At 35.0% G+C, this 72089-nt stretch overlaps 3 protein-coding genes and 2 pseudogenes across 3 annotated transcripts; 2 read left to right on the top strand and 3 right to left on the bottom strand.

Annotated features, from left to right (window-relative positions):
• The first annotated feature begins 3240 nt into the window (after positions 1 to 3240).
• LOC114743172 (uncharacterized) lies at positions 3241 to 5423 on the top strand. Its single transcript, XM_028931365.1, has 2 exons — positions 3241 to 4935; positions 5349 to 5423. Exons 1-2 carry the CDS (start codon positions 3241 to 3243, stop codon positions 5421 to 5423), a joined length of 1770 nt encoding a protein of 589 aa, XP_028787198.1.
• Positions 5424 to 7876: 2453 nt separating this feature from the next.
• Positions 7877 to 9046, bottom strand: LOC114743173 (uncharacterized). Its single transcript, XM_028931366.1, has 2 exons — positions 8807 to 9046; positions 7877 to 8212 (listed from the first exon to the last, which is right to left on the bottom strand). The coding sequence occupies exons 1-2, from the start codon at positions 9044 to 9046 to the stop codon at positions 7877 to 7879; spliced, it is 576 nt and encodes a 191-aa protein (XP_028787199.1).
• A 6598-nt stretch (positions 9047 to 15644) lies between these two features.
• LOC114743174 (zinc finger BED domain-containing protein RICESLEEPER 1-like) lies at positions 15645 to 18148 on the top strand. The gene is made up of 3 exons (XM_028931367.1): positions 15645 to 16753; positions 16848 to 17965; positions 18057 to 18148. The coding sequence occupies exons 1-3, from the start codon at positions 15645 to 15647 to the stop codon at positions 18146 to 18148; spliced, it is 2319 nt and encodes a 772-aa protein (XP_028787200.1).
• Positions 18149 to 39094: 20946 nt separating this feature from the next.
• On the bottom strand, positions 39095 to 42768 carry LOC114743166 (polygalacturonase QRT3-like; annotated as a pseudogene).
• Positions 42769 to 57254: 14486 nt separating this feature from the next.
• Positions 57255 to 59995, bottom strand: LOC114743175 (uncharacterized; annotated as a pseudogene).
• Between the last annotated feature and the right edge of the window lie 12094 nt (positions 59996 to 72089).

Genomic DNA, 72089 nt, shown 5'->3' on the forward strand with positions numbered 1-72089 from the left:
GGAACCGAATATCTATGTGAGATGTGCACCATATAATTCAAACATTGCGTACATCAAATCTGAAACAAGTATCCTATATTGAATCCTATTTTATTATATATCTTTTTCACTTGCTCCTCCTTAATTTTCCATGATTAAATCCTTCTTAAATCCTTTTTTCCCTCAGCCATCTAACAACATGAATGAGTAAGATTAACCATTGTCATAAAACAACCATAATTGACACCACATGCATTTAAAATGACTCTTATTCCAATAAAGAGAGACCATATTGAGGTCTTTTCTTCCACTACGTAAGTTGGGACAAGGAAAAGGATACATTGCAACATCCACAGACAGGTCGGTGATCATTTTCCCAATAGACAAAAGTGGAAGACTTCTAAAATATTGAAAAATCAACCCACATGTCGGAGTAAAGGGGCCATTTTTCATTAATGGTAGATACCTTTGAAGAACATTGTCGCTCAGACTTCATTGAAAGGGAACTTAATGCCTACGAGAGATTTGCAAATTAAATGGTTATTCAATCAGTACACAAAATCTAAACCAAGTATCCTATGTGAGATATTTTATTGTTATTACAACTATTTAGATATTTAATTAGAAAAGTAATAAAATATCATGAGTGTAGTCCATAGTCAAATAAAATTCAAGCTCAATAGGATAATTAATTTTAATCAATATATTGGAATTTCTCTTATGGTGAGAAATATAATTAAGTTTCAACGGTTGAAAAATTAGAGCAATACATTTAATGAGGGGAAAAACCCCATCTGCTTATTTTTGGTCTCCTAACTAGTAACAACTACTAGTTGCCATCACTGTAACTTTTGCCAATTAGAAGAGACTTAAATGTTTAGTGTTTTTTTATTCTTATTCTGTTTTGCAGTTCTCTATTTCATGAACACATGCATGAGGTATCTATGAAGTCTTCCTCCATATTATAAGAGGATTCATATTTATACTAGCCACACTATTTATTTCGTTATATGAATCTGCCTTACAGCCCATATGTTGAATCTTGCTGTATTTTCTATCTATTTCATCTTATCTTACTCCTCTTTAATTTTTAATTATTAGATCCATTTTTTCTTAATGATATAAGAATTTGAATGAGTAAGATTAACCATTAGTCCTAAAACAGCCAACAGTCTTCACACGCAACTTAATTGATTCTTCACATGCATGCAACTTAGATGATTCCCTTTTCTTAACAGAATGCATAGTAGGGTTGTTCATAGAGCCCGGTTGCCCACTATGTCCACCCAAACCTGCAAAAAAATGCCTAACCTGTCCTTAAAAAAATGGCCTGAAAGAAATATTGGGTATGTTTGGGTTGAGCAAATTATCGGGCTGTGCTGGGCATTGAACACAATATTATGCCCTGCCCATTTGGCCCTACCCGTAAAAATATATAATTTTATTTATATATATTTTGTTCACCTCATATTTATCTACAGAATCAAGATATTTGGTTAAAACTGCCGTCTCTTTATTTGGTTAAAATTAAAAACTGATCAAGATATTTTAAAAATTTATTAAAGGGGAAATCACAAATAAAGACCCTCAAATTAGCAAAATCACTCTATGGTCACCTGAATATGCCAAATTACCATGAGGGACCCGGTCTCAAATTGCAAATAGCAAATGTTAGTGAAAAGACGAAATTGCCCCTCAGTCAATCAGATTCATTAATGAAGGCTGAGACAAACAATGTGATCGTGGAGAGCTTGGAGGAGAAGATTGGTGGTGCACATGGTTGAGAATCAAGTAAGTAATGTTTGCAATGTTTCTAAGTATACTCTTCTTCTTCTCTACCCTGTAAGATCGAGGAATGTGATGTTGTTCTTGAATGTGGTGAGTGGCATTGTGGGTTGTTGGGTGATAGGTATGGAGGGAGTGAGCGGTGGAGTTGATCATGGAATAATACTGTTTAAGGAGGGTTCGGTTGGGTTGAGATTCAAAATATTAGTCTTTGTAGTCAGATTGTTGACCTGTGATTTTCATGACGCAGGTTGCCACTGATCTCTGTTAGGAATATCACGAATGGGAGAGTGGGGGAGGGGAAATGGAAGGAGGTAATAATTATTAGTTTGAGTATGAAGTTTAAGGTGGTGCAGTGGGGGGAGAGGAGTAAAGATCTTGTCATTTAGAATGTCCAACTTGTAAAACCCTAATGTCAAGTGGGGAAGAGAAGAGTTAGTTGGTCTTGATTTGTAAATGCAAATTTGATTGAATAAAAGTATAGTGAAGCTGATATATTTTTTTATATGTAAATTGTTGTTCCAAGTTAGGATGACAAAATGAACTGTAATAATGGGTCAAGCTGTTGGAAGGAATTGTTTTGTTTTTTCCATGTTGGTGGGTATTTTGAAAGAAACAGTGAAGGTGAAGTTAAATACGGTGGAGGGAGTGTGAGAGCAAGCAGCATAAAAGAAGGGATAACACTGGAGGAATTAAGGGGAACAATATCACAGTTGGTACACAATGATGCTAAAGGGTGCGAAATTAAGTACACGGTTAAGTTTGCTGAGGGCACATTGGTTGATCTTTATGATGAAGGTGATATTTGCAATATGTTTAGATATAACGATAGCAGTGCTCATTTGTATGTAGCAGCGAAAGGGAACCAGAAGGAAGGTGGAGCAGTGAATGATGGAGAAATGTAAGTGGTTAAAGTTTTGCAGTTAATAGTTATTGTTCGGTAATGGATTATTGTTAATACCCAAAGAAATGTTGTTATCATGTGCACTGCACAGCAGTAGAAAGTTGTTATTTGGTAATGAATTGTTGTTAATTTAGATATAAATATTGTAATTAAGGTAATGAAGTTGCGGTTGGAAGTTGTAATTTGGTAATGAGTTGTTGCTAATTTCCATTCAAATGTTGTTATATTGCTTAGTTTGTTACAGTAGTAAGTTGTTATTTTATAATGAATTGTTGATATTTCCCATACAAATCTTGTTATTATGCTAACTTTGTTACAGTAGAATGTTGTTATTTCCTAATGTGTTGTTGCTAATTTCTATTCGAATGTTGTTATTATGGGTGTAGGGGTGAGAATTTGTTTGGGCTGTCGGGAGAAATGACTGAAGGTGTGGTGAACCTTGTGATAACTATGAACCACTCATTGTTGACTATGGTGCTGAATGCCTAACGTATGAAGGAGGGGGTTTAAGTCAGACAAACTTCAGTGACGGTTCAGGGAGTGAAGGGACATTGAGGGGTAATTTGAATTGCATGAAATGGGTTGGAGTTTTTGCAGGAGTGGGGCAATATATTCCACATGCCCAAGCTTTTAGGGAGGCTGTGTACAGGTTTAGTATTGCACAGAAGTTTGCAACGACATATGTGAGAAACAGTAGGGAGAAGATGAATGTGAGGTGTAAAGTGGAAGGGTGTCCATGGAAGATTTGTGCAAATGCTGTTGGGAGGGATACTCTTTTATTACGCGTGACCACATTCGTTAATGAACACATTCATTCAGCGCAAGATAACCTAGATGTCACTTATGCTGGCAATGCTGCGTTGACGTCATCAATAATACTTGAGGAGATAAGGAACCATACCGAAAAGCGTCCTACTGAAATAAGGAAGACACTGGAAAGGGAATATGGTGTGAGGCTAACATATGCTCAAGCTTACAGAGCAAAGGAAAAGGCCATGGAACACATACATGGGAAACCGGAAGAATCCTATATGTTCATACCATGGATATGCCAAAGATTGAAGGAAACTGATGATAAAACAGTTGCTGAATGGGCTGCCATTGGTAATACATTTGAGCGGGTTTTCATTGCATATGGTTCGTGTATTGAGGGTTTTTTGAGTGGTGCAAGGGCTATATTATATGTTGATGGAACTCATTTAAGTGGTCCATATAAGGGGACACTACTCTCAGCGTCGGGATATGATGCAGATAATGACTTGTTGCCTTTTGCAATAGCAGTGGTGAAATCAGAGAACCTTGATGATTGGACTTGGTTTCTGTTCAAAATTAAAGAAATTGTTGGTTCGGTGCAGGTGACGATTGTGTCAGACCGACACAATGCCATAATAGGAGCTGTCCAAGCAATATTTGGAGGTGAAAGACATGCGTATTGTTATAGGCATGTGAAGGAAAACTTCAGTGCTGAACAAGTGAAAGTAAACAGAGGTAAAAGGACAAGCCAATGGTCAAAAGAAGATGCATTAAAGGTTCTTGATAGAGTAGCTTATGCAAGGGTTGATAGTGACTTTGATAATGCAATGGCAGAGCTGAGAACTATGTCTCCTGAGTTACATGATTGGGTTATCAATCAAGGTGATGTGAATAGGTGGGCAATGAGCAAGTTCGCATTTAAAAGATGGGACAATATAACAACCAATATAGCTGAGTCTTTCAATTCTTGGATGGTGAAGGAGAGAAAGCATAATGTGGCGCAAATGATCCATGAGCATCGGGAGAAAGTAGCAAGGAAGATGCATGCATCATATATGTGTATGAGTAAGTGGAGGAATTGTGTTGGGCCAAAAACCGAGGCAAAGGTTCTGGAGAATGTGTATTTCAATAGGTATATGAGCTGTGACAATTATGGAGGCGGAAGACTGTGTGTACATACATCTCGTGGAGATCAAAGAGTAGACCTTGGTCTACACCAATGTAGTTGTCTTGGTTGGCAAATGTCAGGAATTCCATGCTGCCATGCTTGTGCAGCCATTAAGACTGTGGGGGGAAATGTATATGAATATGTTGAAGACTGTTACAAAATTTCAGCACAGGAGAAAATATATGGCAGGAGCATGGTTCCAGTGGTAACAATCGATATGCCTAACCCAAATGACTATATGTTTGAGAATCTTGCTGAACAAACCCTGCTTTTACCACCAAATACAAGTAGGCCTCCTGGAAGACCAAGGACTAAACGGCAGGAATCACAATTCCAGAACAAAAAAGTCTACCATTGCACCAGATGCCACCAACCTGGACACACAAGGAGGAGTTGCAAAAATCCCAACCCATTTTGAAGTTAATTTCTACAAGGGACAACTAATTTTTTGGTGTATATACGCTCCACTCTTCTTAATTTTTTTAGGAGAAGGGTGTTGCTAGTTGCATAGCTACACAGCTATTTTTGCAAGTAATATGTTTGCTGACAAGGAAAAAAGAAGTCAACGACGTTGTTAATGTCTTTTTGTTATTGACTATTGCAAAATCTGGTTGTTGTAAACGGACCTCTTACTTTTTGCTAAATGCAGACTACTTACTTGTTATATCAGCAAATAGAGGTTGTTGTCAAACCACATGTGCTTTGTGGTTATTTGACTTAGTATTGCTGTAAACTCCCTTGGTTGTATTGTAAATGCAGACTGCTTACTTGTTATATCAGCAAATAGAGGTTGCTGTCAAACCACCTGTGCTTTGTGGTTATTTGGCATACTGATATTGCCAATTGGTTAACAAAACTTGTTATTTCGTAAAATGAAGTTGTTACTGGGTAAACAAAAGTGGAAAGGCTGTCATTTAAACGGAAAAAATAAACTTCACCAATTGCACTTCCAAAGTTGTTATTTCGCAAAGTGAAGTTGTCACTGGGTAAACAAAAGTGGAAAGGTTGTCATTTAAACAGGAAAAAAATGAACTTCACCGCTTCCACTTTCGAAGTTGTTATTTCGCAAAGTGAAGTTGTCACTGGGTAAACAAAAGTGAAAGGCTGTCATTTAAACAGGAAAAAAATGAACTTCGCCGCTTCCACTTCCGAAGTTGTTATTTCGCTAAGTGAAGTTGTCACTCGTCAAACAATAGTGGAAATACTGTAACTTCATTCGAAAAAATTGAAGTTCATGTATCGCTTAACCGGAGTTGTTATTTAGCATACTGAAGTTGTCAGATGTTAAACAAAAGTGGAAATAGTGTCATTTCATTAAAAAAAAGTAGTTCATATATTGCTTAATGGACTTGTTAATTGGCATATTGATGTTGTCATACGTTAAAGAAAAGTGGAAATAGCATCACTTGAACACAATTTCAATGATGTCAATAAAAATGTCATTTCACCATTACTAATTGTCATAACTGGGTAGCAGTTAGGCCAGACAACAAGTTCACTACACATAATGATAACGCAGTAACATTATCTACAGTCAATGTCCTTCATGGCCCAAATTCTTTCTCTATAGGGACTTTCTCCTCCTTTTGGACGTTCGCCCCTTCTGTGGATGTGGAATAAGATTCAGCGCATCCTCACGGCATTCATTGTTATCATGGTTCACCAGCCACCACATTAGATCACGCCGAAAAGCTGCCACATCTCCCTGCAAAACAGATTCAACAGCAAGTTAATCTTACTTTGCCCCTTTACCAGTCACAACAATTAAGCAAACCACATCACCTGGGTGTATTCTAGTGGAACATTGGGTTCCCATCTGCTGAGCCATATTAGGACATGCACCCCACAGTCCCTCCTAGGAACAACACCACCATCACAGTTTAACAATTCGAGAATAAATATAGGAAATCAGCAAATTACATGTGCAGTGTATGTATACTCACAAATTACTCTGTTGAGGTACATCAGGCCGCACAATTTCCAAATTTGGCATTTTCTCAGTCAAATCTGGCCTAACCATGCCAATAATGTCGTGGAACCTTTCTCTCTACACATATATCAGATATTCATCAACATCACTATAATTTCAGACAATAATAATACAATGTAATATGCCCAGGTGATTCTTACACATCCTGCTATGGCCATTTCCTGAGGGTCATAGGTGACTGCTTGCTTCTTCTTAGTTGTGGTCTTCTTAGGCTGAACAGTTCCTCGCATGGAATCCAGGACATAGAACTTCATGGTGTTGGGTTCAAGGGCAAAGCAAAACCAGTGCTCACCAACAAGTGCAGGACCCATAACCAAGTCACAGTCACCTATGTTGTACCCGACAAATTGAGGAATTATTTGTCGTGCATGGTAGTTAGGGTCCCACCGAGCTGGGTCACGGATCATTAACTCCTATAAAGAACACAAATTGATTTTGTCAGTTTGCAATTAGTTTCTTTAGACGGTTATTTGCCTTAACAGTGTTGTTACTTTATATACTACACTTGTCATTTGCCTTTGAGGACTTGTAATTTTCATATCCAAACTTATCATTTCACAAACTAATGAAGAAACCTCACCATGAAGTCCGCATCAAAAATATGCCTCCTTACACGCCCTTCCACAGCCTGTTGCTCATCCACCACGCCTTACAAACTAATGACATGACCCTGTTACTAACTCTGTTATTTCCCCCAAGAGAATGCAGCAAGCGTCGGGTAATATCTTCATCATACATTTTAATCAAAGGACTGACAATGGTTGAAGTGAGTTAGCATATGGGTTATGTTAACAAGTGATAACAAAACCCCATCAGAAAAGCTGAGTATCACAATACTTACTAGTCGCCTTCATCACCTTTCACACTTCGGCTGACAATGGTGAAGAAAATGTCTTTATCCTCTGCAGGCCTCTTCAACCTTGTTTGTGCCTTCAACTCCAACCAAGGAGACTTAATTTTGTTGAAGCGAACCCTGGTAGATCTCCTTACTTGTTGTGCCTACACCTTCAGCTGCTGTCACAGGTTCCACCCTGATGGGGTTTGCCTCTCAACAGGGTCAACATATTTGACAATTGCTAGGGGGGATATAGTGACGGCTGTGTCACCCTCCGCATCATCACCTTCAACATTAGATGACAGGTTTATGGGGGTAGTAGGCGTGGGTATGTCACCCTCCATTTCATCATTGTCCTTCTGTGCACTCTGTCCCTCATCCTTGTCCTGACTATCTTCATCATTCTCTCCATCATCCTTTTCCTTGCCTTCCTCCTCACTTGTCCCATCATCACTCCCCCTGTCACCTTTCTCCTTGTCCTCCTCCTCCTCCTCTCGTCTCATCATCACTCCCTTCGTCATCTTTCTCCTTCTCCTCACTACTCTCACCATCACTCCCTCCATCATTCTTCTGCACAGCTTCACTAGTCTCACCAGCATGCTGTCTCTCCTCTTCATCGTCATCTTCAGACCCACTAACAATTGATGCGAGTGTCTCAGCAGGAGCCTTTCCTTTTCTCTTCCCATCTGCCTCTCTTGGAATGTGCACCTTCAACAGCTCCTCATCTACCATATTCATCAGCCTCTGATGGCTTTCTTCTATCCTCTTCATTAATCGTGCACGTAACTGCTTCAGCTCCTGCATGACAATGGCGTTTATCAATTTACTAGCAACATAATTATACCACATCATGATCTCACTATTGCAGATGACAAGCTCACTTTACCCAATGACAAGTTAACTATTATAAATAACAACTTTAGTATATGAAATTACAAGCTTACTACACTATAACAAATTACAACCTCTCCCTATTGCGAATAACAAGTTCATCAGTAGTATAAATAACAACTTTGGTATGTCAGATAACAACTTTACTATATCAAATGACTAGTTCAGTTTAGCCAATCACAACTAATAAATTATAATTAGCAACTTCGGTACATCAAATAACAACTACATTGTAACAAATGACAGGTTCACTTGACCCCATCACAACTCAGGCATAATCAATACCGAATGACAAGTTCACATTACCCAATCACAACTTTGGTACCGTTTTTAACAGGTTAAGTTTATCAAGTAACAATGTCAACTATAACAAATGACAACTTCACTAAACCTAATCACAACATAAGTTTTATATATACCAAGTCAGTTTATCAAATGACAACGTAACTATCACAAACAAGAAGTTCACCAAGAATATCACTCTACCAAAGATATACATACCGGGTCCAGAGAATCAACATTTATCCTCTCGTCTTTGCCAGACACAACATCACTCCCTTTCTCACCATACAACAGCCCCCTAACGCTCTTCCTCTCAGTATTTGCCAATTCTTTGATCTTCTCATCTGTCCAGTATTGGATAGCACTGGTGGAGCCTCGCTGTGAACCTTGGATGAGGTTAAAATGCTCACCGAAAAAAAAGCTGCAACACCACATATCATCACCAATTACATTGTTCATATTGCCAATAAAGTATTGCACAGTGAGAAACAAAATAGTCATACCAGAAGCAAGTATACGCAGCCACCAACAGTACTGCTCCCCTGCCCATCATTACCCTGTCTATACAGCTTCACAAAGTCAGCCATTTCTTTCCATAGGTCCTCCATAACATGTGTTGCCCAATCATACTTTTCAAAGTCATCCATCGTGGAACGCATGACTCTCACCAGCCTCTCACTCACTTCTGAGCTAGATGACGGACATAGAAAGGTACCCAGCGTGTATAGGATAAACAAGAATTCAAATCTGTGATCTTCCTCCCCAGAAATAATGTCATCTAGTATTTTGCTGAATGGCACTCTCCGATACTGATTCTTCAAGTTCTTGTACATTTCATCATCCTCCGAAACTTCAATTTTAATCTTCTCCCCACCATGGCGTATTCCTAGGAGCTTGTCAACATGTTTTGCTCCTATTTCCTCAGTTTTCCCTCGTATTGTAAATTGATGTGTTGGTGGGTCATATGATCTTAGCATAGTCACAATGAGATCGCGGGGAAGTCTCTTCAATCCAACCTTCAACAAGCTTCCAAATCCTATCCTCTCCACCCTATCCCTTAACTCATCATTATTATTCACAAAGTGCAGTAATTTCTTAAAACCTTTCAAGGACACTCGGGTTAAAAATGATGGTACATATTTCTTTTTCTTCTCCTCTTCAATCTTTTCTGGCCTTCTTTTCTTCGCCTCCTCTGTGTACCTCTTCCTCTCCTCATCAGACAAAGCTCTCCATGCCTTTGACACAACGTCTCTTTTTTGTTTGCCTCTGATATCACTATCACCTAATGTCGCCAAATACTCCCTTCTGAATAGCAACCAGCCATTGTGTGCCGGCTTTGATCCGGAGGCTCCCTCAGATGCCATGTCCTTTTTCCTGCAAAATATTCAACATACAATAGTTCACTAACACAACTTATTAACTGACTAACAACAATTCTGTCAATACTCGTTCTGTCAATCAAACGCCTATGATAAACTTGTTATTCTCTCTACAAAAGTTGTCAATTCTTTAAGCTCAACTTGTTATTCCCACATACTTATCATAATTGTTATTTCTGATCATACACTAGTAATTTAACTTGTCATTTGAAATGATAAACTTGTCTTATTGTCATACTCAGCTTTGTTATTCAAACAAGTCATTTCCTATTATCAAATTCTTACTTCCGCATACAAATCTTGTTATTCACTATTATAACCTTGTTATTTCCCATTACCAACTTGTCAATTTCGCATTGACATCTTCTTATTCCCAATTAATCAACTTGTCATTTCCTATTCTTAAATTATCATTTTCGTTACAGAACTTGTCAAATCCCACCGTCCACCTTCTCATTTACAACAAAACACACTTAGTACCTCTTCAATTCAATTTACCCTTGACTATATCCTATGTCGTTATTTTCCCTACTATTATTGTCATCTACAAAACTGATATTGTCATTCCTTCCCCACATAAATACCATTCCCACAGGTTATTTAACAGAAAAAACCTATATTTTTCACAGTAAAACATTCTTCATCACTCAATCAAAATTTGGGTACTTCTACTTTCCTACCCTAAACTCTTTTACTCTCACCAATCATTTGCACATTCTTGCAGCAACCAATCCAAACAAAATTAGCCAACAAACTTACTACAATCAGTCACCCAACGTAGCTGCTAACTCTGATCACCTAAAGCAATTGCTGCCGCACTATTCAACGATGCCTTCGACTTTCTGAACCCTTCCACAATGCCGATAAACCACAGCTTTGTTCACCTCTGTCACAACAATATGCTCTTCACCGTCTCAACACTCCTTCCACACTACTCTTACGGCAAAATGGCAGTATGCAGGTGCGCGAAAATGGAGACAATAGGGAGAATGCAGAGAACAGTGGGAAGTTGTCGATAGTGGGGGGACTACGTGCCGCGGGTTCAGTGGGTTCAAATCACTGAGGGGCAATTTCGTCTTTTCACCAACATTTGCTATTTGCAATTTGAGACCGGGTCCCTCATGGTAATTTGGCATATTCAGATGACCATAGAGTGATTTTGCTAATTCGAGGGTCTTTATTTGTGATTTCCCCTTTATTAAACCAAAACAAATATTTTTTTTTTAGATATGATTCCACCTTCTTATGAGTATTTGAGAGTTATGGGGGAAAAAAGTTATTCATATTTGGTTAAGAAATCTTAGAGACTAGAAAAGTAATTAAGCTTAATAAAATATACTAACAACATTTTTTTGTCATAGTCCACTATTTTTAACTACTACAAAATGTAGTTTAATAATATATTAATTAGCAATAACTAAATTAAGGTCAAAGTGCCATTTTAATATAAAGTTACATTAGATTATTTAGAGAGATATAAATAATTAGTTAATTGATATAGTATATTAATTTGTTGGGCATGAAAGCAGTCCCTGCTCAACCCAAATTTACTAGGACTTTTCATGGGTAGGGCAGGGCCGTGCAATGAGCTACATTTTACAATCCGTTTATTTTTCGAGCTAAGCATCAGGCAAGGATCCTACTCTGTGCAACCTTACCCTGTCCTGCTCATGTGCAACCCTAACGCATAGAACAAATTAAGAATCGAAAAAGAAAATTTTGTCTGAAAGAGTGCAATGTGTATCTATTGTCCTATTTCCTTTTTCTCTCTTTTCTTCCTCTCTTTTCATTATTTCTCCTCCCTCCCACGCCGTCCTTCTCTTTCCTATATATCTTCCTTTCTTACCTCTCTCCTTGATTTTCTCTCGCCCAGACGTTGGCATATGTCCCAAAAGTGTCTCATTCAAATAGTTATATATATTCTTCCTACTATATATTGGGGTTATACTGAACTAGTATTCAACTGTTTTAGGGAAAATCCCACTTAAATTTAGTTGAAATATTTAAATCCAAATTTATACTTATATTCTTAATAGATTTTTAACCAGGCCAATAAGCCTAATTAAAAAATTTCTGATATTGTTCAAAGACTATATTGTCCCTTCATCGTTAAAAAAGAATATTTAATTGAGATTTTTGCTTTATCTTACTTCAATTTTTATATACTTTTCATTAACTTAAAATAATGTATATTTTAATTAAAAATTTGATTCAGAGTATTTTATAGGTAAAATTAAATTTAAAATATTGGTTAAATTTTCATTCTTATAAAGAATTATATATCTTAAAAATTAAAAAAATAGTTGTGCAGTTTAAATAAAAAAGATTTACGCCATGCATGTTATCATAATTTAATTTAAATTTTCAAATATAATTATAGACCCGATAATTGAGAGAAAAAGGGAATAGAAGAAAATTTATGTCAATGTAACCGCGCTCAAGACATAATTTTTCCACCTTTCATACAAATCCTTGATAATAAACAAGGAATCTGGATGATTCAAATGGATATCTAGGTGAATCCAGATGGAAGCAGAGAAAGCCTAGTTCCTTCCTTCCCGCATACTTCATCCTATAGTTTATTAGGTCTATACTTATCTCAAAATTTAAATTAAATTGTGTAATATGATTTAAATGTTTTTTTATTTGAATTGCACAAATATTTTTATCCTTTGAGATTATATAATTCTTTAACAAAATGAAAAAGTATTTCAGACTTTAAATTTAATTTTAATTTTTAACTATAAAATACTCTAAATCAAATTTTTAATCTCAAATATATATATGTTAATGAAAATTATATTAAAACATTGAACTATTTCAGACTTTAAATTTAATTTTACTTTTTAACTATAGAGGGATATTCTAGCCATTTAAAAACTTTCAAAAATTCCTCATTAAGTCTCTTGGTCGAATTGGGAATTTGTTAAAACTGTAAGCTTAAATTTAGATTCTGATATTTATGCCTGATTTAATTGAGATTCTCCCTATGTTAATCTCTACAGTAGCTAAATAGATACATAAACATATATATAATACTCTTTCGATCCTTAATATAGAACTCAATTCTTGAGTTGGTTTTGGTCCTAAATATAAGACCTATTTCTCATATTTATCAATTTTCTCTAAATTACCCCTATGGATACTCTATCAACCATAATCAAGTAGAAGAAGGAAATAGGGTATTAAAAAAGATGATTATAGTGTTTTAAGAAAAATGTGTCACTTTTCTTATAATTAACTAAGTTATCTAATTTTCTTAATATAATCAAATTAGTTAAATGGGTCTTATATTAAGAACTGGAGGAGTATGTTGGTTTATAGAGGATGACTAAAACGCTTTACAGTAGCTTTAGAATAATTTTAGAAGTAGCTCTAGAGTAGTTGTTAATAGTCTATTGATAAATATTTCTGTTTATGATTATTGTAGATTATCATTGAAAGCTTTAGAATAACTTTGTTGTGACTATTTGTAAATTGGAGTAACAGATAACTATGAAAATTCTCTATATACACGTTGATATTATACTTTGTTGGTTATCTACTGAATTATATAAATTTATGTTATATGTATTCTGAATTTTTTTTTAGTGCGATCTAACATACATGTCGCTTCATTTGTTATTTACATTATCGATTAATTAATACAATAATCAATATTAATACTAATTTAATTCCTTGTTAGTTATAATTAATTAAATTATAAAGATATTATTGTTATTCAAATTTTTAACTTAGAATTCCTATGCATATTTATTTATTTATTTGTGTGGGTGTATGATTTGGATTTAAAATGTGTGTAATGTTTAGATTATTCGAATTGTATTATAATTACTGTTGCGAATCTCCGAGTATTTTGTTTCTTTAAAAAATGCTTCTAACTTATTTTAATGATTCAATAAAATTTTTAATTATTTTCAAACCTGCTTATGTGCCTTGTGTTTGCTGTGCATCATAAGCAACGGGGATGGGCTAAGGAGATGATTAGGGCTGAGCATGTAACCCGAAACCCGGCCACCCGCCCGCAACCCGGCGAAATTGGACCCGTTTGGGCCCGCCCAAAAAAGAAAATAAACGGGCGGGCTTAAACGGGCGGGTTTACAAATTAAATGGGCGGGCTACGGGCACAGGCACGGGCTGCCCGTACCCGCCCATTTATTTTTTTTTTTTTAAATTGAAGAAAATGACAACCCCAAGCCCAGTCCTGCAGTCCAATAATTAAGCCCAATCTGAGTGAGTGTCCGTGTAGGCGTGTAGCGTGTCCGTGTCCATCTCTGGCTCTCTAGTCTCTACGTCTCCGGTCTCCCCTCCCGTCTCCGAAAAACCGAAAGAAACTAAGAAGTAAGAAAGACTGAATGTCTGCCTCTGTGGTCTGAAATTCTGAAATCTGAATGTCTGGTCTGAACTCTGAACCGCTTCACTCACGCCTTGTCGCCTTCGCTCTCTCGGAGACTCGGACTCTGATCTAGTGATCTCTCACTCTCTCCTCTCTAATCTCGTCTTCGTCGGTCTCCCATCTCCCGGCTTCCGCACTCCCGGTCCCGGACTCCCGCTGAGCTGAGCCTGAGTGAATCACTGAATGCTCAATCCTGAATCCTGATCGGCTGATCCCCTCGAGTTGACCTCGAATCCTCGCCTCCTCGCCTCAGCTCGGTCTCTGCTCTAGTCGGTCACCACTCACCGTCAGCTCGAGTTGACCTCGAATCCTCGCCTCCTCGCCTCAGCTCGAGTTGATCCCCTCGAGTTGACCTCGAATCCTCGCCTCCTCGCCTCAGCTCGGTCTCTGCTCCAGTCGGTCACCACTCACCGTCACTCTCACTCGGTCTCTGTCTCCCCTGATCCGGTGATCCCCTCGAGTCCTCACCAGTCGCCTCGTCCTCGCCTCGGTCAGACCGTCACTCACTCGGTCGGTGTCTGTCTCCAACTCCAGACTCCAGTCGACCTCTGAGTCCTCGCCTCCTCGCCTCCTCGGTGACTGTCACTCGCCGAGTCTATAGGTATACTCACAAAGCTGGCAGGTTTCAACTTCCTCTTCGGCTCTTCCTATATCGAGTTTTCTGCTTTTCATGTTGGGTTTTGCATTGTTGTTTCAGCCTGGTTCACGCCCATAAGCTGTTTGATGAAAATACACAACTAAAAAATGTCGAAACTTTACATAGCATTATAGCAAGTCATCGTGCTTTATTGGATTTTGTATATTATATGTAAACGTAGATATTCATCTGGCCTCATCTGCACAATTCCCTGACCTGGGTATTACCATATTCACTATACTGACATGCATGCGGACTACTCTGGCAAAGGATTTGATCAGCTTTTAGATGTTATTAACAAGATAAAGCATAATCCTGATGTTATATATAACTGTTAGTCTGTTATTGAAACAATTTGTGTGCACACCGCATTTGCAATATATAATTGATATTTGATATTGCAATTTTCTTTTTGGTCTCTGTGTGTGCATTTTGACAAACATCGGTCTTCTTGCAGTTTTGTTTGTTGATGATTTTGTGTTCTATATTCATTTCATAATGAGTGAGTTTGATTATGTTTAAGTGAAAAACTGAAAATTGATTTGGTTTTGGAAAAATTGGGAAAGTATTATTATTTTTATTTCTCCTATTAAGGCTATTATTATTGTTGTTAAATTTGATTTGGATTGAGAAGGAAATTGAAGAATGGCACAAAGTCAGCAAGACAATATCAAAGCTAAGACTGTTGTAGAGGAAAGTGTGGAAGGTCCAACTGAAAACCCAAGTACTGTTGTTCAACATGCTAAAAATAATAATGAGAGACAAGATGCTGAAGAAGTAGCGCCACCAACGAAGAGGAAAAGGCGGCTAACATCTGATATTTGGAATCATTTTACAAGGTTGCCATTAACCCAAACCAAAGGGAAACATAGGGCGAAGTGTAATTATTGTGGCATAGATTATGCAAGTCATCCAACTAAAACTGGGACAAAACAGTTGTGGCGGCATTTTGAAAAGTGTCCTAAGAATCCAAACAAAGCAAGCAAGTCACAAACCATGTTGACTGCTATGTCTTCTCAATCATCTCAATCGTATCGCTTGTTCAACCAAGAAAGATGTAGAAAGGCTCTTGCAAGGTTCATCATAAAGGATGAATTGCCTTTTCGAGTTTTGGAAGGGGAGGGTCTAAAAGAACTTTTGCAAGAGTTTGAACCTAGGTTTCAGATACCTTCACGATGGACAATTGCTAGGGATTGCTACCAATTGTATTTGGAGGAAGCAAAACGTTTGAAGAGATATTTCAAGCGATCTAAATGCCGTGTGTCCCTTACCACTGATTGTTGGACTTCAATACAAAACTCCAACTATATGTGTTTGACTGCACATTGGATTGATGAGAATTGGACTTTACAGAAAAGGATTTTAAATTTCTGTGTCATTGAAAATCACAAAGGGGATACAATTGGCAAGCAAATTGAGGATTGTTTATTCAGCTGGGGCATTGAAAAAGTCTTCACAATTACAGTTGACAATGCTTCTTCTAATGACACTGCAATTGCCTATTTGAAGAAACGGTTGAAGAGTTGGAATGGTCTAATATGTGATGGAGAGTTTTTGCAAATGCGGTGTGCAGCTCATATTTTGAATCTGATTGTTGGTGAAGGTCTAAAGGAAATGAATAAGTCTATTGAACTTATTCGGCATGCAATTAAATTTGTTAGATCTTCTCCAGCTAGGCTACAGAGGTTCAAGGAGCTTGTTGAAAAGGAAAAAATTGATTCGAAGAGTTTGCTGACTTTGGATTGCCCCACGAGGTATTATTTGCACTATAATTGTATTATTTTCATATTATGTCCATTTTCACTTGATAATTCTTAGTTGTTTATTTCTTATTTGTCATGTGATTAGGTGGAATTCAACTTATCTGATGTTGGAAAATGCTGTCAAGTTCATCAAAGTCTTTGATAGGATGGAAGAAGAAGATCAAGATTACAAGGATTACTTTAAGAAAAAGGTTAAACTGTTTACAAACCAACAGGGTGTTGTCTTAAGTTATGATGATGATGATGATGATGCTGATGTCATTGACACAACATTAGGAAGGGCCACAGCTGAACCACCTACTGCATATGATTGGAGTGTGGCTAAAGAGTTTCTTGTGTTTTTGAGGTTGTTCTACACTAAGACCCTCAAATTTTCTGGATCAAATTTTGTAACAACAAGTACATGCTTTCAGCATATAGTTGCAATTCAGACTCACCTTCATCGAAGTGCAGCTAGTGAGTACTCTCTCTTGAGTGACATGGCAAGGAGAATGCAGACAAAGTATGATAAGTACTGGGGAAAAGCAGAAAAAATGAATCCGTTGTTGATCATAGCAGTGATCCTTGATCCTAGATTCAAGATGACATATATCAAGATTGCTTTTGAAGACATTTTTCCTGAACCTACAAAGCGAGAAGCCATGTTGAAAAAGACTATGGATGTCTTGTATCGATTGTATGATCACTATTTTGCTAGTGTTGCTGAGCTTGATCATGGTGAAGCATCTAAATCTCAATCAACAGCGGATCAACAGCAAGTCCATGATAGTGTTGGAACTGGGGATGATGACATTGACATGTTATTTCATGATGATACTGATTCTACATTTCAAAAGTTCCTAGCCACTGCAGACACCGTTGTTAATGCAGAGAAAATTTCTGAAGTAGATGAATACCTTCAAGCTGATTTAGGTGGTTTTCGTGATCCAAAATTTGATGTCTTGGCATGGTGGAAAGTGAATGCTCCCAAGTATAGAGTTTTGAGTGTAATGGCACGTGACTTGTTGGCTGCACCGGTCTCTACAGTATCTTCTGAATCAGTTTTCAGTACTGGGGGTCGAATACTGGATAATTTCAGGAGCTCTTTATCTGCAAAGATGGTTGAGGCACTCATATGTGCTCAAAATTGGCTATGCAGTAGTACTCCAAGACTCAATGACCTTGAACTAGATAATTTTATTGAGAGTGCAAATGTCGTTACTGGTATTTTAACCTTCAACAATATTTTCAATTTATATTGTTTTATCTTGTTATTAAATATTAATGAATTGATTTTTTTTAATTTGTTTTGTAGAGCAAGAGTCATTGGTTCCAAGTACAGCCACTTCCTCAAGTAGCTCTGAAGGAGAAGCTCATGATTATGGTGGTGATGATGATGATGAGTGATTGATGATGATTTGATGATGATTAATCCTTTACAATTTTATATTTGTGGTTGTCCTCTTTTGAAGCTTGAACCCTTGAACATTAGAAATTTGTGATGGTTTCTGATTGTATGGATTATGGAGTTTAGATTTTGATTAATGGTATTATAATTTTCATCTATTTTGATTTTTGAATGCGAATTGCGAACAGCCCCTGAACAGCACCTGATTGTTAAACGGGTTCCCCATAACCCGTTTAAGCCCGCCCACTTAACCCAGCCCGTTTAGGGACGGGCTTAAACGGGTTATGTACGGGTACGGGCCACCCCGTACCCGTTATTGCATAAACGGGCGGGCTGCGGGTTTGGGGCCGGGCTGCCCAACCCGCCCGTTGCTCTGGCCTAGAGATGATGATGATACTATATGATACAGTGACGCTTTGTATCTGGTGATTGGTCTCTTGCAAGTCTCCACTCCTTGGCAGTTGGCACACGAGACTAGGGGTGCTCACTCTTCTCTTTTTTTTAACCTTTTTTGTAAATGGGCCTTCATGTTTTAGTTTTCTTATTGGGCTTTGTTTTTTTTTTGGGACTTGAAATGGACATATTTTAAATTTGTAGCAAAGGAAAATTGAATGCGTCTCTGGACAGTGTCTGATTATTGCCTCGCTGGACGAATTCCCTGCACAATTCATTTAAATAATTTCCTAATTGGTTGAGCAGATCTTTTTTTTTTTGGAACATGGATTTAGTTCGAAGGAAGCTACCTCCCACGCTACTATTTTAGCCGAAGCACAAAACACAAGACCCAAGCGACGCCTCACGAGGGGCAGAGCTGGCGCAGGGAGATAGGGCAAGAATTAAAATAACAGCGATGCAATTACAAATCAGACCAACAAAAGCGGCACGAAGGAATTAGCTTGAGGGGGAGTCAGAGACTGGAACGCGAACTCGCAAGGCAAGGGCGACGAGGCACTGGCCGGCGATGCCCAGCACGAGATCGTGACGACTTCGTCAGGAGGCTGGACATTCGCAATCGACAGAGGCCGAGACGAGAGGAAGATGCAGGAGACAGGAGACGAGAGCGAGTGGGACCGGATGGTATTAAAAAATAGAAAAGGGCATCTGCTAGTGGTCTTTCACGTTAATTTGAATCTCATATTTACAATTTTTCTTTTAAATTTATATACCCCTGGACAGGACCGGGACGAGACAACCCCGTCCCGGAATTGTCCCATCTCGAAAAAATTTTTTGTCTCATTCCGTCCCGTCTCAAAGTCATCAGGACCGGGACGGACCTATCAGGACGGGACAATTTGAACACCCCTACATAGGACAAAGACTTGTAGTTCTCACATGACATGAAACATGAGACAATAAATTGTAGTAAGGGAGTTAATACTACGGGACAGGGTCAAAGCTATCTTGCCCCATTTCCTATCATCCCAAAACCATTCTGGCCTCAGTAAATTAAAAAATATAGTTAAATTAGTTATTTGTTAAAAATATGTTAGTTTTTTTTTAAATATTCTCTTCAATAATTATTTGATTGAACCTATCATTGAATACAAACCCCCTTAACACATAAATTAATAGGATTATTATGAATAAATAAATGAGACAAAATAAATTGAAATATTATATTTAAAATCAAATTAAATTATTATTAGCTATTATATCAAAGACTGGAGTTAGTATTATCACTATTGTGAAAAATACTTTCTACGACTCTACACATCAGAAGGAATGAAAGAAGGATTTGTGAGTATCGTTCTTTTTGGGATTTCTTTTGCCTAATATGCTGAGTTTTTTTCCCCCTTTTTTCCTTTACATTCTAAATTCTTAATTGAATTTATTGTGTCTTTCTCTACAATACTCATTAATTGTAATATGTAGTCCTTCAAAAGCTAACTATCCTTTCTTTGTCATCCTATATTATTACTGTCAATTTCCTAATTTAATTCATACATCATGTATATATCCTGCTCATATCAATTTCTAGGTACAAATATATAGTTTTGGAAGATTTACCACACTCTATTGGTGATACCAGCATTGTGAAGAAATTTCTAACTTTAACTAAAAAAAATAATTGACGGTATGTACATGCATTTTCCCATTCGTCATCAACCTTCCGCACTTGTAGTTAAACACTGTGAAAGTCCTTTTCTCTGTAAAACAAGAAAAAATTGTGGCTAACAAAAAAAAGAACAAGGAGATTCTTTGCTAGATCAAAAGGAAGTGATGACTCCTAGTACTGATCAAAACTAAGAATGGTGTAACAAACAGATGCTACCTTTCGTCTTTTAATATAAGACTTACTTAACTAATTTGAATAAATTAAGCAAAGTAGTTAAAGTAGTTATTTGTCTAAAATATATATTGGTTTTTTTAAAATACCCTCTTAAATAATTTGGATTGAGACTACTTTTGATACAAACTTCCTTAACATATGCAATTAATAGAGCTAGCTATTTGGATAAATATGGATTTGGATATTATATTTAGAACCAAATTCAACTTTCTTACTAGGTCTTTTATTAAAGACCGAGTGTTAGTACAAGATTATTTTATTATTATTTAATTAATATGATTCATGGAAAGTTTCTCACTGATACTCATTGATAAATTCTTTATGCTTTAAGAAATAGCTTTTGGGGATGGGAGAGATCTTCATACAGCATTGAATAATAATGATAATTATATGCGTATAATAAATATTATATCATGTTTCTGCCTTCTCCTTTCTCAATAGTAAATTAAAAGATACCAACCCTTTAACTGCTTTATTATTCTCCACAACCACCACAGTAGAGTGTGCCACAAATTTAGGCTATTTAGCATAAAATGAGTACTGAAAATGACTAACCCGATTAGGAAATACCAGCATGCCTAAAAAATTAGCCATTCATTTGGAATGACTGTAAAAAATTTTAAAAATAACTTTTCAATCGTTATTTACAAAATACAAAGTAATTATATAAAAAGAAGTCTTATTTTGAATTACGTGAATAAATGTTTTTAGGGTGTCCAATCATAATCCCAAACAAGCACTCAATCCCGCACATTCACTCCGTGAGGAGAGAAGAGAGGATAAATACTATTGGCGGCCATCCACTGATGGTCGCTTTACTGTTAAATCTGCATACAATTTTCTCCTTGCAGGTACACAGAGATAGGAAGATAGCATTTGAAAGCTACTATGGAGATGGAAAGTGCCAGAGAAAATCCAATCATTCATGTGGCTTTTCACTCATGGCAGAGCACACACGGCGGCCTTAAGGTGTAAAAGAGGAATTGCAGTGACAGCATGTTCTTTGAGTCGGACTCAAGTATGATCCCTCCAAAGTGGAAATTCCGCGCTAGTTGCAGCCCTTGTAGATGGCCCACTCTTCAGCCTCAAGTACTGTACCTTATCTTCCTCCTTCTCGATACGGTAATGTCACGCGTCATATCAGTCCTTCCCTCACAGGCCCAATTATCATCCCATGGTGCCCATTAATATCCTGATCACAGTCCAAGTCCATTTTATCAGTCCTTGTTGGTAGTTACGATTATGCTGTACATATCACTCCAATCCTTATTATAACTCATTTGTGAGGAAAAGTTTTTGCTCTAAATAGAAGTTACTTGTAAGGTATTTAATGACTGTTTTTTAATTTTATCCTTACTTAATTTGTTAGGGGAAAAAAAATTTTGGCCAAAGGGAAATAGTATTAATTGCAAGTCATAAGTCTTGCAGACTTATCAAATCGACAAAGTAAAAGCTAAAACCAACACGAAGTATCAGGAAGTAAAACAGAGAAACTAAAAAGATTTGGGGTGCCCCATCCCTACTGCCCCTTAATTTTCCTCTAGTTTCAAATTTTTTTTTTTTTACGCTTTATCTTTATATTAATCTGCATAAAGTGAGTAAAATTTTGATGTCATAAGTCAAAATTGGCGTTGTTTTCGATTTCTTATGATTTTTCAAAGAATTTGTATCTAAATTTAAAAGAAACCGCACCAATTTTAGAGTGCCTTTGTTTAAAAAGTCATTAAAAATTTGAAAATAGCATGATTTTTGACTTATGAAGTATCAAAATTTTACTCATTTTATATAAAATATAGCGACAAAAATTGGTAACACTACTAGAAAAAGAGTAATTAATATCAATCAGGGAGGACTTTTAACAACGGTTAAATCAGGGACGTGTATATGGGGAATGTAATTTTGATGATTTTCTATGACAGTTATTAGACGAGATGGAATGTTCCTTTTCTACATCGGTTAAATTCAATAACTATCATGGATTTTCTATTAACAACAACGTTTAGCATATACTCGACATAGAAAATTTTTTTATATACCATATATTCTGTCATTTAACCTCCCTGCAATTGCAAATTATTATAGTCAATAATTATACTTTCCATCAATCATATGTATCCACCAAGCCAGAACCAATAACTCAAATGTTCAGAAAGAATAATACAACCAAAAATTTGAATCACATGATTAGTGAAAACTTACTTAAAAGGATGACTTAATTTAAAAAAATGTTGGCAAAGTTTTGCTTTATATAGGAAGCAGTCTCATTCAAAACTTAACAACAACAGACACAAGGCAACAAGTGTTTCATGTATCACCGAATGAAAATATTAACCATGCACTCCAAAAAACAAAGAACCAAAATCAATCTTTATACTGTTGGGTTCAATATTCCCATAACAATTATGTAACAAGATTAAACTAAATAAGAATTGATTGCATTGCCAAAAATGTGTTTCAAGACTTATGAAAAATGAATACCCAAGAGTTTAAGAGCATCCAACACAATAGAAATTCATATAAAAATGTTTTAGAAGAGAAAAGGAGAGGAGAGACCCTACATCATGCAAAGACGACGACAGAAAGCAAAGAAAATGATGAAAAAGTCAATGACAAAATGGATTGGTTGACAATAATGGAAAATCTCGTGGATACACCAAAGAAGACCATGGGAAGTAATTTGGAGAGAAGGGCGAAGGGAGTTGTCACAGCAAAGAGTGAAAAGAAAGGGGAAAAAGTGAAACTATAACAAATGTCAAGGTCCTGTCTAGGGTTTTTTAAATTACTTTTAATGATGGTATTTACTTATAACCGTCGTTGTTTATGACTTTTTAGTTTCACTTTTTACCACACTATGACACTTTCCACAAAAATTATTTGTACAACAGTCATAAAAAGTTTGAATTTATTTACAAAATTATCACCACTTTTTTTTCACAATGGTTATTTTTGTAACCAACATAAAATGGTGATATAAGAGACTACTTTTGTGGTGGTGTAAAAAAAATGTGTGGAAAGTGTGAAAAAATTAAAAGAGTAGAAGATGGGCTAGCAAAGATGGGGCAGCCAATGCCCCAGGTCCAAACTAAAGCTAGAAAGCATAAGCAAGAGCAGCAACGAAGACTTAATAAGGATAAATTTTAGTAAGGATAAATTTGAAACATTATTTTGTCACTTTAATGTATTTTTTATATGAAAATGAGTTACAAATGACTAATAATAACAACACTTCAAAATGCATATTAGGATTAAAGGTATTATTGGTGGGAGGAATAACTGGTTAAAGTAGAAAAAAATTAAAAATAGTTTAATAGCCTTTTTGAAATCATTTTTCTTAAAAAACTTCAAGCAAAATTTGACGTACAAAATAGTTTACTTTATATAGAAAGAGAAATTTTTTATTGTATAGAAAATGAAAAAAAGTTAAAGAACACACACACACACACACACACACACACATAGGTATAGATATTCAAACTTCTAATATTATATATAGTCCTCACACGCTAACATTTCCAGCGGGTGGTCTTTGTTAACCTTATCAAATTTATGTTATTTCACCACATTTTCGTTTTGCTATTATATATTTTGTCGAATTAATGCATATCTGGAGGTACTTATGATACAAAAATGTGCATAGTTGATACTTGTGTTAAAGTTGTGGATTTTTTCTTAATCATGAATATTTTGCTCCTAATTCATCAATTTTGACTTCGTTGTTTGTCTTGTTTCGTTAGATGCTTTTAACATGCCATTTGAATCATTTTTGGAGCCATTTGAAGTAGTCATTAATGCCCATGATGCTAGAAAAATGCTTAGGAAGCCATGACACAATGGGGAAAAAAAAAAGAATAGAGGAGATGCAACACAGAGCACTGTTACCTTTAACCAATAGCATTCCAAAGAGTAATTGGATGTAGCAAAAAAAAAAAATCTTGGCTGCCACTAATGGAGACTTAATGAAGTTAGCATTTTGATGACAGAACTGATCCTAGGGCTTCATATACTATGCAAATCAAAAGGAAGCACCGTTTTAACTCATTCTGGTCTTATCAGGTGCATTTGGGAGCTTTTTGATGTGCTACGGCATGGATTTTGATGGAGATTGAATTGGGATTTGAAGTTTGAAAGAGATTTTGGCTTCATATCTTAGTTCTTCTTTTCTATTCTCCTTCTCTTCCTTATGTTCAATGTTTATGTTTGTTTATCTGCATTTTCTAATGGGTTTTTTGAACATGTTCAGTGTTAGCGGCAGAATAATTTGTTGACGTTAATTCCATAAGTAATGAACTGTTTTTTAAATGACTTTTGATTAATAAGGAATTCATCATCATCATTAGAGTAAAATACTCTGACCACCTTTCTATTTTATTTTAATTATACGAATCTCTCATCTATTTTAATAACATATATTTTAATCCAAATCACTAACACTGTTAAAAAAATATTTTTTTAAGTGTTAAAAAAATATTTTTTTTAAGTATATTTTTTAATTAAAAACATATTAGAATAAATCTTGTTTACTCCTTTACCGGTCATTATATTGAATCTCTAGTTTATCTTTTATTATTAATATTTATTAATGATCTATTTGATATTTTTACTAAATTAAGATATAATTTTATAATTTAATTGAAAATAAATATATACAATTACAAAACATTTTCAGATAATATATATTTAACAAGTTACATCACAAGTTTTAATAAATAAACTAGATTAAACATTTAAATTTATTGTAAAATAAAAACTGTATTTGTAAAATTAATTCAATTTATAATATGGTAATTGATTTAATATTATAAGAAAAAAATTAAGATATGTGTTAAAATTAATTTTTAATTTCAAATAAAGATATATCATATGTTATTAAATAACAATTATTGAGTAATATCTGCATTAAGGAGGGGTGTTTTGGTCAAAATAATGGGTCAACCCTATCATTTAATGGTCAACTAATGATCGAGTGAATGAAAGTTGAATTTAAAAAGTAAAAAAGAGGTTTATGCAATATATATTTTGATTTTAAAGGAGACCCATATGGGTTTCCAAAATAAAAGGGAACTCTCTGTAATTTAGGTTAAACAGAGGGGAGAGTGATGTATTTTACTCTTATTATTGTTATGGAGACTTTTCATTAATGAATTTAATAGTATACATAATACTCCTTCTAGTCCTAATAAATGTAAGAGGTATGGTAATTTGTTTTAAATTAAATATAAGACATTGGTTGGCAAAAGGTTGGGGCGCCGGGGGGGGGGGGGGGACAACAAGACGTTCATCTTCTTTGTCTTCGAATTCTATTACTTTTCTCCCAAAACTGCCTCTGTTGATTGCACGAACACATCGATTGATGTTTGAAATAGAAAGTTAATAAATTTAACAGAAATTTGAAATGTAGCGGAAGAATCTCTCTTTGCTCTCTTGTACCTCTAAAGAACATGATTGGAATAAGTACTGCAAGGTGGTGAACAGCTGACGAGTATTGTGATTCTTTTGTAGATACCGCAAACCTTTAGACATGTTGGCATATTGTGGGATTGATTGTGTGATTTTAATTTTTCAGATGCAAAACAGAGAAATAATTCATCATGTGATTGGAATTGACATTGGGATAAGGTCTTGATCTTTGATCCTTTCTCAACCATTCGTTTTTTCTATTGGAAATATTTTCTCCAATTCTAAATACAAGATTTAATTAAGATATTTTTTGTTTGTTTTAAATATAAGATTTTAATTATTTTTATTTTCAAATTTATAATTCTTTTTTCAAATTATTTCTTTTTTTTTTTTGGGGCCAAAGTCATATTATTCTTATTGATTTTACATATTAGAGGGTATTCATTAAGATGATACTTTCTAATGTAAATGACTAAAATGAATAAATGATATTTTTAAAAAATCAACTCATTTTTTTAAATAATTAACTAACTAGTTTGTTTAATCTCTACAAATTAATTATCTAAGCCATATATTTAGAATAAGGGTAAAATTTTTGTTGGGATTTTCTTCACCCAGCTCATCAAGATTTGTTAATGAGTTATGTGAGTCACCCAACATAGCTCATGATAATTTTTTTTAATAAACTGGTGAAAATTTCTCAAAACAAATGTATGTGTTCAGCATTAATTCCGCAAAATGTAGAATAATTAAAATAAATAAATGCACAGTCACAATTGAAATAGTTTGTCAAATTAATACAAAACAGTTGCCCATTATAAATGCTAAAATATTTCATTCATCTTCATCATCAAAACCAATGTTTACATATACTCATTTGTTTAACAATTTGGATCAAACTAGAAAGAAGCAGCCGATTATTTATTGCGTTCTATATCATCGTCCACATAAATAACCTTGACAGTACTGTTAATTAGTGTTTGGTGCAAAGAATTTGGAGAGGAGCAATCCTCCTCCTCTTATTGGAAGCAGCTTCTCTCTACTCTTTTCCTCCTCTACCTTTATCATTAGGGATCAAGTTTCAATAGTCAAAATTTAATATTTTAAAAAAAGGTTACTCTTTTTATACCAAAAATATTATGATCTTACTTTAAGAAAATACATAAATAAATCTAAACTATTAAAATCTTATATGAACAGTTCACAGAAAAATCTACTTTATAACAATATATATAGTAATAAACTGTTTAGATCAAATCTTAGCAATTTAAATTTATTTATATATTTTTTAAGTGAAATTATAATAATTTTCGGAGAAAAATAAAAATATTTTTTAAAATATTAAACCTAAACTATTTGATCCAAGGAAAAATCATAAAAAAAGACCATGAAAATAGAAAAATTACAAATAGAGACCTATTATAATATTAGTATAGGTTTTGACAACAATTTTTGTGAACGGATCCCTATATATAATTTTTTAATTTTTAGGGCCTTTTTTTGTGATTTTTCCTTGATCTAATGGTGATGAAGAGGATAGAAGAGGGGAGAGAAGTTGTTCCCTTATTGTTTGGCCTCATAAAAGTTTTAGGAAGGGAGCAAAATTTTGTTCTCACAATTCTTTCCTCTAGATTGTCGTCACTTGACCATTATGCCCCTGCTTAGGCTTATGATGAGGAAGAAGGGGCTCGTGAGCCTGAGATGACAACAATAGTTTCCTTTTTTATTTTACACAATTTAAAATGTTAATACTAGTTAAACTTGACTCTAGAATTTTATGCATCCAAGCATGACGATGATGCAGCCATTAGGCAACTTGCCATTAACAGACTTATTTTGGTTATTGGAGCAAGGGAACTTGCTTAGAAACTGAGAATCACATTCGAGGCAAAACATGGGAAGTGGCAAATTTTTCTAGTGATCTTTCCCAAAAATACGTATCTGAATAATTGAGATGTTTTATCACAAAATTACCGAATTTTCTTTGGAAAATGTATCTGAATAATTTAGATTGCTTTATCATAATAATTTTTATAGTTATTATTGTATATGTATTGTGAATATAATTATCAAATGTAACTTTACATAAATATATAATTATAATTATTGAATATATATTATTTATTTATTACTATTAATTATGTATTATAATTATATTTATTTATTTGATCATTATAAAGAATAATTTTATTTGTTAAATGTCCATTATAATATTCCTCTAGTCCTATTTATAAGACAGAAAGAAAAGTTTTTTTTTTATTCTATATATAAGCCACTTCATTAAATTTTTAGTTTGAATGTACTATTTTGTCTTTTATTTATCATAAAGTAGATAGTTTCTTTTTTAAAAGGTATATATAAAGATAAAGTTAAAAAGTTGTTATATTTTAATGGAAAATTAATATAGTTAGAGATTTTTTTTAGTTTATGTGAAGCATACTAGAAGTGGTTATAAATAAAACCAAAAAAGTATCATTTTATTGAATATTTTAGAAAGTTTTAAAAGACAACTCAAATAAAAGGACAATGTTACATCCAATCATATATTCTATCACGGACAAAAGAACTTTTCTTAACTCATTTAAATACAAACTATGTAAGAAAGAATCAATTTTATCTAATATGGTTATAAAACAACATATAACATAGCTCATAAATTGACATAGTAAGAATTAAATCTTAATTCATATTTTATAATAAATTTATAAACAAATCATATGAGATCCTAGGCCTCTGGCCAACTATCAGCACACATACCACAACAGTACAAATCAAAAGACATAAAACATAATAATACATGAATCAATTAAACACAGTTTATCCTAAAGTGACGATATACAGGAAACAACATAACTCATAAATCGAAGAAACGCTACAAGTTGCTAGTATCGCTTTACTTCTCCTGAGCTTTTCTTGACGTCTCTTCTTTAAAGCTTTCATCTGAAAAATGTTAAATAACAAGGATGAAACAATGTTTTAGTAACTAAATCCCTATTTATCACACACACTAGTATAGGCTAGCGACGTGTCAGATGGGATACACAGAGTTAATAACGGTCAATAGACATTTATTTAACAGTAAAACTTACAATAACCATATAAGTCAAATATTTCTGCCAATCTCATACAGTTGATAATTTCAAAAGAGATTACATACTTTTTATTTATTTGAAAGATATAAATATCAAATGAAGATTCCATGTCATTTGCAATTCATAGACTCCAAATCCATCCTTATATCCTCCTTATTTCTGCCGATTGGACTTATAGACTAAGTTTTTTCCATTTGACTGGCTACTCTGACGAGCTCACTATGTCACACCTCTCTTTATAACTCATTATACATCAATTGGAACCATTATAATGTGTTTCACAGTATTTCCAGATGAAAAATCTCCACTTTAAAATTTTGCCTTTAATTCTGTATGTACACTGTTCATATGAAAATGGGCCAACTTAGAAAATTCATAACTAATTCTAAAAAAATTGAAACAAGGTGGTTTCAATTTTCATACGAAGCTTGCTAAGAGTTATAAAGAGGAAAAATACTCATCAGGTTTAATTATATCCAGAATAACACCAGGAAATTCGACAAATGCACTATTTATTTGGTCAATTTTCTAATTTTCAGTATTTCTGCCCAACTTTAGAAGGGCATAACTCTTAGAATAAAACTCCAATTTTAATTATTTACCACTTGATTCAAAGCTAAAAATGAGATATATAAGCCTGTAAAATTACATTCCCAATTTCCAACAATTGCTCATTATTTTATGTGCCACAAATTTGACACTATTTAGGGAATTTCTATCCCTTAATTGCCTCTTTTTTTAATTTATTTCCCCTTTCTCTTTGTCCACATTCTTTCCTTAATGTACCATGCATAATTCCAACACTAGGGTATGACGGTAAAGTATAATACATGTCATAACCTCATCCATATCTAGGCACAATCATAACATAAAGTTCATTACACATTACATAACATTCCATCATCATACAATGTTCATAAAACTCCTTTATCCCAAGACCATTTCCTTACCCTTGCCATTGGATGAATCATTCCATATTTGAAACATAATTTAACATAGGGGAATGAGATTTCTATGAAATCTCAGTAGCATTTGAATTACAATTATCATGCAAATCAAGCAACTTATCATGTGACAAGTTATCATACCTCAAGGCATAATCAACCACATAAAATCATGCTTAATGTCATGCTAAAAGAGGAACATCAACACTTCCACAATGGCATAATTCAATGCATTTGGCCAAAGCATAAAACCAATATCATTCAATCATTCCATGCCACAACACAAGTTCTTCTATTAAAGCAAACAACAAATCACATTAAACAAGCAAGATTAACAATCAAATTATAATTCAAAGCTACCTTCTTAACACTTGTCCAATTGCTTACTTCAAGAACAAAGCTTCCTCTTGGTTCCTCCTCATAGTGCCTATTAAACCAAGTATAAACATAGGCACATTAACCACTAAACAACTTAATTACAACACTTTAACTTCAACTTAACAATTTCCCCTATTTTTCTTTAATTTTTAACAAAATGATTCCTTCTTTAGAATCAATCATCCCATGACTCAATTCTACAAGATTTTTCATGAATAATCCAATGGTGTAATCATATTTTTGAAATTCCCATTCCTTCCCCATGAACTCACCTTGGCCGAATAGGGGGTTATAAGTTCCAAAAATTCTATTTTTGATTCCAATGATTTTAAACACTTTGCAACATCATACCCCTACACAAAAACATGTTTTAAAGCCATTGGAATCATCAAATCAAGCCAAAACAATCATCTCCTGCATGAACTTGGTTTGGCCGAACCTCCCCCCTATAACCTAACTTTGATTTTGTTCTAAAACTCAACCATATACCACTTAATCTTAGTTATTCCACTTGATTATCAAGGTTTCTATCCTTTCCTAAGCATCACAAGGTCCAGCAAAATTTTGGCAATATTTTACTTAATTTTTCAAGCTAAAAACCTCAGCTAAAATAGTGTAGAACTTAGGAATAAGGAGGCTCAGACATACCTTGATGTTCCCTTAATAAAAACTGAGTGAATCCTTGCCCAAAACACTTAGAAATTTTGGTTGGTGAGTGCTGGAAGCAAAATGACATAACCTCCCCTTGTTTTTCTATTTTTCCTACATTTTTTTTGTATTTTCCAAGGGGCTATTTATAGAAAAATCCCATCTGCCCTTACCCCTCCATGTTTGGACGAAATTGGACAGCCCAAGGGGTGTATGCGGCAGTCATCAAGTGCCAAAATAATCAGATCACTCCAAGTGGCCTTAATCTAGATTATTCCGCACAAATATCCCTTAATTTTGCATTTTATTTAATAAAAATAGAGAGACCTGGAAGCTGCACGAAATTGTGCCCTCATTGGACTCAATGTGGGCCCCACAAAAGCTTTGGGTTGGTCCAAAAAGATTGCCCACAAACCAAATCACTATCTCAAACCAATTTGAAACTTTATTGGTTACTATTCACTAGTAACATTTCATAATTTTTCCAAACCTCCAAAAATTTATTTCTCTCCATGGTAATTCACCTTTTAATATGAGAGCATGATCTGAAAATTTTTAGAATTTTTTACCACCTCTAGATATTTATTTTGAATTTTCTCCGATTAGGCCTATATCTGTAAGTCTAAGGGAAAATAAATTTCCTAAAATTAATTTCTGAGCTTTCAAGGCCTAAAACTAATTTTATAAATTCAAATAAATATTTATATGAATTATCCACCTTTCTCCCAAATTTAGTGAGGCCTCCACTACTTAAAATAATTATTTTTCTTCAATTTTTCAATAATTTCCTGAAAAACCTCCGTTTACGGGAAATTCCGTAATAATTTGCTTTCACCGTAAATTCACCTTTTGGATCTCAATCAAGTTTCCAAAACTTCCAATTTACAATTTTCTCATTTTTCGAGAATTTTTTAGAATTTTTCTCAAATTTTCTCGTTTTGCCCTTCCTAAACCGATCGTTATGAAAATGCCAGTCCAGACCTTTTCGGGGTTTCACATCAAAAGTTGTTTCATCTCTCCGTCTAGTTCTTACATTAACGCTCATCCCAATTTTTAATCTCTTATAGCCAAGTGAAAATTTTTGGGATGTGACACACTACACGAGTGATATGGACTGACCAAAAACCACAGAACACGTGGTAGACCATGGGTCCCCCTTTAAAGAACTAGTGGGGCTGGGTTTTGTAATCCCTCAAAGAATTAGTGAGGTAATAATAGTAGCTAATCATAGAGCTATGTATAGAAGCCAATACCACATGGTAAGTATATAAATCTTAGTAACTCCAATCATCTGTATCCCCCACCCAAACTAGATACACAAGGTTCATAATAACACATTTATATGCGTAATTAACTGAATTTCAGAATAATACTCATAGTCATGATCATTAATTTCTAACAACACAAACGATTTCAACCCTTTACAAAATAGCATGCCACAAGACAGTCCATACAAAACATAATATACCTATACAAAAATTCATCATAAAACCACTCACCAACTTCATACTAGAGCATGCAATAGATAAAAATTTAGTTACCTAGACTCCTAGCTAACAATCAAGTACAAACGAGGCCTGTACTCAAAAATGCCATAGTAGTATTTATATCTACAATTGAAATTAAAACATTATCTCTACAGTATTAGAGTAAACTACGCACAAATTTCTAGCCTTTAATTCTCTCTTTAATACTTTCAATTGTTACTCAAAATTCTAGCTCAAATAACTTTTTCTAAAGTTTGGGGTAAGAACATATATATGAGGATTTATATTCAATTCCTAGGTTCTCTTAACTTATATTATCTTTAATTATTAAATTATATCATTTGAATTACCAAATTCACAACCTAGATAGAGAACCCTCAATTTATAATTTACATTCTATCTTTAAAGAATTTAAACAACAACCTCAATATGAGTCAATTTAGTCTTACTGTAGAAGTTTAATTATTAATCCAACCATTGAATTTATTGTCTTACATGTCACAAGTCTACTTTTTAAATTTCGGGTTAATCCAACAATGAATGAATTTAAAAACGCTAATGTGCTATCTAGTATTCTATCTACCAAATTTTAAAAAAGTTGCACCTAATAACTTATAACTCAGAGATTGAATTGGCGATCCAATCATTGAAGTTGACGAGTATGAAGTCGAGGACCAATTAACCAAATTGCAGCTCGATCCAATGATTCACGAACTCGTAGACAGCACTTTACCGAGACCGTCTCAGTTTTGTGTGAAAATTATTTAACTTACTCTTAACTCTCATCTACTACCAGCTATATATACCCCCAAGAGTTCTATCTATCCATCATTTAATCGATATGAGACTTCTCAACATTGTTATTTTATCTATCTTCCCATCATTTAGTCAATATGAGAATTCTTAACATTGCTATTTTATTTATTTACTCATATACACACACATACATAAGATCATAATTATTTTAATTGCTTATATATATTTAACCTTTTTTTATTATATCATAATAAATATCTACTTAAACATGAGGGATAACAAAATTAGGATGTTGCATAATATGTACACATTTCAAAAAAATAACTATTTATACTGTTATATATAAAGAACAAGATAGCACAATTATGTTAAAAATTTAACCAGGTAACTTATAAATGGAAGAAATGCACACTAAGAGTCCAAGGCAAGTCATCTCTTGAGTTTTCTCTCTAAGGAGATGGGTGTTAGTATCTCGTCTCATGCAAGTGAGTGCATGGCATCTTCCTTTCCAGCTTCCATCGAAAGAGGGGACATCCGTGCTTTGGTTTTTCTTAGTTTTGTTTCTCCTTTTTCCTCGTCTTCTATTTGGTTTTGTTGATGGAGCTTCTTTATATTGGTACGAAAATAAGTAGATCTTTAGGTTGTTTCTGCAATAGCTCTTCTTGACGGTGGTTTTCATAGATCTGCTTCTAGCCACTATGATTAGTGTTTTTGGGATTGGGATTGTGAAGGTTATTGGCAATTCTGTTCGATCTATTCCGCCAATGGCTTTGGCTGGCTCTGTTTAGTTTTGGCGCGTTCAAAGTAATAGAGGTAGAAAGTTCTTTGTCCATCTAGTGCTGTTGCTTGCTTGGTTGTTATTGGTCAATTTTCCCCTTCCCTGTACTATGTCTTCTTTGCCATAGTCCATGGATGTTTCTGTAACAATGGGTCTTTCCCACACTCTATCTTGTACAACCATTTTGGTTGATTTTTTGCCGATAAAAAGGTTGGGTCCTAACGGGTGGTTCTTTAAATCCCCACCCCATATGATGGCCTTGTTGCCACTCTCGGCGTCTTTCTCTCCCGTGGGTTTTGGTATGATGATTGGGTCCTAACGGGTGGTTCTTTCTCTCGGCGTCTTTCTCTCCCGTGGGAGGTGGTAGGTGATTGCTCTTTACTCTCCTGGTTCTTTTGTCCAAGGTTAGAGTTTTGTTTTTGTGGGCTTAGTTGTTCAGGCTTTTGTTTTTTGGTTGTGTTGCTGTTTATTTCTCCTTTGTAAGTTTTTTTTTTCTGTTACAAGAGGGTGGGATCAAACCCGCAACGCACACACCTCACACACATGCATACCACTCAGCCAAATGGCTAGTGGTTCTCCTTTGTAAGTTTTCTTCCTTTTTAATGGAATACTTTTCCTCGGTAAAAAAAGACTTATAATGAGAACAAAGAAAAATATTCTCTCTCTGCCTTATAAATAAGAGAAGTATATTATAACTTTCATTAGTGGTAGATACTCTAGCTTAATTAAAAAAAGTTACTTATTATGCAAAATATTTTTCTTTCCCTTCTCTTTTGAATCAAACAATGCAACACAAAAACTTTCCTTCTAATCAATCTAAACAGGGAAATATTAGAATGTGTGCCCTTCCCTCCCATTTATTGAACCACATAGACCCTTAATCTTATGGGTTTCATTTTGATCTCTTAATTTGAGAAGAGAGTAGTAATAATAATACGTTATGAATTTCTCCTTTTATGACAACTATCACAATAAATGCGACCTTGTTTATTAGCCGAAAACGCACTGTCACCTTTTTCATTTTGGTGGGAATCCAATCTCACACCGGCAAACCTATGAGCATCAGCAAAGAAATTAATTGGTTTTGACAGCTAAGAAAAAGAGGAAGGAAACGAACTATATACACACACACACACACACACATATATATATATATATATGAACCTAATAAGTGAGCAACAAAGAAAATGGGTGGATAAATAACATAATGTATCAAAGGCTATGGAAAGTTTAAGATCCATTCATACATATGAGTCCAGTCTGTTGAGCAGGGGTTGATTTACCTTTAAGGAAAGTGATTCTGCTTCTTCACTTTATAATTATTATTCTTGTTTGTTTTATTAAGGATGTTTGACATGTGAAAACTTTAATTTTTTGCAAAAAGTTCAAAAAAATTTTCTATGGGAAAAAAGTTTTAAAATATTATAACATGTGCATTTAAGTTTCAAAATATTGTAATATGTTCATTTTGCCCTTGTAAATGTTTTTTCCACATATAACTTTTTACACTTATATTTCAAATTTAATTTCTTTGTTAATTTTTTAGAAAAAATTCTTCACAAATTAGAATTTTGCTTGTAAAAGGCCACTGAGATCATTTTCTTTCTCATCTGAGTAATGCTATAGATGAAAATTATACTGAGAATGAGACCAAGTCAGTCAAAATTTGCCGCGATTTGACCTTATTAGCCTTATTAAAATGGTAAAATTTCTTCGCAAACAAAGATATTAACTGTGATCATATCCCTTTTAAATTCCAAAGTCCTATATCAGCATTCATGCACGCTCTTCCTCATTTAATTTCTTTTTTTGGTATATAAAGTGAATAAAAATTGGATATAAAATAAAATAAAAAATCTATAACAAGAAGTAACTTTTATATACTTTTATTTTTAAAACTAAATGCATTTTTTGTGCAATATACAATGTTTAAGGAATAATTCAGATTATTAACTAGCTATGAATAATAAAACTTATAATAAATTGTATATTATTTAGTGATATATTAGTATATTCATGAATATAAAATGTTAGTATAAAATAATAATTAAAAGATAATCCAATAGATGTTTTAGGGAGTTTTTTAGGCTTGGGTTTGAATGAGAACCAACTAATGCATCTTGTGATTTTTTAACAAAAAACGTGCCACGACCTCCGCAAGCAAGGCCCTGCTCCTGCTGAGGCCAGATTTTGTTTGTTTTTGTTATTAGTAAGGCCTTGGAGGCCTAACGAGTGTGAGGAATTAATTGTGCCGTTGGAGTGTTTGGTGAGAGAAGATAATAGATTAAATAAAAGGGAGAATTAGAAGAGAGGACCTGTAGAAAAACATATTTAATAAAGAGGACAATAAAAATTAGAATTATTTAAAAGGATCAAATGTTAAAATATAAATTTTAAAATATCAAATTGAGCCGTCCGCTTCGTTCCCTCTGCCTCCGCTCTTGTTTTCATTTAAGGAGAAAAAATTCTAAATGGAGCAAGATTTATAAGATGTTAGTTTAAGACAATGTTAGTTTAATTCTTATAAAATGTTAACTTCGACACAACTTCCATTTGATCTGAGGGTTAATTTTGTTGGTTGCTTTTTTGCCTCTTATGTTGAAGGAGATACTTTCTGTGATTTGAGGAGCTTTGTTGGGAGGGGCCAAGCATGTAACACTAACGGGCAACATTTTTCTCAAACAAATTATGGAGTTTTTGTGGGCAAATGAATTGAACTATATCATGTTTGATTTTATAGGTTGAGACAAATCATTTCTTGGTTGCCTATTTTGGGCACGTTGGAAGGGGCACCTAATGTAAAAATATGGTTACCGACTTACATTCTGTGTGGAGTGAGATGTAGGTTAGTGAAACAGGAGAAAACTCATTAACTGTCAAATAATTGAGATATCATATAAGAAAATATTGGAGGATTAGTTATAGACAATTTAGTCTTTCTAAAATTATATCTTAACATATGGTCCTTTAAAATAATTATAATTTTTATGACTCTCTCTGCACCAAATATTTTTTTTTCTATAGGTCCTTTGTTCTAATTCTCCCTAAATAAAAATAATAAACTTTTCGTGATAAATTTTTAATATAAATTCATCTGAAAGAGAAAAAAATTATTGGCAAGAGTTGTAAACCAGTTTTCACTAAAAATGATTTCCGAAGAACATTTGTGCAAAACATCTCATCGTGTTTAAGATACTATCTCCTGTTCTTAATATAAAAACTAGTTTGATTTTTAATTTGGTTCTAAATATAAGATACCAATCCATTTTATCTCTTATATTTATCTTTTTTCAAAGTAGTTCTTATAGTAGTTACACATATTAAATGTTTTATCAAAAAATACTTGATTAGCAAGGGTATTTTAGGAAAGATAACTCTTATTTCTCATAAATAACTAACTTAAATAATTTTCTTAATCTACTCAAATTAGTCAATCATCTCAAATTAGCCGAGTCGATCATAAACTGCATGCAGAGCGCCATGACAACCCTTCGAGGAGCAAACACCCCTCTACGGCACGTATCTCGAGTAAGCGATGAAAACCGCAGCAACAAGATCATAGTAGAAGTCGATGGGGCGTTCTCTTACACTCACCGAAAGGCTGCATGTGGAGGCATTATTAAGAACACAGACCACGTAATTCTTGAAGGCTTTATTCACAGGCTGGAACAGGGTGATAATTTAACCGCAGAACTGTAGGGCTGTTTGTGGGGCCTTAAGAGAGCCTGGGACCTGGGAGAAAAGGATATTATACTACGGAGTGATTCAGCTAAGGCTATCCAAACGATCACAGGTGCAGAAAATCCTCTCCATGAGGACTCGAGTGTAGTTGCTGAAATACAGAACTTGCTCAAACGAGAGTGGCGAGTGGAACTGCAAAACATTAACAGAGAATCTAACGCCATGGCGGATGCACTTGCAAAGAAGGCGCTGGAGGGGAGTGTCGACTTCCAAATCCTAAGCAGAGAGACTGCACTGGAGTACATTGCGGCTTTGGATATCTCTTAGTTTCTTCCTTTTTGACTTGTCTGTTTGTCTTTTTCAATTTCCTGCCTATCAAAAAAAAGAATTGGTATGTTATTTTGTCGCCAAAGGTTTAAAGAGTACTAGTATTGTTATTGTATGCGTTTGTACCAATCTTAACCCAATGTTTGGTATGAAGGAATTGAAGGGGAGAAACGGAGAGAGAAAATCTTAATGGGCTCAATTTAAAAAATTGGAAAAGTGGGGTTATAAAAATTTGATTAAAAAAAGATAAAAGAATAAGAAAAATTAATTAAAATTTTTTAATCCCCTTTCATTTTTTTAAATTTGTATCATTAAAATTTTTTCTTCCCTCCCCTCCCATTCAATTCTTTCATACCAAACAGACCCTTGAAGTTATATGTTCATAAGTCTGATGTATAATATATAAATAATTAAATTATCTATATAAATTTTTTTATTAAAATTAGTTTAAAATAATGATTTTGTAAAAAATGCTTTTTTTTAAGAAATATCTACTTATTTAATACTTATAAAAAAATGAATTTGTATGTACTTTTGCCCATTCCTTTTATAACATTTAAATAACCCAACTATATGTTGACAAGAAAATTGATTAAAATTAGTTTAGAACAATAATTAAATGTAGAGACTAACCAATAATTAATGAGATTAAAAATAAAAGAAGATATTATAAATTTAAATATATGCTATTAGTATCTCTTATGAATAGAATCACGTTATCAATAAAAAAAAAAAAAATCGTATTTGTGTATAGAACCAAGGGAAGTTGCGTAAAACTTTATTCGTTTGTTCTTTAACAGAATTAGGTCCTTAATAATCCCACTTTTCGTTTGCATATAACAGGTGTAAGTGTCGAAACGAGCTCTAATATATTAATCAAACATTACCTCATATCCTAAATATAAAAGTTAGATATACATCTAATTTGGAAAGATTAAAAAAATTATTTAATTTAGTTATTTCTAACAAATGTGTGTGGTCTTCCCCAAACTATCTTTTTTAAGTATGGGCGTTAGTGTTACCCATAATAGAAACGCCTTACAATTAATAGGAATATGTTAGAGAAGAAATTATAAATTTGAGAGATAAAATGGATTAAAATCTTACATTTAAGATAAATTTCAACCTGCCAACGAGTTCTTATATTAAGGATATAAGACAATAATATATCACAGAATAATAAATTATAACAATGAAATTAACTGGAATTGTGATGATGACAGAAAAAATTGAAGTTGTACAAGAGCTGCTGTGCTTACATTTCCAAATTGAATCAGTCTTGGCGGAATTTTACTAGCCAAGCTGATTAAAAATAATGTTATCCTATAAAGCATTTAAATCTAAAACCTTATAAAACAACTTACTTTAACAGGCAATTAATTAATTAAGAAGTCTATGTGCGCAGTTCTCTCCTCTTCAATATCACAAGGCCAAAAGCTTGGAACTTTCAATTATATGCTTTGATCCACAGCAACGTATAAACTTGCAGACACTACTGCTTCACTTGTCTGAATCATGACACTATTATCAGACACATTCCTCAGAACATAACTTGGGAAGGTGTCGCCTTCGAAGCTCAATGAATACTGAACATGTTTGATAAGGTTAGGGAAAAGCAAAACATCATTAAAATCCGCCATTAATGAAGTCCCATTTGCTCGCACAGTCTTCTTCGCCACAGTACTCTTCAGGTTCATCCCCTTTACAACGTTCCTGTCTACCACAACCTGATCAACTTGCTTAAAATTATTCCCACTCGACTCATCCAGATGAACGATTTCAACCCCTTTGTTAGACCCAGCAAACATATTGTCAACGATGGTTACTGCGTTGACTACTCCGTTGACCGATTTGAGGACAACATTGGCATCTCCGAGGAAGAAAGTACCCGAAATATGAAGCTGAACCGGGTCTTCTGCAACTATACTGGTTTAATCCATGTAAGAATTCAAAACCCTAGTTTTTGTCAACCCGGTGCCTCCGAAACCAGTGGCTTTGTTATAGCAATGCACGCCGGAGATTATGTTGGCCTGACCGGAGACCATTATTCCGATGGCAGCGGAGAAGATGACGACCTCGGTGATGGCGTTGTCGTTGCCCTGGAGATTGATTCCGGTGCCGGTGAAGTTCCTTTCACCTTTGTCGCCGCCGGCGGTGATGTGTTGGCCGATGAAGGAGTTTCTGATGTAGGTTTCATGGCGGCCTTGGACGAGGATTCCGTTTGTGGTGAAGTGGGTGACGTAGCAGTTGTCAATGCCGATTCTGAGAGAGTTGATCACTGAGATGCCTCCTCCATGGAAGTTGGAGTCCAAGTGAAGGCCCTTGAAGGTGATGAACTCGTAATTGTAGGATGAAGAAGGGGCAGTCTTGTCATTTCAATTGCTGATTGACAAATCAATGAGGTACCCATCTGATGGAAAGCTATCAGAGGCTCGTAGGGTCCCACCATGCATCCGTTTTCACCAAATGTAAAATATACATTAAAATTTTAAAATATTTCTTCTAATCTTAAATATAAATTAATTTTAACTCCCAAATCTTTTTTTCTTGCCAACAATTTTAACTCCCAAATCTAAACTACGCAAAATTGGTTTTTCCATTGTATTAAAATTGAATGAGTTTTCACTTTTATCTTTAATTATTATTAATACTATCAATTTAAAAATCAAACTCTTCCTGTAATCTTTAAATAAGGATGAGTTATTTTTGAGAAAAAACATTAATACGTGAGTTATATATTGCACTATCATATATTTCACCTTAGAAATATGTTATATTTAATATCAGAAAAAATATTATTTATCATAAAAATATTTCATTCGCCTTTCATACTTCATATTAGTATATTGTACTCCCTTCATTTCTTATTATAAGAGATATTTGATACTTATGGCATATTCTCATATATAAAAGACACTTAAAAGTTGTTTTTATTTTTTTATATTGATTTTTTATTTTACCCCTATTTATTTTGCCTTCAACTCATACTCTCCCTCCCTCCCACTTCTCTTTCTTTTAATAATTTAATTGTTCTCTCTCATACTCTCTCTCCTTATTAATGAGGGCATTGTTGAAAAAAATATTATACTTTTTACATATTAATTGTCCTCAACTAATTTTAACTACTTTTTTTATCAACATAATTTAGTTATTTGTCTCTTATAATAAAGAACGGAGGGAGTATAAAACTTAGTAGTAGCTAATTAATTACTCCCTCCGTTCTTTATTATAAGAGACAAATAACCAAATTACGTTGATTAAAAAAATAGTTAAAATTAGTTAAGGACAATTAATGTGTAAAAAGTATAATATTTTTTCCGACAATACCCCCATTAATAAGGAGAGAGAATATGAGAGAGAACAATTAAATTATTAAAAGAAAGAGAAGTGGGAGGGAGAGAGAGTATGAGTTGGAGACAAAATAAATAGGAGTAAAATAGAAAATCAATATAAAAAAATATAGACAACTTTTAAGTGTCTCTTATATATAAGAACATGCCATAAACATTAAATGTCTCTTATAATAAGAAACAAAGAGAATAGTAGTTACTGTACTCTTTTTGGTCCTTATTATTATTGTAACTAATTCTCATATATCAAAGCAGTTAAAACATTAACTTTATCCTGATAATTGTTTTTAAGATTACCTCCAATTTTTAGCACAAAGTTTGATGAATTTTTAGCATTAAACATTAATTATTAACGAGTAAAAGTAAAAAGTTAACAATTAACAAGTTAGTTAATAACTTAGATTTAGAGCTAAAAATTTCTGATGCCCTATAATAGGAAACAAAAGTAGCATATAAAATAAAACAATGGCAGCTATCTTGTATGAAATAAAACTTAAAATGAGTCATAGTATTTGTAACTAACCGATTCATATGGCCTTATGACAACTTTATTGATTGATGAATATTAAAAATTTTGAATGAAATAATTGTTCAACATTTAAATAAATAAATTATTAATTTTGAAAAAGGGAGAATAACATGTTTTTTTCCCCTCGACTTTCTGTAAATGTGGTATCTTTTAACATCGCTCCAAAAGCCAAGGTATGCTTTTGTTGAGAAAAGAGTAAATTAGCAGAAGAAAAGGGAAAAGAAAGAACCCAAAATTTTCAACAAGATCACACATATATATACGTATACACGCACACATATACATATAGTCATTCATTGGTGAGGCCAATTTTCAAATTGAGGTTAGACCATTAAATGCAGAAACCCCCTCCGTCGCAAAGCCGATATTGGATTCTCCGTCCTACTCTTACCAATCAACGCCACGTGGCACCATGCATAGACTTTCCAAGTACATTTTTCAAGAAAGGAACACACCATACTAAATGCTTCGTTTTGTAAATATTACTAATTCACAGCACTTTCGATGTTTTTATCAAAAACAAAAAAAAATAATTTTTCTTCTTAAATCATAATTGCTTTTTTAGAAAAAATAGTTTAATTTTTTTTTAACTCTTTCAGGAGGAATATTTTCTGAATTATTTAATTAAAGTCTTGCAAACTTTTTGTCCTGAAGTGCAATTTTCTCAACTTTCTTATGTTGCTTGCGAAATTATGAGCTGTAAAATGAGTGAAACGAACGAGGAGAAACGTACCATGAAGTTTCCGATGCCGGCGACCGGCAGCCGGAGAGGCCGGCTGATCAAGTAGTTCCCGCCCTGAAGATTAAGCTGTGCACCTCCAAGATTAGCAATGCCGTCCAACAAGAACCCTTCACTGTTACCATTCGCCGCATCCGCCATCGCCGCCAGAAGAGGCTCTGTACTGTCCACCTTCCCCGTCGGATCCGCCCCGTACGACGTCGCTAGATATACCCGTGGACCATTTGAACCCGACTTCACACCAACACAAACAAAAACCAATTATTTTATTGTTAACACACATTGTATGAAAAGAGTACCGCGATATATATACACATAGTTACCGGTGGTGGCGACGGTGACGGAGAAGGAGACGAAGCACTGAGTCTGAAGTGAGCAGCTTTGAGAGCTTCAAGTCTGCGCAATGCTCGGTGATGGCGGTCGCCGGAGATGGTGGGAAGTGACGGATTCTGTGCAGAAGGATGGATACTGAGGAAGAAAAACAGAAAGAGAAAAGGAGGGAACATGGCTTTTATGATTGGTTCCATTGGAGACGACGACGGTGTTTGAGTTGAGAGGTGTTGGATTGTTAAGATTCAGAAGAAGAAGGAGGAGGAGGAGATGGTGGAAGAGGAAAGAAGGCGATGAGTTTTGTGTGAGGGATATAACAAGGGAAGAGGAAAAGCTTTGATAAAGAGACATGGAAAGAGGAGGGCGTAACTGAGATTTGATAAGAAAATGATTTGTCACATTTCATTATCGCCTCATGCTTGTGATACCGAATTTGGATTTTTTCCCCATTTTAGAGACATAATCAAACATAAATTATGTTATTAAATTCTACTTAAGTAATTAATTATTATTTCGTTATGTTAATATTAAGAGAATATTAATTAAGTTCTAAACATTTATGTGTTTGATAATTAAGACTCGTGTGAATAGAATATCTAGCTGGCATGGTTGACAGGTACAAATCCTATTAGTATACTCTCATTTTCTTCTCCTTTTGAATATTTTTCCAAAATCAATAAGAATTAGATTTTAATTAAATAATTTCTAAACAAGATAAAATTTAAAAAAAGTAAAATATTTTCTTCTCTTAAGGACCGTATGGAGTAAAACTTTCAATGGAATTATCAATCTTTTCTATTTTTCAGCCGGAAGAAATAAAAACCTTCTCCATCTAGGCTCTAGCCCATAAATAATACTTCTCCGGTCCTTAATGTAACACCTAATTATTGAATTGATATTGGTCTCAAATATAAGACATATTTCTCATATCTATCAATTTTGTCTAAATTACCCCTATAGAAACTCTTTAAACCATAATCAAATAAAAGAGGGAGAAATGATATTAACGAAAATTATTATGGTGTTTTAAAAAACACGCATATTTTTTTTATAATTAACTAACTTACCTAACTTTTTTAATCTAATCAAATTAATTAAATAGATTTTATATTAAAGACTGGAGGAGTATATTGGATTAGTTTTGATATAGTTATCTCACTGAGTCAGATTCATGTATTATCATGCTCAATTAGGAATAACTCTTCCACAAGAACTCTTTTTCTTGTATTAATGCGAACTTAAATTCAAGACTATGAAAGTCATTATTAATTTTCTCTCATTTTTTATACAAAATAAAATCATTCAATATAAAATTAAATTTTGTTTTCAACTAAAAAAAAACCAAAGGATTTGTAGAAAAACTGTTAGTTGCTTCAATGGCAATGTCATTCGCTATTCTTGGATGAGGTTTCAGGTTTAAATCCAATATTAACATGTTTGTGTGCCTGTGTTTAAAATGTATATAATGGGGGAAAAAAAAGAATGTGTAAGAAAACAGAGAACATAAAATTGAACATTAATTTAAGCTATAATATACAACCTGACCTGACAGAAAAGGAAGGGGTTTCCAACTTGATACTTACGGGGCCTGTTCAAGATTGAGGTTGTGTAGAAGGTATTTTGAAAATGGAAGCAAGCAAGCAATCAGAAGCAGGTTGTTTTACTTTTAGTCATTTATTTAATATTTAATTAAAAAATGATGAAATTATATGCTGATAATGAAAAAAAGGCGGCGGTCCCCCACACATAACTTATATCTTAGGGCTAAAGGGTTTGGCATATTGGAGAAGGTAAGCCCAGTCACTTTTCTTTGGTGGGTTGTTGTACTTGTTTGATTACTTTCATTATTACCATATATTTATGCTGCGCCCTATAACTAATTAATTTATTTTTTAAATCCTCACAGCTATTTGATATACACTATTCTACTTGTTGGCAAAAAAAAAAAAAAACCTATTCTACTTGTTAATATGAGTCGCTTATAATATATTTTTACATATCAAGAAATATATTAAATTAACAAAAAATTTTAATTTACTCTCACTAAAATTTTTTTCCTCTATCTATGTTTATCAACCATTCTCATAGATCTCTCCTTTATTTCTCTTTTTTTATTACAAGTGACTTATATTTAAAACCAAAATCTCCTCTTATAAATCGCTTATATTCAAGATCAGAGTGCTATAATGGAGCTCAAGAAATAAGAAAAATTATTTGCAAAGATTAATAAAAACCGTACCGTGTATGTTATGATATCATCTCTCTATATCATTTTCTCCAAATATTGATAAGGAAAAAAATTAATTTATAGTTCCATAAAGCTTACCTCAATTTTAAATTCAGTTCCTGTAGTTTAGCTTGTTTAAATTGGAACTATTTTTATCTCTAAAATTTAATTTATAGATTTTATAAAGTTTCATATACAGAGAGATATGGGGTATTAGAAGAGTGTTAAATGAAACGATAGAAATTTCATAAAATTCATGAAATTCTATAATTTAAAACTAAAATGTTTTATACTCGAGAAGAAACACTTATAAAGTCCAATTTAAATAAGGGTTAAAGTACAAATCTACTTATAAAATATTTCATCATGGGCGTCTAACATCATTTTTTTTCCGGTGCAAAAATATATATGAAATTTTTAAAATAATAAAAAATGCTATGGCCATTAAGTCCACCAATATTGACTGTTCAGCAAACATATAGATCAAGAAAATAGCGCAAAAAAAACACATAATGTTTTCAAAATAATGCAAAAATACCACGGTCATTAAAAACTTCATATATATTTTTGTACTATTTCAAAAATTTCATGTGTATATTTGTACCATTTTTTTGGTTGATATGTTGTTAATTGGTCAACATTAGTTAACTTAGTAGTCATATTATTTTTGCACCATTTTAAAAATTTGATGTGTACTTTTGCACCCCAAAAAAGCTTATGAAATCCGATGCCCCTAATAAAATATTTTATGAGTAAATTTGTACCTTAACCCTTTAAACGAAATAAGCTACAAAAACAAGATTTAAAATTGAGATAAATTATAAGAAGGTAGAGATTGATTTTCTAATTGACATCATTCATATAATTTTGATTTCACTGGCTCAATGGTCAATACGCAGTTTTTTTTTTGGCCAAAAAAATCACATTTTATTAATATTTGAAAAAAAACATTACAAACACCAATAGCCGAAGCCAAAAAAAAAAAAACACTCAAAAACACCTACAGTACAACCTAACACACAACTAAACAAAAATAAAACCAAGGAAACAAGCACAGTTAGCCTATGCCAAGTTTATTAAAAGCAATACACGCACTAAGGTCCAAAGTCTTGGTCCTGTTAGAGTCATGGGCAAGAAAAACGCCTAAGAAAGATGGAGGAGACACCAGCCAATCACACTGGTACATCTTTCTTGCTGCACGTGCTGCCAACTCATCCGCAGCTTTATTTCCCCGCCTAGAGACAAGAGAAAAATCAACGCCCTCAACAGACTCGCATAGCATCAAGACTTCTTGCAACAGCTCCATACTCTGCCATTCACAGCCACCAGCCGAGCCCTTACGGACTAGTTTGAATAGAATTTCGCAGTCCATTTCAATCAAAACTCTAGAATCCGGAAACCTTCTTCGGTTCAACAAGGCTTCCTTAAGAGCTAAACATTCAGCCATGAAAGGACTTACTGCATCCACTGCCTTACCTAAACCACCCACAAAACTGCCGTCATTATCTCGACAAACCACACCGACACCTGCACATCTCTCTTTTTCAATAAAAGAGCCATCAATATTTATCTTAATCACTCCTGCATCAGGAAAATCCCACTTCATGCGTCGGATAGAAGCAGCATCATCACCAGATCTTTGCTTGCCTTCAGATCTAGCTTTCGAATTCCAAAATTCCTCCACCTGAGCCTCCACCTGACGAACAGTTTCCTTAGCATCAGGTCTCTCCCCACGAAAAACCCAGTTACAACGCTTCTTCCAAATCCACCAGCACATAGTTGCCAAAACAGATTTTCCTCGTTCTTCCAACCTACAACCATCCAACATCTCACAGAGCCAATCCTCGCCTCTCTTCATTGTCCATCTGCTAAATTTCAAACCCAAGCTACAGCCAAACCAGCAAAGCTTGGTCCAGGGGCATAGAAATAACATATGTTCCATTGTTTCCTTTTCAGATTCGCAAATAGGACAGACAGGATCATTTGCACAAGATCTTCGAAACATGGCATCTTTAGTAGCTAGAGCCCCAGTAACTACCCTCCATAAAAAATGTGACACCTTCGGATGAACTGAGAGACTCCAAACAAGCCTCCACAGCTTTTTAGGCACAGTGCAAGAGGGTCCCGGATCCTTCACCTTATTCGTGTCCTTCTGGGATCTAGCCACTGCATACCCAGACTTAACTAAGTATCCTCCATCCCTACAAATCCTCCAAATAGGCCGATCAATGCTAGGAGACATTGGAATAGGAACCTTCAGGATCATCTCCTTTTCCAATTGGGAAATTTTCCCATCAATACTGCTCAAATTCCATCTGCCTTCTACAATCAAATCTTCAACCTTTAGGTTCTTCTCAGCTTCTGAATTAGCAGTGTATTGAAGAGAGTGCCCCTCAAGGCCCAATACCCATCTATCTCCCCAGACACAGATGCTTCTGCCATTTCCTACTTTCCAACACAATTCTTTTAAAAGTAGATCTCTTCCCTCCAACAAGCTTGACCATCCCCAGGACGCACGCTTGCCTTTCTTAGCTTGCATAAAATCATTCTTAGGAAAATAAATTCCTTTCAAGACTCGGCACCATAAATCATCAGGTTTCATCAAAAGGCGCCAAGCAGTTTTAGCAAGTAGGGCCTTGTTGAAGCACAAGAGATCTCGAAAGCCCATGCCTCCATCATCTTTCCTCATAGTCATTCTGTCCCATTTTTTCCAATGGATAGAGCCTCCATCCTCCTTCTGTCCCCACCAGAAATTCGAAATAAGATTGTCAATTCCCATACAGGCCTTTTTGGGGAATAAGAAACAGGTCATCGGGTAAGCAGGGATAGCATTAGCAACTGCCTTAATAAGGACTTCCTTGCCAGTAAAGGAGAGCATCTTTTGTTTCCACCCCTGCAGTTTCAAACCAACCTTCTCCCTCACAAAAGCCAAAGAAGCTGTCTTTGACCTACTCCATAAAACAGGAAGACCCAAATATTTCCCTGCCTGATCCGAAAACTTAATCCCAAGGCAATCAGCTACACTTTCTTTAACTCTCAAAGGAGTATTAGCAGAGAAGAAGATACTTGACTTGTCAAGATTAATCATTTGTCCAGAAGCACTACAGTAAACATCAAGAATTTTTCTTATCACTTGACAATTTGTACGTTCAGCATTCAAGAATAAGATGGCATCATCAGCGAAGAAACAATGCGATAAAATAGGGGCTCTTCTTGCAAGTTTCACCCCCTTCAACTCCCTTCTATCAACATGGTACTGAATCATCAAAGAGAGGACCTCAGAGACTAAGATGAAAAGATAGGGTGATAATGGATCACCTTGCCTCACCCCACGACCAGGTGCAAAGGCATCCACCTTCCTACCAGCAATTTGAAGATTAAAAGCCACTGAAGAGATACAATTCATAATCCAGGTAACCCAAGCATTACAGAACCCCATCTTTACCATCACCGCCTCCACAAAATCCCATTCAACACGATCATAGGCCTTATTCATATCAATCTTCAAGGCAAGCTCCCATTTGTTCCCTGCCTTCTTATTTTTCAAGTAATGAAATGCTTCATGAGTAAGGATGATGTTATCCTGGATCATCCTACCTGAGATAAATGCCCTCTGGTTTGGAGAAATAATTTTATCCATTAACCATTTAAGCCTATTAGTCAAGATCTTTGCAATAATCTTGTAGGATACATTACAAAGACCAATTGGCCTAAAATGATTCACCCCTTCAGGTTCACTGACTTTTGGAATTAAAACAATATTTGTACTGTTAATCCCATGAATACCAGCTCTGCCTTCAAAAAAATCGTGAACCATCCCACAAACTTCACTCCTAACTTCCTTCCATGCAGACTGGTAAAATAGGGCTGAGAAACCATCAGGGCCCGGTGCCTTACTCGCACCAAGTTGAAATACTGCATCTTCAATTTCCAGATCAGAGACTGGCCGAATTAGATTAGCATTATCATCATCAGAAACAACATGCTTCACATAGCATAAAGCCTGATCCATTGATCTACAGCCCACAGACTTGAACAGACCCTGGTAATGATCACTAAACAGCTTATCAATACATCCCCTATCATCCACCCAAGCTCCATTACCATCCTTAAGTCTAAGGATCTTATTCCTCTGTCTTCTCTGAATAACACTATTATGAAAGAACTTAGTGTTACGGTCTCCATAGGTTAACCAGCTTATCCTGGACCTTTGCCACCAAAAAACCTCCTCTCTTTTCCAAGGTTCTTCAATTTGCCTGGTAATGTCTTCAGCTTCCACCAACTTTTCATCAGAAAGATCCCCGCTTTGACAGACCTTTAGCTTCTCTCTTAGTTGATCAACTAGTTTCCTAAAATTAGGAAAAGTACGCTTGCTCCATTTAATCAAAGCTAACTTACAAGACATCAATCTTCTTACAAAATTGTCAACATTATTATCAGCCCTCTCCACCACTATGCTCCAGCCATAGCTAACTGTTGGCAGAAACTCTTCATGGTCCACCCAATTAGCTTCAAACCTGAACTGTTTTGGCGACTTTTCATCTACAAAACAAAGATCAACCAAGAGAGCATGGTGGTCTGACCCAACCGGTTCAATGTGGAAGACAATAGCTTTTTCAAAACAAGTTCTGAACTCAACATTACCAAGAGCACGATCAATCCTTTCCCTGACAATAGCACCTGGTCTCTTATTACACCAGGTAAATTTAGAGCCTTGAAATTCCAGATCCATCAAGTTACAATCTGAAAGAAGACTTTGAAAATTAATAATTTTCCTCAATGCTCTAGGATTGCCCCCTTCTTTCTCAGTTTGAGACATTAAATCATTGAAATCTCCCACTGCAAGCCACGAGCACCTTATTGTGGAAGCCACCCTTCTCAACTTATCCCAAACAACCCTCCTCTCCCCCTCCCTTGGTGGTCCATAAACAAAGGTGATCAGTTGCGGTATGAGAGAAGAGCTAGACAGCACTGCGACATGTATCAAATTATCAGATTTGAATAAAATGCTCAAATTCAAATCATTATTCCACCACAAGGCCAAACCTCCAGAACGACCTCTTGGCTCAACATAAACCTCATGCACCAAACCACACTTCTTTCTTAACCCCGAACACTTCTTACTAGACATTTTGGTTTCCATAAGGAAGATAACTGAAGGACTCCACTTTTTCACCAAGTCCTTAAGGTTTCTAACTGTCAAGGCTCTTCCCAAACCTTGACAGTTCCAAGACAGGAGCTTCATGGCGCCTTGGTGGCTGATTGAGGCCAGCCACCTGCACCTTCAGCATACAAATTCCTTCTTCTCCTACCCCCTTTCGCTTTAAAGATAAAGCTAGCTTCTCCAGAATCTACATTATCCTCCCTTGCCATAATGGTATCCTCTTCCAAGCCAATATTATCAGCCTTTAGAATGTCAGATCTCCCCTTTCTTCTTGTCCCCTTACGCATTTTAGCCTTAATTTTCCTGAGATTATTAGCAAAAATAGAGATCTCAGGAGGAGGTTCCTTTTCAACTGTCAAACACCTTCTTCTTTTAACCATCTCAGGTTCAACGCTTTCAGAGGCTTCTCTTTTGATGCCAAGCACCTTCAGTTTACACACAATCTCACTGTATACTGTGCCGATATATGGGACAATAGCCATGGGGTTAGGATCCACCTCTAAGGAGGCATCAACAGTAGAATCTTGCTTTTTGGACAACGGGGAGCCCAAAAGGCCAGTGTCAAGGTCAACAACCTTGTCAGGTGGGTCCTTGAGTCCGCTAGGCCCAGCATCATTCAAAGCAGTTCTAATTTTAAAACTATGTAATCTCATCTTATCAGAATTGCCATTAATCTTTGATAAAGGTATACGGTTAGTAGCTGTACTTTCAAAATCAACACAGTTCTGTACAGGCACCTCCACTATCCTCTCCTTATTTCTACTTTTATTCAGATTTATGCTAAACAAATCAACATTACCAGGGTCAAGATTTTCCTTATCACTCTTCGGAGAACCGCCTTGACGTCTACGAAGAGCCTCTTCCTTCTTTTTCAAAGCAATCCTCGCCTCTGACCAGTCCTTCTTTACTACCACAACAGCTTCATCCCAACTACGACATAGACTAGTCGAAAGCCAAGCACCATAACGAGGTTCATCTGGATTATAGACCGATCTCAGTCTATCAATCCTGCAAGCACGATGATCATGCCCGATCCTACCACATCGAAAACAAAAATTCTGCAGTTTCTCATACTTCACAGATATCCACACGTTACTTCCATCTGGTTTTGGCATCCAGAACCCGTACGCTAAGGCTTTCCTTAGATCCAGTATCACTCTGGCTCTCAAGAAGCTCCGAATACATCTATCATTGAGTCTTGGATCCTCAGCCATCACAACTTCACCGACGTAACCTCCAATCGTAATCGCATTCTCCAAATACATCGCCTCTAATGGAACATTATGCAGTTGGATCCATACAGGACAGAATCCAAAGTCGAACTCCTCAACTGACTTATACTTCGACCGCTCTTGAAGGCAGAGTAAGTTTCCGTTTATCGACCACGGTCTTCCTCGAACAATTCTATCAAATTCTTCAGTCTCAGCAAAACGGAAAATAAAAGCATTCTCTGCAACTTCCAAAACATCCAAGCCTGAATGCAGATTCCATGCTTTTCGAAGAATCGAATCGACCGTTGCTCTTGAAATGACTTTTTCTGGTAAAATCTTTCCGATCAGAACATTCTTCGAATCTTCCTCCTTCCAGATTAATGGAGCATTAATCTTGGTCTCCTCCATTTTCATCGAACTCATTCAGCCACCTCCGAACTCCTTTCTGTGCTTCGATCTAGCCTCCTTAACCTCCGAACACCGAAACCGTCGCCACTCTCACGCTCAGCGAAGAGAACTTTTGACTCTCACGCGAGTGCGCGGAGAGAACTTTTTTAATTGTCAATACGCAGTTGATAGCAAGCGTTTTAATGTTTTAAAAGTTACTCAAACTCTTTGGGGTCGAATGTTCTTGTATGATAATCATAATCAACCGAATAAATAAAAATGTAATGAAAATAAACTAAAGCATTCTTGCTGAAATGAGATTGACGGATGACGATTTGATGATAAAGCTAAAGTGATGATGAGTTACTCAATTGCGAGAACAAACCCGAGCAATTAATCATGTCGTGGACTGAATGCTTTAGGTTATTGCGTCACCTTGAAGAAGCATTAAAGTAACAGCACAAAATATAATTCTTTTAAAATTTATTATAATTTTTTGCCAACATACAACTTTAATGTATTAAATGACAATAATTTATTATCATTTTTTGCCAATATACAAGCAAACACTAATTCAGCTTTGTAAAGATAATCACCAACACATAGCTCATGGGACCATCTGCCTTCTCAATACTACTTGGAGGAAAAGAAATTTGGTTCTACATTAAGGGGTGATAATTTCTCCAATCTCAGTTATTCAAGAATTTAAGTCAGTCAGTTCTTTTACAGAATTTGCTTTTAAGCTTTGCCTTAGTGATGGACCAGCCAACAAATTTGCTCAACTTAATAAGGATCATCTAATCCTTAGTCCTAATGGTTGGGATGTTTTGTTGTTTAAATACAAGAGGAATTGAATTCATTACTGCCAGGGAGTAATTTGCTGGTCAATGCATTAAAGAATTTCTTTGGAGAAACACGGTTACTACTGACGCTGAATTTCATTCAAAGTGTCTTCGTGCTGCTCTCTATTGGATCAATCACGCTATTGCCATGACCCTTCACTCGAAGCCTCCTCTTCACATCCACTGATAAGTACTTACATTTTTCAGCTCAGTCTTCTCATGTCTCATCCATCACTTGGCAAGAAGTTCTTTCTCTTATTTATAACTTCTCTTCTTACTATATTGATGTAATTCCTAGAAATAGTTTTCTTTCTTTTAATATAGCTAATATAGTCTATCTGACTGTGTAATATTTAAACTCTCATTTTTAATATCATTTTGTCGTTGTTAAAAAAATGACAATAATTAAGGTAATGACAATCAATTTCACAAAAATTTCTGACTATTGACAGGTTTTGCTAGATATCAAGTTAAAGGCATTCGGGTAATTTTGTTATAAAATTCAATCCCAAACTAATCCCTATGAAATCACAATGATTACACTTTTTCGGAGTTCTAAATTGAAATCGGTAGATTTGGAATTTTTGTGTCTTTCTTTCTAAAAATATACCCCCTCCTTCCTTAATATAAAACACATTTAACTAATTTAATTATATTGAAAAAATTAAATAAATTAGTTAATTAAAAAAAATATGACATGTTTTTTCTAAAACATCATATTTATCTTCCTTAATATCATTTCTCCCTCTTTCTTGATTATAATTGAGAGAGTATCAATAAAAGTAATTTTAGAAAAGAAATTGATAAATATGAAAATTAAATTTTATATTTAGAACCAAACCAAAATCAATTCAATGATTAAATTCTATATTAAGGACCAAAGAAATAATTTTATTACCGCTCTTGTCTCTTGTTACTTGCAATTCACCCTACAATTGATAAATAGTTTGTTAGAAACTAAGTTTTTAATGATAGTGCAGCTCTCGTGGCCGAACAGTGGTTCTTTTAACTTTAAATACTCGAACTAATAACAGAACGAATCTATTTAGAGACACGATATGAGTCGGCATAAAGAGTTCCATCACACTTGGCATCAAGAAAATGTATAAATAATTTAATAAACTAATAATTCGTCATGACCTGTCTGTAACAGATGGGATCAAGGAAATCTAACATTGCTTTCTTCAACAAAATAGTCCCCTTATTTTTAGGAAGTTTCCTTCCATACTTCTTGAATGATCAAGAGCCCCCCCCCCCCCCCCCAAAAAAAAAATGCAAACAAATACCTGTGTTTGGTACATCATAATTTTAATTTTTTGAGCATTTTATAAGATGCTTGAAACAGATAAATAATAACTACCCATCTATAAATCCATGTATGTTCAGTGCCAAAAAAAAAAAACAAAATTATGTATGTACAGTAATTACAGGTCCCACGTTCAGAGTGAGGAGGCTCCAGTAGGAACCTGTACCATCCAACAAACAACTATGCGATTTGATTCTATAGGAACCCACAGGAAAATCAGATACATCAAGGAGGCAGCTTGAAAATCCCTGACCTATCTGGTTAGGCACAAATTCCGGAAATGTTTCTGCGGCCCTGTTGTTCTTACCATCATATTCTTCCCTACCATGCTTGCCACTTCTTCTGCCTTTATTTGCAATACAATCTGCAACACAGCTATACAATTTCTTGTTCAGCTCAACAATATCTTTATCTTTCCAAGCTTCATATCCCGGTGACATTTACTCCCCCGCCTCTCCACAACGTGTCAGTACTTGGCAGGACACTGGACAATAGAGGATGCAGTATAACTTTTTTGGCCTAACATGGAGATTTGGCGGCAAGTTTTTCAGTTGAAGACGTAGGTTAAGTGATAGACTGGAGCCTAGCAAAACAGATATATCAGCACCATTTTTGTGTCCTCACTGTGGACAAACAGCTCTGATCCAATAACTTGCCGGGATAAATAATGCAAATGGAACGTCAAAATGCTGAGAAGAAGCCTAAGGTTCACATACACTTTACACTAGGAAAATAAGAAAGTATCAATATACATCAAGCCGCCTTCTAGCTTCTAAACCTGATACGGGGGACCGCTTAACTAATTCTCTATATTCAGAAAGACTACATGATAAATTTGAACATTTAAATGAAGATATATAACAGAGAGAGAAAGAGTTAATAAGTGATAAAGAAAATATAGTTGAGAAACCTCAAAAATAGACCTAACATTTAACAGCTAAAATCTCTGACCAACATAACATGTGATAGTTAAATGATTGACTCTGGCACAGACAAAGAATGGCCCATATATAAGATATTGATTGAAAACGGAGAAAATAATGCTCTAAGCCATGGTCATTCACTCAACCGTACAATACCACTATCAGTTATCTCCCATGCTCCACAATTTGAAATCATCTATGTTAATAGATGCGTTCAGAGTGAAACCCTACCTTACTTTAAAGAAATACTTGGGTATCCGAGGAGGAATACGAATCCATTTTGTTATAGTATCTAATATCAGTTGTGATAAATTCTTGGAAACTTTGGAGAGAGTTGTTTCATTGTGCGTATTGCTTATTTTATTTGCCAAGCAGGCAGCCTCAGAGATCACATTACTACAAACATTGAGAAAATCTCTATATGCAAAACCAACGTCACGAGTTTGATGTCTAGGCCGCAAGTGAAAACAGTTTGTGGGCCGCCAGTCAATAAAATTCAACAGCAAGGAGAAATTTGAGTTGGTTTCATGATCCATATGCCGCAGACACCCTGCTAAATTTTGCATTGCCAAGACCAGTAAGAAGTTACAGGCGTCTTTGTCAACCATAAAATTTTCATGAGATAGCTGCTTTACAACAATAACTGCAAAACCAGAAACAAATGCCAATAGTGAACGACTCAGAGAAAGTGCCGTCACAACTGCAGAACTTTCACTGTCCATCTCAATGAAAGATGTTCCAATCAGATCAAATTCCTCTGCAAGCCTATAAAAATGAAACGAAATTGTGAAATGTCTTCAAAAGACTTCAGACATCGACACAGAACATCTCCCTCATTATTTAACTGATTGCCCCAATCTATTTTCAACACAAGTCTCACATTTTTAAGTATGCCCACCGCATTTTCCAAAAATCTAGTTTTCAATGATAAATACCAACTTTGGAAGCTGAATGGCCAAGAACTTGTTACAGCTGCTTCTAAAAGTCCTATGGAAGAGCAAAGTGCCCTATAAGCTGCAGGTAGCTTGTAACTGTAATGATGATCGTTGACACTCCCAGCATCCCATGGATCCCTCTCATCCATGTAGTCACCAGAATTTAAAAGAAATTTATTATTCTCCGACCCTTCCACTAAAGTGACTCCCTGTGTTGGCAAATTAAGAAGCTGGATTGCTCTCTCAGGCAGAGTGTATTGGGAAAGTGCTTTTAACCAGTTACAGCAAGAATTAGATTTGACCTCCTGAATTAGCTTGCTGAATATGGAAGAAGATAAATGCAGTTCTCCTTGGCATGCTGCATATATTCCAATCCTATAAGCAGTCCAATTATCTATGTCTGTCAAAATGCGGTTCACAAACTCTACTGTATCAACTTTACAGTTAAAGGGACAACTATGAGGATAGATACTCAGGTTATAATGATAACGTATTCCATTATCCTGCTGAAGCAGGCCACCCCAAATATGTTGACTATGCAACAGTAGACAATACAATGTGCATGTATAGCAATCAAGTAAACCACAATGACACAGAAATTCAACCAAAATCTGCACTCTGCTCATCACCTCAGTATCAATGGCACTAATTTTTCTGAGAGTTTCAAGAAAGGACACCAGAAATCTGTATACTTGGCCAAAAAATGTGGACACTACATGGGTGTTCTCTTCCCGATCAAAATTCACGCCCACATGAGTCGATGCTGTCATTTGACCTGTAGTTTTGAGAGTCACAACAAATTCAATTGTCGAAGTTATGTTAGCAAGTACCAGGACAACCAGATGGTGATGCTTTATAAAACTAGATAGAAGAATATCAAACAGAGTTTCAAGTTTCTGAAAACAGCCATGAATAATTTTGATGGGCTTCCAGTAATGACTTAACCAGAAGCTTCATCTGATCCTTGATTAGTGAGACAACCCGTGAAGGCAAAGAAGTGAAAAAGACATCATTTTCAGTACATGTTTCTCCCACAAACTTACAAGACAAATCGGCCAAAATATGGATGGTCAAATGGCCCCTCATCAAATCCGCACCCTGTACTGCATTCTCTGCCTCAGTAACAAGCTTGACAAATTCATGGATTTCCGTAAAAGGTAAAGGTGGAATACACACAAGTACCTGCAAATCATCTAATGCAAGTCAAACAGTTCAAAACCAATGATATAAAATGAAACCACTATTTTGCATGGTACAGGAGCCAAACCTTACGTAAAACCTGTAGAGCGTCAAAGTGCATGGATAAAGACACTTCAGGTTCCTCCAGCATGCGAAGTAATCTATGGATTAGATCTGAATTAACTGAATGTTGACAAAGTCCTCTCTTCACTAGGAATCTCAAACATCTTAAAGCTGTTTCTTGTATATTGGAAGTTCTTTCTTGGCTGAGAAATGAAAGCAGAAGCCCCACCTGAATCAAGAATTTAAATAATACAATTATAAAGGAAATGAAGTGAAATCTAGAACAAGGTGGTTGCCACAAGTCTGCATAGACAAGCTAGTGGTACAATGCTTCATTTGATTACAAAACTCAGACGATCATTTTTTAATTGACATAACATTTGTGGATACAGAAAGAAGAAGAAAAAAAAAAGAAAATGAAGAAGAAGAATTCCACCAGTTGAGAGATTGAAGAGGCAATCATGAATGTACGCTCAGAAAAACAATAACAAAAATGAGAATAAACAATTAAGAGAACATATAAAGTAGGCCGTATATCCTGCCAACTCAACTAGGAAAATCAAAAAATCTTATAGTAGACAAGAAAAAAGGCAATCACCTGTTCAGGGATAAGTAGTGTTGATACGGAAGCCAGTTTTGAGAGTGAGACAAGCATTACTACCAAAAATTCATCTGAAGAGTCCAATATCAACTCTAGACATGTCTGCAATAGAAGAAACAATCACATTAAAACACTTATGAACTGAACACTTTTGGAAGAATATTCTGTCTTGTATTTACAGAGAAAACAATACATCGATTTCTAGGGAAGAGATAGCAGCGTTCTTGCCATTCAATCCCAGGGGGGAAAAAAAAAGGCCTATTATACGGAAAGATTTAAAGAGTAGATAAGGGCTACTAAACAAGGAATAAATCTGACTAATAGAAGAAAATATATGCTGGAATATCATTTGAAATATTCCACCAACAGAAATCATTGGGAAAAAAAGGGCCACAGCCACCAAAAGAAAGTATAAAACTGTACAACAGTTCAAGATAACATTTTTAACAGTCACCAGGCATACTAAAGTTAAAAACACAGCCTAAAATTGTGGATACAACAGTAAGGAACACAGTAAGTCACTAGTAAATGAGTTTGCATGGCTGTACACACATAAATTGGTTTTTTATTCCTGATTTTTTTTTCCTCCATCAACACAACCACTCCTGGCCAAAGAAAATATGTGAATGAATGTGTACATAGCTGCGCACACATAAATGTTGGTTGTTCCTGAATTTTTCTCTTCCATCAACATCACCCCTGGCCAAAGCAAATATATAGTGCAGAGAGACAGAGACATGTGCACATGGAGACAAACACTAATAGTGTCACAACATGCCTGACAGCAGGGGCGAAAAAGAACCTAAAAACTGCACAACAAAGCAACTGACTTGGGGAAAAGAAGAGTCCACCAAGGAAACAGAAGTGTATTAGATCTCACGAGTTATAAAAAAAAGTCAAAGACCTTGTATGCTTTATTTGCAACTGAATATGAGCACCTGAATTTTCCGAAAACTCGAGCAGCATCTAACTTGACAGGCAAGGATATCTCAGATGAAGTCACCATATTAACCAGCATCTCCAATGTGGTAGATGCAAAATCATCCGATATTTCACAAAAGCATCCTGCAGCAAAAAAAGATGCTTTCACCTGTAGAAAACAGCCAATGATTAAGATGTAAACAAGATTGAGACAGCTAATCAATAAAGGAAATGAATTTTCTTCTAGAATGAGCAGCTTAAAGAGGGATAGAAGCAAATGAAAATGGACCCAATAAAGATTTCACATCAAGAGCCTAGAACCGGAATAGAGAGAACAGCTTAGGAACCAATCACTTAATTATGTAAATATATAGTTTAGTCCTGTAAATCAAACAAGAAATAAGCTTTTTGTGATGTTTGCCACACCAATCTGCAACAGCAATTTTGTCATATGCTTTTAACATGACAGTAAGCACAGAATATATCAAATGATCATATTCTCATATCCACTAATCCCCTCATGGAACAATATCCAGACTGCTAGATACCATAAGCAGTATAAGTCAGATTTGATACATAAGCAAAAGATATGATTAGACAGATGGTATCACAAAAATAGGCATCCAGGACAGCATAAATGTTGAAATAAATTATCTTACGAACCAAGCATGAGGAGAAACAAGACTGGAAAGCACTAAGTATCGTATATGAGCATTGTCTTGAGCAAAATCAGCCCAACAACCAAACAGAACCAGAGCAAATGCCTTTGACTCCTCATCGCCACTGTCACAAACAGATTTCACTCTTTTCAACAACTCCAAGTGGTTCGGTACTTTGGCGCGTTTGTGCTTCTTCTTTTTGGGTTTGCTTTTGCTTTAGCTCAGATAAGAAAACCGTGACAATAGCAAACGTAGTCTCTTTGTCACCACATGCAAATGCATCAGCTAGCCGCAAGAGGATGGCATTGGCAAACAACCTATCTTCACCAGGGATCAAATCAAATATGCTATTGGCAGTGATGTTGGATTCAGACTCCACGCTCCATTGTTGAAGCCGAGGCCCAAACTGTAATATGGCTTCAACAGATCCACTTGGACAGTGAATCTCGTCAAATAACCAAAGCCAACAAGGATCTAATAGTAGATCATCCAATTGCAACATAATAACTAGAACAAGAGTGGAAATGAGGTTAAGCCAAGGAGTTAGTTCGCATCCATGAAAATACAATTCTTACCTGGTTCTTAGAACGAAGGCCCTTTTCAAGTTGAATGCTCCATTCCATGGCAGAAGCTGCGCAAGTTCTTTCCATGTTTGAGAAGGCAAAAGGCAAAGAAGAGTGGCTTAAAGTTACAATGGAGGTAGTGATGGAAACAATCTTCGGACTGTGATAAGTATCCTTATCTCCTTCAAATTCTGAAAATGAATAGCATACAAATTTTTAGCCAATGCGTTCTACAGTACTAAAGGGATCAATCTAAGAATTTCCAATCAGGGAGAAAGCAAATATGATGAAGATTGTGTCATCGCTACTGGACGCCAGTGCCATGACGTTCATTTCAAGCTTGAAACAGAGCATTGTGTTATTCGCTGCTATGTTATAGCCAACTTATGTTCTGCGCAGTTTACGGGTATAAAATGATATTCAAGCTAGCTTGAATATTCAAACTTTAAAAGTAAATTGAACAACCAAACACAGATCCTGTCCTTGAGAGTGGTCTAGAGGCCAAACAATAACATAAAAAGAGAGAAGGTGAACTTATTTGAAACCAAGATTACTTGGGCATTGTCTTATAATTTATTTTCATCTTCTTCACTCTACTCTTCTACTACTACTCTCCCTGCTCATCCTTCAATCACCATTCACTGCCACCGTTCACTTGTTGTGGCTTCGTTGCAGCGACTGGAGTACTGTGAGAGTACGGTGGCTGGACCTTTTGCCTGCTGTGGGTGTTTGCACTCTCTCTGAATCTCTAATCCAAGTATGAGGTTTTGTTTGGTAAAGAGTTTTGGTCCTAGAGTGAGGTTAACTTGATATATTGCACTGAAAAGGAAAGCTGGTAATACGTGAGCGAGTTGTCCCGCCAAAAGGTGCAAGTCTGGCGGGGTGAGCTGAAATATTCAGCCAACCCAAGCCGCCAGTGTAGGGTTGGCAGTTTATTTTCTCATTTTTCATATTTTTCCCCTGTACATGAGTGAGCATTAGCTAGCTGGCAAAATTAGAATAAAGTACAGAAATTGAGAAGAATTCAGAATGAATAGAACAATGTGATATAAGCAACAGCAAGTTCCAATTCAGAGATTTTGCTCAGAATCCAATTGTGTTCACACTTCACAGGAATTCAGTGCTACAACAGAAGAACTAAATGTTCCATCACGAGCCACAGACCAATGTGAATTCAATGCTATGAACAAGTACAACTACCTGTTAAACAATGTTTAAAACTTCGACCACAGACCAACAGAAACAAAATTTCATGATGATTGACAGGTACCTTACTCAGAAATTCCGAATCATGTCATTTGTTTATAAGATGAGGCTATATTAATTTAAAATTGGCGTCCAATACAAATAATACTTCAGCCAAAAAAAAAAAAACAATAGTAGAGTGTTGAAGAAATGAATGCCTACATGTGAACTGACCGAAGGGAACAAGAGAGTGAAGAGAGAAGGGTAGAGACTGGAAGGGTAAGAGGCCGAGAGCTTCGGCTGGTCTGCACTCTGCAATGGAGAATTGGAGATGGAGAACGACTGGACGAGGACGAAGTGGAAAATGAAGATGGAGGCCGAGCTGCCGAGGTCGTCCGTCGTCGAAGTCGAAGGCAGCAAGGCGGAACGCTGAAGCCGGAAAGGAAGAGACGAAGAGTGAAGAGTGACTAGTGAAGGCGAGGAAGGACGGACGGACGGACGGACGGACGGACGGGGCACGAGCAGCGAGGCGCCGAGAGAGGCGGCTGGGGAGTGGTGACTCGGGACCCGGCTTCTCTCCTGTACCTTTGGGATTTGACCAATTTTTTAAACGGCGTCGTTTAATGAGCATAAGAAAATCTGGGCCGTTTGTTTGTAAAACTTGCATCGACAGTGGTGGGAGGAGGAAACTAATTTAACGACGTCGTTTCCAAAATTGTATCTGAACCGTACAACCTGTCATTCAATCTCAGCCGTCATTGTAATTTCTTTTAATTTCTCAAATTTCCCCAGCAGCCCATCATTCTGCTCTTTCCCGCGCATCGTCCCTGTCTTTTTCCCGCGCGGCGCGGGTAAACAGAGCAGCTAGTGGGAAAGGTTTCAAAGAAAAGGAATAGAAAGGGAGGATCTGCGGGTACTGAGTATCAAACACTGACGAGTAAAATAACAATCTTTTATCAAATACCCAGAAATCTAACTTGATAATCTTCAAAGTTCATGATTTATTTAGTTTTTACAATTACACTTTCAAAGTTCATGATTGAAACGCTTAGCCTCTCATGAATCCTAGAATCTAACGACATATTTGACGACAGTAACAATACGTCACATATTGACAATCTGTTTCAAAAAAAGGGGGGGATCCATGGATAATTTAAATCCAAACTACTACGAGTACTAAACTTCCATCATGTTGGATTAATATAATCTGTCATGTTTGACATGCTCAAGGAATCAGGCGTGTTTCCAAGAGCTGCCAGCATTGGATAACAGTTGCAACCATAAGGCACAGAGATATGCAATGATAAATTAAACAGAGAAGGAGGAAAAATATACTCTTCTGATCCTATTTATAGGATAGAAAAAAAGTTTTTTTATCCTATTTATAAGTCAATTTATTAAATTTTCAGCATTATTATTTTGTCTTTTATTTATTATAATGTAGATAGTTATCTTTTTTGAAATGTATGTATATTAGATATATGTAAAATTAAAAAAATTATTATATTTTAATTAAGAGTTAATGTATTTTAACATTTTTGTTAATATGTGTGAAATATACTAAAAGTGTCTTATAAATAGAACCAGAAGAATACATAACCAACAACTAGTACCGAGAACATCACAAACATGCAGCCTAGTTTAAAACATCAGAAATAATGCTTTAGAAGTTGAACTGTCCCAAAATCTAGCGATATCCGCCTGCCGTCATCATGAATTTTGTGGCATTAGTGCTGATGCAGTAAAATCATCACAATAGTTGCTAAAACTAGGCAAGCTCTTGCAATTGGCGGTGTGTCAGAAAACTTCCATTGTACAACAATCAGCTCTTGAACTGTGTCAGACAAGAAGGGTAGCATTTTAATTCGATCGGCGAGAGAGGAACACCCTATTCAATCCATCAGACAGAGGATATCTTCTTTCCTCAAAACCAACGGCTTCGATTAGAAAAGCATGGACGGCTGAGATTTAATTCTACGCAACAAAATCACCGTCATCAGGGGGAAAAGGAGGGCAGTTGGAAAACTATAACATAAGTTAGTGTCCGTTTGGATTGGGCGGTACCAAAATGTAGCTTTTTTTTTTTTTTAATTTAGCTTTTTGAAAAAATTACATCAGGTGAAAGTTAGATTTGATAATTTAATTTTTTTGTTTGGATTAATTTCTAAAAAGTTAGATGGGGGAAATAAAAGTCATTTGAATTATGATGGAATAAACAAGTTTATTTTGTAAAATTGTCAAAATTGGTGAAACTTTTACTACATAATGTAAAATGAAAAACTATCAATTTACATAATATAATTTTTCTTCCCAGAACAGTTTTGCAATCACCAAGTTATCACTTTATTCTAAGTCAAGGGAAAAAAAAAGTTGTTCTTAATTAGCCACTTGCAATATACTCCCTCCGTTCCTTATTATAAGAGACATTTGATGCTTATGGCATGTTCCTATATATAAGAGACACTTACAAATTGTCTCTACTTTTTTGTGTTAATTTACTATTTTACCCATATTTATTATCTCCAACTCACACTCTCTCTCCCTCCCACTTCTCTTTCTTTAATAAATTAATTGTTATCTCTCATGCTCTCTCCTTATTAATGAGGGCATTTTTGGAAAAAAATTATACTTTTTACACATTAATTGTTCTCAACTAATTTTAACTGTTTTTTTGATCAACGTACTTCGGTTATTTGTCTCTTGTAATAAGGAACAGAGGGAGTACTTTTCTGGTCTTATTTATAAGGCAGAAAGAGAAGTTTTTTTTATCTTATTTTTTTGGTAATAACAGGGAGAATCTATTTGGAGACACGATATGAGTCGGCATAAAGAGCTTCCATCATACTTGGCATCAAGAAAATGTATAAATAATTTAATAACCTCATAATTTATCATGACTAACCAAGCTTTTTAATGAAATTTTACGCTCTAAAAATATGCCGGATGATTGGAGGAGAAGCATTTTATTTCCTATTTACAAGAATAAAGGAGACATTCAAAACTGTGCAAGCCACAGAGGAATACAACTTATGAGTCCTACAATGAAGTTGTGGGAAAAAGTGATGGAATATAGGTTGAAGCTGAAGATTTCTATTTCGGAAAACCAATTTAGATTTATGCCAAGGAGATCCACATCGGAAGCAATCTATTTACTAAGGGGGTTAATGGAAAGATATAGGAGTAAAAGAAAGGATGTACATATGGTTTTTATTGACCTGGAAAAGGTTTATGATCGTGTGCCAAGAGAAGTAATGTGAAAGGTTTTGGAAAAGAAAGATATACGGGTTGTTTATATCAAAGCCATATAAGATATGTATGAGGGGGTAATGACCAGTGTAAGGACGCCTGGAGGTGAGACAAAAGACTTCCCTATTAAGATTGGCCTACATCAGGGATCTTCTTTGAGTCCGTACTTGTTCAATATTGTTTTGGATGTTCTAACTGAACCTATTCAAGAAAAAATCCATAAGTCCATGCTTTTTACGGATGATATAGTTCTCATTGTGGAATCAAAAGAAGAGATTAACACTAGATTGGAGTTATGGAGAAGGACTTTGGAGTCGAAAGGTTTCTGCTTGAGCAGGAACAAAACAGAATATATGCATTGTGATTTTGGAGAGAGGCAAGGCAATGGGAATTTGGAGGTGAAGATGGGGGAGCAAATCATTCCTCAAGTATCAAAGTTTAAATACCTAGGATCCATTATACAGGAGGATGGGGAAATTGATGGAGATGTTTCCCATAGAATATAAGCTGGCTGGTTAAAGTGGAGGAAAGCTACCAGAGTTATTTGCGATAAGAAAGTACCTGAGAAACTTAAAGGAAAATTTTATCGGATGGCGATAAGACCAGCTATGTTGTACAGTAGTGAATGTTGGGCAATAAAGGGAAAACAAGAACACAAAGTCCGGGTAGCAGAAATGAGGATGTTGAGATAGATGTGTGGTCATACAAGAAAAGATAGGATTTGAAATGAAAATATCAAGACAAGAGTGGGTGTGGCACCTATCCAAGAGAAAATGATTGAAAATCGCTTAAGATGGTTTGGACATGTGCAGAGAAGGCCATTGGAGGCCCCGGTGAGGAGGGTGGATCAGACAAGATGGAGTCCCATAAAAAGGGGCAGAGGAAGACCGAGAAGAACGCTTAATGAGGTCATTGAACGAGACCTCCTAGTCAACAACATATCTAAAGACTGGGTTGTTGACAGAGTACGATGGCGTCGTGTGATTCATGTAGCCGATCCCACCTAGTGGGATAAGGCTTGTTGTTGTTGTTGTTGTATAATTCATCATGACCTGTCTCTAAGGGATGGGACCAAGGAAAATCTCACATTGCTTTATTCAACAAAAATGGTCCCCTTATCTTTAGGAAGTTTCCTTCCTTACTTCTTGAATGATCAAGACCCCCCCGATAGTGCAAACAAATACCTATGTTTGGTACATTATAATTTTAATTTTTTGAGCATTTTATAAGATGCTTGAAACAGATACATAATAATTACCTGTCAACAAACTCATGTATGTTTAGTGCCAAAAAAAAAATCATGGATGTACAGTGATTATAGGTCCCACGTTCAGGGGGAGGAGGCTCTAGTAGGAACCTGTACCATCAAACAAACAACTATACGATTTGATTCTATAGGAACCCACAGGAAAATCAGATACATCAAGGAGGCAACTTGAAAATCCCTGACCTTTCTGGTTAGGCACAAATTCCATAAATGTTTCCGCAGCCCTATTGTTCTTACCATCATATTCTTCTCTACCATGCTTACCACTTCTTCTTCTGCCTTTATTTGACATACAATCTGCAACACGGCTATACAATTTCTTGTTCAGCTCAACAATATCTTTATCTTTCCAAGCTTCATATCCGGGTTGCATTTGCTCCTCCGCATCTCCACAAGGTGTCGGTACTTGGCGGGACACCGGATAACAGAGGATGCAGTACAACTTTTTTGGCCGAACATGGAGATTTGGCGACAAGTTTTTCAGTTGAAGAGATAGGTTAAATGATAGACTAGAGCCTAGCAAAACAGATATACCAGCACCTTTTTTATGTCCTCACTGTGGACAAACAGCTCTGATCCAATAACTTGCCTGGATAAATAATGCAAATGGGACGTCAAAATGCTGAGAAGAAGCCTAAGGTTCACATACACACCCCTTGGAAAACAAGAAAGCATCCATATACATCAAACCGCCTTCTAACTTCTAAACATGATACGGGGGCCACTCAACTAATTCTCTATAATCAGAAAGGCTACATAATAAACTTGAATATTAAAATGAAGATATATAACAGAGAAAGAGTTAATGACTATAAGTGATAAAGAAAATATGGTTCAGAAACCTCAAAAACAGACCTAACATTTAACAGCTAAAATCTCTAACCAATATAACACGTCATAGTTAGATGATTAACTACTCTAGGAATAGACAAAGAAAGGCCATATATAAGATATTGATTGAAAATGGAGAAAATAATGCTCTAAGCCATGGTCATTCACTCACTGTAAAATACCACAATCAGATATCTCCCATGCTCCATCATTTGAAATCATTTATGTTAATAGATGCGTTTAGAGTGAAACCGTACCTTACTTTAGCGAAATAGTTGGGTATCCGAGGAGGAATACGGATCCATTTTGTTATGGCATCTAATATCAGTTTTGATAAATTCTTGGAAACCTTGGATAGAGTTGTTTCATTGTGCGTATTGCTTATTTTATTTCCAAGCATGCATCCTCAGAGATCACATTACTACAAACATTGAGAAAATCTCCATATATGCAAAATCAATGTTACAAGCCCAGGTCAGTTATTTTGTAAGTTGTTGTTCTCTATGACTTGTTTTGCATGCTCAGTTTTATACCATGCATAATATATGAAATACGATTACTACTACTAGGATTCTTTGAATCTCACCCCTCCTTTCTATTTAACCATAGGGCCCAATTCATCCAAGGGAAAAGAGAAGGTGGGGGAAGCGTAGCTAAGGTGTAATGAAAGAAGAACTTAGTATTTAGCTAATTAATTAATTTTGAATACATTTTGTGTTATGTTTTCCTCCTTTCTTTTGTGATATGTGATGTTTACTTTCCTTTTTTAGAAGTTATGTAAATTTTACTTATAGGGCTGTGTGTACCTCCATAAGAAGGAGTGATTAGGGGTAGTTTAGCATAGTTGGGGAGTTAGTGTGTATGTATATATATTATTTATTGATAATATATCTGTGGCATGAAAGAATTAGAATTTACAATGCATAATTTATTAGAGTTGGAACAGAAAGGCAAGGTTTTCAGAATTAACATCTGTACAGGTCTTATTTTTACAGCATAAATCTTCAAGAAAGTGAAACGATAAGTCGTTATTCAAAGCTCGATGAAAAGTTTTAAGAATTCCACCCTTTTTTATGTAAGCTTTCAGCCATAATTAATAAATCTGCTTACATCTATGTGTATAGAGGAGTGTGTTAGAGTATATACCTCCATAAAGAGGAAAGTAATGGCTCTTGTAGTCAGCAGTGGGTGCCATTTGCTCTGATAGCTGTGTGGTGGTAAAGTATAGGAAATAATAGTTAATTATATTTAGTTATCTTATTATATAAGGACAAGTGTATGCATCATGCCCAAGGATAGAGAAGTTGCTCAAGGAGAAGAATTTTTGTGTCGACTTATTTGCTAAGTGTGGGGCTTTGACAATTTTAGAGCCTCAGTCTTAAGATAATTTTATCAGTTTTATAAAATGATTAAATCAAGTATTTGAATCACTAGTTAGACTCCATGAAAAGTAAGTTTGAAAATTTAAATTTTTTTAGAAAATTTCATTTCCAAAACAAGATCAATCCTTATGTTTGGGAAATCTTTTCAAAAGGAAAAAAAAAATTCTTAGGATGAAACCTAATATTTAGTGGTTTAAAATCATCTAGAACAACCTTACTGATGTATAAAGATAAGATGTTACATGCAATAGTTATGGAGATTATTTTTTTTAAAAATAAAAGTAAATAAATATAGGAGACAAAATAAATTGAAATATTATATTTATAGTTAAATTAAATTATTAATTAGTTCTTGTATTTATGGTTGGGAGGTAGTGCGTATCTATATGTATATGTTAATACATAACGGATGGATATTGGACCCATTCAAAGTCCAAGACATATAGTCAAGTCCAACCATCAAGCCCAGAGGCAATAGTTTAGCATACACAACATATCACAAGTTCTTGAATAAAGGCCAATCATCAAAATAGATAGCTTCATGTGGATCCATGTTCCACAACAAATCATTAGTCATTCAACATTATTATCCAAAGTTAAAACATAACTTTGATGCTTTCAACACAACTCATGCTAAGTATCTCAAAAGTACAAGTAATATGATAATCTCTAGGGTCCCCATAGTTACATAGTGAGAAGAGAGAGACTTTCTAGTAATAATAAAAGCATAATAAGTATTGCAAGTCTTTTCATAATTACATTGCTTTTAGCTGTCTTTAAGTTCCCAACATGCATGATTAAGATGAAACTTAAAATGTGAGGAGCAACAGGGGAAAAGTGATTTGATTTTTTTTAATTGATCTTTAAGTTTGCTTATGTGTTTTTTGGCCCCCAACTTTTGAACATCTCACATTTGTGTTCATTCTGGAGATGAATTTCCCCTCTTCATGCTTAGATGTTATTGATTTCTCCCCCCTATTTCTTATCCTTTCTTCATTTTTCTTATTGTTTTCATTATGCATGTCACCTAAATTTTTTCACATAGAGGTGTGCATATATATATATAAGATATACAATTATACTTTAAGTATTTTAATTTACATATCATCTATTTAATTTGCACATCAGATATATGTATTTAGCATTATTTATTTTATTTAATCATTTATGATTGACTAGGTTTATTTTAAATATAACTTGAAAACTTCTTTTTTGGCACGAGCATGCATTTAAGAAATTTATTTTTTTAAACATTGGATAAGAATATAATCTAATTTGTTTTGCTCAATTTATTTTTTAGAATTGTCTCACTTAGAACTTTTGGTAGTAAATAGTCAATTTGAAAATTTTTTCACAGAATAATCATCGCAACAAGAAATTAGTAGTTGATACTATCTATATGACAACAAGTTTAAAAGAGCTTTTTCGATTATAAATATTGTCAAGAACCTAAAGCAAAACAGTATTGGATATAACTGGTGGGGCGATAATTATTTAATTTGCGTACTTATATAAAAAGAGAAGTTTTTTATTGCACTAAAAATAAAAAAATTCATTCTACATCACTGCTGTTTGGAGATGGTTTAAAATTTTACAATGTGTTTAAAAAAATTTTATTGTTAATTTGCGATGATAGAAACAGATCTGAAGATGGAGATCTTCTAGTACTTGGATTGGATTGGCAAATAGCTGAAGATGGAGGATAAACAAATAGATTTACAATGTGTTTCTGAAGAACGAACTGTTAATCGTCTTAGATCTACTTCAAAAATTAACCAAATTAATGTAGTATAGTGCACAATCCGAGTCGTATTCACTTTAGGAAGCCTCTAAAAAGATCCTAAATAACGAAATATGCAAAAGAGAGAAAATTAACTTGGAAAGGGATTGATTTTCTTTTTAACTAACTACTTGGAAAATTTTAAAAGGATGCAAAAAAAGTAAATAATTTTTTTGGATCTGTAGTTGATAAAATGGATATAAATGAAATAAACAAAGAGAATTAACAAGTGATAGAAAATGGAAAAACAATCCTCTAGCACAATGATTAAGGCTATCATTACTTCAATTAATTTGGGGGTTAGCTAAATTTAGAAGACTCGAAGGGCCACCTCTTAGACTCGGTTTAATTAGAATAATCAATACCAAGCCACCTTGCATATTAATTACTCACAATTAAACTAATTCAACACAATTAGCTAAAGAGAATCAAAGAAATTCAATTAACATTTTTAGTCCAATAACTAAGCCACCTTGAATTACCATTGAATATTCATAATAATTTCAAAACATAGTCTGACCCAATACAATTAAAGAAATTAAAGCTAATCACAGCATAATGTTAAATGCTAATCAAAGATTCTAACAGCAACAACCAATCTCAATACAAATATAAATCATCACAGCACACCTAAACATTGTAAAATTCATCCTAAGACCTAGGAATCATTAATACAATGAAAGGAATGAAAATTGGAAAAGCTGAAACTCCCTTTTGAAGCACAAGTTCAAGCCATCACCACTACTCTAGAGATCATGAAATCCAGCCATGGTTTGCCATAAGGAATGCCACAACCAATGTTCTGTTACAAGCTACCATGGAGGAATACTAAGAAGGTGATAATGAAGTCAACGATGGAGGAATACCAAGAAGGTGATAATGAAGTCAACGATGATGATGGATTTCAATAGGGATAGGAAATAATGGTTCGGACTAGTGGGAGTAAAGGAAACAGTAATTCTCATCGACCTTTGGTTCTGGTTCTCTCACCCTCGCTGATTCTCTGGTCCTCACTGGTTCTGTTGTTGTGCCGAGAAGAAGAAGAAGAAGAAGATGAAGGCGATGGTGATGATCTGGTCTCTTACTCGGTCGCCTCCAATCCTCCTCTCTTCAGTCTCTGTTCGGTCTCCCCCCCCCCCTCCGTCACTTCCCGGTCACGAAATAAAGATGATGAATTAGTGTGTCTTAGGACTGGGAGCAAAGCGTAACATTCTGCTCCTCTTTTTATTATTATTTTTTTCTTTTTATTTATTTATTTATTTCTCTTTTTTTTCATTTTTATTTTTAAATCTACCAAAAACCTACGACCAAAATTCAAAAACAAGGTAGCATTAATTGTCCTTAAAGATCAATTAATCACAATTATAACAATTTTGCCCCTATTATGTACTAATTTAAAGTAAAGCACTCTAATACAAATTATATTCAAATAATGCAATTAATGACAATAATAATGACAAAAACCCACTAAAAAGATATGAAAATACCTATAAAATATAGGTTTGTCAGTTTGAAAATATAAGTTCCCTAAAATTATAAAATTGCTAAACAACTCAATTCTGGGTGACAATTCCGTGAATATGAATTAATTACTTTACTAGGTAATACATAGACAGTAGTCATATATTGGAATTGTTAATGATGACGTGCAACATTGGTCTTATCAAATCAAGGATTAGAAAAATATGTAATAGAAACTATAAATTGATAACACATTACTAATCAACTTAATTACACAATATTTAATCATTATTTTGGATTGGTCCTTATTCAAAAGGTAAAACACAAGTAGAATAGGAAAACATTTAAGTATGAAGACAATAATACGTCACACATCATCACATCATGATGATCTTATTTTCAGTTGAGATCTCCAACATAACTTATATGAAGCTATGGAGTAGAACCAGAAATATGTGATTTTGGCATGGCAAGCTGCTTATACACTTGCTCTATGGTTGGGTGAGCACATGGATTTTCATTCAAGCAAGTAAAAGCTATTCGTGCAATCAACATCACCTTCTCAGCCATTGAGCCTTGAGGATAAGGGAGCCGTTGGTCTAACACTTCCTTCAAATCCAAATTGTGAGCAATAATTGTTGGTGTTGCACCAGAAGATGTTGATGAAAAACATGACATTATGAGATCTCTTGGATGCTTTCCCATAATTATTTCCAAAGCCAACACTCCAAAGCACATAACACCATACAAACTCAAAAGTAATGAAAAGCACATAACACAAAAGATCCTTAACTTGGAGTAGCATAGCCAAAGGTGCCAGTAAATGAGGTTCAATTGGTAGAATCTGAATATAAAAGCTTGGATGTCCCAAAGTTAGAGATATAAGCCTCATAATTTGAGTCTAAAATAACATTTTTGCTTGATAGGTCACGATGAACTATTAGAGGTAAGCATCCATTTTGAAGATAGCATGAAGCATTAGCCACACCTTCAACAACTTTGATTCTTTTAGTCCAATCCAATGCAATTGCTTGTGTCTCTTCTCTTAGTATCTTGTCCAAGCTGCCTCCTTCTAAGAATT

This window comes from Neltuma alba, unplaced genomic scaffold, assembly GCF_004799145.2.
Source record: "Neltuma alba isolate B1F8T4 unplaced genomic scaffold, ASM479914v2 tig00003967_pilon, whole genome shotgun sequence".
In the NCBI taxonomy this organism is placed as follows: Eukaryota; Viridiplantae; Streptophyta; class Magnoliopsida; order Fabales; family Fabaceae; genus Neltuma; species Neltuma alba.

What these genes read in the sequence shown, in the direction of transcription:
- LOC114743172 (XM_028931365.1), top strand. Translation starts at nt 3,241, where the DNA reads ATGAAATGGGTTGGAGTTTTTGCAGGAGTGGGGCAATATATTCCACAT. An exon ending in CACAATTCCAGAACAAAAAA is followed by an intron (nt 4,936 to 5,348) that starts GTCTACCATTGC and finishes TTGTAAATGCAG; the next exon opens with ACTGCTTACTTGTTATATCA.
- LOC114743173 (XM_028931366.1), bottom strand. Translation starts at nt 9,046, where the DNA reads ATGAACAATGTAATTGGTGATGATATGTGGTGTTGCAGCTTTTTTTTC. An exon ending in ATGTTGATTCTCTGGACCCG is followed by an intron (nt 8,213 to 8,806) that starts GTATGTATATCT and finishes ATTGTCATGCAG; the next exon opens with GAGCTGAAGCAGTTACGTGC.
- LOC114743174 (XM_028931367.1), top strand. Translation starts at nt 15,645, where the DNA reads ATGGCACAAAGTCAGCAAGACAATATCAAAGCTAAGACTGTTGTAGAG. An exon ending in ACTTTGGATTGCCCCACGAG is followed by an intron (nt 16,754 to 16,847) that starts GTATTATTTGCA and finishes TCATGTGATTAG; the next exon opens with GTGGAATTCAACTTATCTGA. An exon ending in GAGTGCAAATGTCGTTACTG is followed by an intron (nt 17,966 to 18,056) that starts GTATTTTAACCT and finishes TTTGTTTTGTAG; the next exon opens with AGCAAGAGTCATTGGTTCCA.